This window comes from Anarhichas minor, unplaced genomic scaffold (genome assembly GCF_050575085.1).
Source record: "Anarhichas minor isolate MPS153535 unplaced genomic scaffold, ASM5057508v1 ptg000136l, whole genome shotgun sequence".
NCBI lineage: Eukaryota > Metazoa > Chordata > Actinopteri > Perciformes > Anarhichadidae > Anarhichas > Anarhichas minor.
This window is the reverse complement of record NW_027466582.1, coordinates 19749057-19815000: the sequence shown is the minus strand read 5'-3', so window position 1 is coordinate 19815000 and position 65944 is coordinate 19749057. Positions and strand designations below refer to the sequence as shown.

General features: G+C 42.1%; 3 protein-coding genes across 3 annotated transcripts in view; 1 reads left to right on the top strand and 2 right to left on the bottom strand.

Annotated features, from left to right (window-relative positions):
- The window catches only part of tdrd6a (tudor domain containing 6a), a 16648-nt gene extending 6029 nt beyond the window's left edge, over positions 1 to 10619 (bottom strand). Inside the window, exons 1-15 of the mRNA XM_076084736.1 lie at positions 5594 to 10619; positions 5372 to 5451; positions 5175 to 5255; positions 5030 to 5072; positions 4680 to 4759; positions 4454 to 4508; positions 3998 to 4065; positions 3446 to 3911; positions 3198 to 3271; positions 2745 to 2796; positions 2380 to 2474; positions 1779 to 1833; positions 1579 to 1631; positions 1421 to 1481; positions 1165 to 1232 (exon numbers count right to left, since the gene is read on the bottom strand). Of these exons, the coding sequence (XP_075940851.1) occupies positions 1165 to 1232; positions 1421 to 1481; positions 1579 to 1631; positions 1779 to 1833; positions 2380 to 2474; positions 2745 to 2796; positions 3198 to 3271; positions 3446 to 3911; positions 3998 to 4065; positions 4454 to 4508; positions 4680 to 4759; positions 5030 to 5072; positions 5175 to 5255; positions 5372 to 5451; positions 5594 to 10583 (6321 nt within the window). The 5' untranslated portion in view covers positions 10584 to 10619. The remainder of the gene's footprint in view (positions 1 to 1164; positions 1233 to 1420; positions 1482 to 1578; positions 1632 to 1778; positions 1834 to 2379; positions 2475 to 2744; positions 2797 to 3197; positions 3272 to 3445; positions 3912 to 3997; positions 4066 to 4453; positions 4509 to 4679; positions 4760 to 5029; positions 5073 to 5174; positions 5256 to 5371; positions 5452 to 5593) is intronic.
- A 16119-nt stretch (positions 10620 to 26738) lies between these two features.
- Positions 26739 to 29044, top strand: sf3b6 (splicing factor 3b, subunit 6). The gene is made up of 4 exons (XM_076084408.1): positions 26739 to 26885; positions 27451 to 27569; positions 28146 to 28284; positions 28489 to 29044. The coding sequence occupies exons 1-4, from the start codon at positions 26856 to 26858 to the stop codon at positions 28576 to 28578; spliced, it is 378 nt and encodes a 125-aa protein (XP_075940523.1). The 5' UTR covers positions 26739 to 26855; the 3' UTR covers positions 28579 to 29044.
- Positions 29045 to 32315: 3271 nt separating this feature from the next.
- vsnl1a (visinin-like 1a) lies at positions 32316 to 52819 on the bottom strand. The gene is made up of 3 exons (XM_076084018.1): positions 52658 to 52819; positions 33098 to 33313; positions 32316 to 32513 (listed from the first exon to the last, which is right to left on the bottom strand). The coding sequence occupies exons 1-3, from the start codon at positions 52817 to 52819 to the stop codon at positions 32316 to 32318; spliced, it is 576 nt and encodes a 191-aa protein (XP_075940133.1).
- Positions 52820 to 65944: the final 13125 nt, after the last annotated feature.

Sequence of the window (65944 nt, the reverse complement as noted above, 5' to 3'; positions counted from 1 at the left end):
GGTATGAACCTCTGCTTTAATGAAACAGAGTCACGGCTACATTCAGCCACAATAACTGGAAGATCTCGGCCTAATAGGCTCTCCATGTTTTGTGAGACCAGGATTTGGTGTTTACATGCGCAACACATAACCAGTGTATTCCAATAACCCAGATGTGGTTATAGTGATTTCAACATTCCATCTCTTCATTCTTGACTCTGTCAAACATTTTGGATTCAGTATTCTGCAATGCATTACTCAAGTATATCAATGTACTATATAGTTGAAACAGTGCTTTAGTGCTTCTGAATGCTCAGGGGGGCAGTGAGGTGGGGAAAACGCCTTGTGCTGGTTAATATCTGTTAAACATCTGCTGCACTGCTGGCCATGTAAGCCTTATGTGTTTCTGTTATGAGCCACTTGAGGTCCTACACCGCCAACAAAGTGCACTGTGTACTGTCAACACATTACAAATCCCCCTCATAAGCTTTGTTGCCCGATTAACACCAATGTCAGCGAGTCTTCAGCTCCATAATGCCCATGATGAACACCACTATGAGCACCAGGCAAAGGGTCAACACTTGAAGTATCAAAGTTACCAACCGTGTGGACTTCTGGAGCTTGTTGTGGTGAAACCATGTGCAATAGTGAAACTCACTACAGAGGAGATATACATTACTAAAACGTTACGCTCCTACAGAAAAACCTGTGGAACCAACATTAGCAAAGGACGTTAGCATATTATTGACTGGCGTTAGCACTTCTATGCTACGCTAGCTACCAACGGTATACTGAATGTGTACACATGCTGGCTTCTGTGAATAAAGAGCTATCCATCTTTACAGGAACAGTGGTGATCCTTCATTCTCTGGTGACGTGGTGGTTCACTTTAACTTCAGCTTCCATCTTTATCTTTTTAACCTTTTCACTGCTGAATCACTTTGACATCCTGGATATATCCCAACTCATATTGTAGACCCTTCTGTCTGCTTCTCTCTGAAATCACTTTTTTCTTTTTCTAAAAACGACATAATATGTATTCAGGGAGTGCAGTTAGTGACAGTGTAGGCTCCATGGTAACATAGCTCAGACAGCTTGATGGAGTAGCAGAGGGGGGCGGGGCTTAGCTAAGGGTCATTACCCCACCAAAAGGCTGCATCTTTTCCCCTGAATGCAAACAGTTACCTCTCTAGGACTGGGGGGTGTGTGCACCAGCTGCTCAGTCTCCTCCCTGGCATCTTCTTGATGTGGACCTGAAATAAATAAGATGTTTAATAAGGCTTACAATCTAGCAGAGTATAGTCTGTGGTCAAACCTGCATGTCCTATCAATATCAGTGTTAACATTTACAAAAACAATGGAGTGGCCTTAATATGTGTCTGAAAATGAATTTACACTTAAATCACAATGCATGGGTGTATGTGCTCATCGAGTGTGATACCTCTGCAGACTGTCTGACAGATCTCTCCGACCAGACAGGTCACCTCTTCATTCAGCTCACTCTGAAAAGCAATAAAGACAGCATGCACTTATCACTACTGTGATGTTTTGGCGTTTCATTCTCGACACATCCAACTTGTATTGATTGATCTCCATTACCAAATCTGGACAGCGGACTGCGTACTCTTGTGGCTTTGTGTCGGATGGCAGAGCTGCAAACACAGAGGCAGGTTACACAAAGATCCTGTGTCTCAATGTAATAAAATAGACCATAAAGAATACAGACAGATCCAAGAAGAAGAGCAATGTGTTCGCTTCATCATTCCATTCTGACATATGAACAATAAACAGCAACAAACCAAAAAGGTGATCTCCGTGAAGAGCCGAGGTCTCGTCTTCAGTCACAGAGTTATTCTAAAACAGAACACCAATAACTGTCATCCAGAGCAGCTTCATGAAAAAAATCCTCAAAGCTAATCGGACGGTATTCATAGAGATGACACTGTAACAGTTTTTCCTTCCTGATACCAATTCCGATATCTGTATTTGCGTATCGGCACCTGCCCAATCAGTGCTGAGCATGTGCAAGTCAGAGATGAGAAGGAAGCCAGATGGCTCACTCGTTCGCTACTTCAAAGTCAATGTTGGAAGTCGCTACTGAGTGAGCCATCTCTCTTCTTTCTCATCTCTGTTAAGAGTTCCACGTGTGCAGGATGTACGGATCGAGTGACAAGTGTTGTTCATGTGTAGCGTAAATGAGATGATAAATGATATAACGTGATATATCAGATCGGTGCATAGACTCACAGAATCTCCGATACCCGATCCAGCATTTTAGGCTGTATCGGAGGCATTTCTAAAACTGGTATCAGAACAACAGTATTTATGCTGATAATCAATATTGTTTCAAACTGCTTTGAAAATGATTATCATTTGACATAAAATGTGGTTCTACCCTACCTTGTTATGCATGGCCTCATCCTGCAGGGACAAGTCTCCTATTTCCTGCTCTGAAGGAGCTTCTGTGAAGACAATCACATCAGACTCCATATCTACTGCACATCAACACACTGTACGTACTTTAAGAACACAACAGGACATAAAGAGGGACCAAGAAGACCAATCGATCTAGTGGTAGTAACCAGTCAAGTTCTGATAAAAGGGATTGTGTATTATCCTCTTATGTAAGAGGATAATACACAATCCCTTTTATCAGAACGTGACTCTTTTTAACTAAAACCTCATATTCAAGCACACTACGCCTGCGGTATCTATTCTTGGCCATCTTAGAGTGTATTATACATATTATATGAGCGATGACTCACCAGTTAATCGTTGTGGAAGCTCCCTACGTGGACGTTGTGATTCATGTTGGACCTAAAATGTAGGAAATGCAGCGATTTTAATGGAAACACAATTCCACACATAGATTAACAGTACTGATGAAGCTTATATTCCTGCCTTCTCCATATTCACTTGCTGTCTTGATCATTTCAGTGTAATGCACATTTCCACTGCACCACCTCTGTCAGTATAGTTATGTCATACTCAGTCTCTCTTCTTTAACTAAAATGAAGTTTTCATTCACCAATTCATTCCCGTCCCATTCTTTTTTGTTTTTTAAGCTAGAGTGAAAGCAACTCAATACTTCCAGCAGATTTTTCACATTTAACAAGTTCAAGCCTTCCAGTTATTAGAAAAGTGGAAAACTTAAATGAAGAAGTAGCCAAGTAGTCAGTGGCTCATCAGCTAGAGCTGAGTGTAACATGTGGGCTTACCTCTGCTGATGCACTGCTGAGACGATCCTCTCTTGCTCTGGTGGTTTGCCAGTCATCACTTGGCTCGTTTGGGTCTGCAGTGCAGGGAAGAACAGTTGAATCATTAAAAACACAGCACATCCTGAGGAATGATGCTGCATCCACTGACAACTTCTGCAAAGCAGGGCTGTGACAAGTTTTATGATGATCACACTGCATGCCTGGCACATCGTTTCCCTGTTCCTTCAGGAGCCACTGAAGTCTGATACCTGTGGAGACATCCGTCAAACAGGTCGCCTCCTCCACAGAACTGGTCGCCTCCTCCACAGAACTGGTCGCCTCCTCCACAGAACTGGTCGCCTCCTCCAAAGAACTGGTCGCCTCTTCCACAGAACTGGTCGCCTCCTCCACAGAACTGGTCGCCTCTTCAAAAGAACTGGTCGCCTCTTCAAAAGAACTGGTCGCCTCTTCAAAAGAACTGGTCGCCTCTTCAAAAGAACTGGTCGCCTCTTCAAAAGAACTGGTCGCCTCCTCAAAAGAGCAGCTCGCCTCCTCAAAAGAGCAGCTCGCCTCCTCAAAAGAACAGCTCGCCTCCTCAAAAGAACAGCTCGCCTCCTCAAAAGAACAGCTCGCCTCCTCAAAAGAACAGCTCGCCTCCTCAAAAGAACAGCTCGCCTCCTCAAAAGAACAGCTCGCCTCCTCAAAAGAACAGCTCGCCTCCTCAACCCCGTCAACCTGAGCAGCAATAAAGGCAAAATTCAGATGTCAGATGTGAAAACTTTTAGTTTGATTAAAAAGTTCTGCAGATTCAAATCCTTCACCTTCACTTGGGAGGGAGCTGTGCAGGTCTGTGTCACAATGGCTGCTGTGTCCAAGTCGGCTGGCAGGGCTGCAGATACAAAGACAAATTCTTTAGATTAGGGATGGACCGATCGGATACCAATACCTGGGCTTTGGGTATTGGCTGATAACAAGTATAAATACATTACCAGTGTTTAATTAATAAATTGTTTGCCTCACCGTTTGGAAGAGACTGGTATCATTCTTTTATGCGTAAGACAATCATCATTTTACTGGCACAACTGACTGAGATGTAAATGATTTACATGGTTTGATTAGTCCCCCCAAATAGGGCTCATGTTTGCCTTTCTCCATTCGTAGTGCACATTAAGTATGCACACACAGATGCCAAATCAAAACGAATGGAGAAGGCTGAAAGGCATTTAAATCAACAATTTAACTTGGCAAACAAATATTCAGAGATGATGTCATCAAACCTGAATTTCCATCCTTGTGATGAGCCACGGTCTCTTCTGCGGTCATGAAGTCATTCTAAAAACAACAGATTATCCATCACTGAACGGCACACTATGTCAATGATGTCCTGTAAAATGGTCATTAACTTGGTCACACGTACACACTATAAGAATTTACTCTGCACAAGAACAACAAAAAGTACAGGGAAAAAACTCCATCCAAAATACTGCTTTTCCATAACATTACCTCAACATGTGCAGTGACACATGGCAGCTCCTCCTTTGGGGCACCATCTCCAATGTCAATCTCCTGCGCTGTAGGAACATCTATGTAGATGATCACAATCAAAATACAGTACGTTCAGAACACACCGTATTATAGACTACACTTATTTTAGTTATCCAAATGTATCTCCACAAGCAATTTCTAGAGTTTCAAACAAAGATGCACTGTCTGTCTTTTCTTCCTAATTACCTAAAGCCAAAGTGTAAGTTATGTTGTAAGCTAATGTGATAGCTTGCCTTAAAAATGTATAATTTCAAAACCTAAGCCTACACTGTATGAGTGTTTCATGGAAATATGAAGGAATCCCTCACCAAACGCAGGAAGCACACCGCAGGGCAGCACCTCAGTCTGACTCTACAAGATGACAAAACGCACCAATAAAACCAATAGAAGAGGAACAAGAAGCAGTTTTGTATTAAGTAAGCTGTGTGTAGCGATACATAAAACATCACGTACCCGTTCTAAGTCTTTAGAAATGTGATCATGTGTCTCAAGCTGATCAACGGTCTCCTTGAGCCAAAGTACTTCACGGGAAACCTTTAGAACACAACACCCAATTAGATTCCATCAAGTCTATTTAGCCATTTGTGCTCAAGTCAGCGGTATAAACAACTTCACACCTACTATCTGCAAGTCATTGTCACACAACTTACCATTTTCACTGTAGTCGTACTGGTTAGAGAAGTGTCCCCTCCCATGGTAACCTTGCTGTAATCTCTATTCTCAGTCAGATCTGGAAATGCAAATGTTACACATTTATTTTCCACATTAACATGATTTCCATATACTAATTTACTTTTATTTGATAGGCAGGAATGAACCATATTGTTTACTAATCAGAAACAAAAGATAAAAGAAGAAATGAATGTGTTTACCAGAGCAACTCATGATGTCAAAGCTGCTTTCCATGCTGTAGGTAGGACCCTCTCCTGGCAGAGACTCCAACTCATCTATGGCCTCTGTCTGGTTCTCATCCAATGGAGAGTTGAAGTCATCTGGCTTAATGTCCATTACCGAGAAAGCCTCCTCTTCAGCTGCTTTGTCAGTTTCCACCGCACTCTTGTCACAGCTCAAGGTCAAAATATCTTGGGGCCCTTTGTTATGGATTTGAGGTAACCTAGTTTCATCTATGCCACTATCACATGGCAAAATATCTGCATGGGGGTCAACAAGCTTGCCAGTGCTCTGCTCTTCACTCTGGTCTCTCTGAGGACAAATGCAGGCATCAGCAATATCCATGTCTTGGTCTTTGGCATAGTCTAGTTGATCGTCGCGTGGTGCCGTCTCTTTCACAGTTGAGTCACACTGCAGTGGGGTTTGGTATGAAGTGGTCAGTCCAACAGCACCAAGTTGGTTTTCCTTCGTAGAGCTCTTCCACCAGGTTTTCAGTGCCTCATTTATCACTTGACCTTCACATTCCATCTGCACAAGGCATTTGATTTTTCCTGCTTCTCTTGCTACTCTGGCGACAGTCAGCTGTAACACTTTGTCTACTGTAAGCACTGACAACTCATCTACTGCACCGCTGTCCCAGGATCCATGTGAAGCATCAAAGCCTTCAAGCTCGCACAAGAATGCCTGTGGAGGAGTTTCCATTAGGGCAGGGGGCATTTCCCTCACATCAGTAAAGTTGACTTGGGTCTTGTTCCCATAGTCCACAAAGAGAACTGACAGCTCATCTCCATCTCTGTCAATGACCTCTGCACGGTACCAAAAAGCATCTGAAAAGAGAGCAATACATGGGCTGCCAGGGGAGATGGAGCCTGTGTCAATGTGCTTGTGATCAGCTGCATCCAACAATTTTGAGACACTTGATGTAATCTTCTCAAGGTTCTCTGAGTCCGAGGGCTGACACCAAAAGGTCTGAGCATCATTTATAGCTGTGATGTAGACCTCTAACTTTTGTCCCTCTAAAAACTCTTCTTGGTGGTAACATTGAGAGGAGTTCAGTGGTGATTTCTCTGAGTTCTCTGGCACGTTCTGCCAGATCTGGGTAGGCTGTTTCTTGACTTGGACAAGCTCCTCCGAGGCAATTTCAGAACCATCAGTTGAGCAAGTAGGAGGGACTTTACACATGACATTCACACCACTGTCTTCAAGACTGACTTCCCACACAGATCCTGACTGCCTGACAAAGTGGCACTTGAGCACCTTGTCTCCACTACCACCTATGTCTTCCGTGAACGCTGACACCACTTCTGGGTTAAGCACTTCCTTTTTTCCAAGACCAGCAGCCTCGCTCAGCATACAGTGTGTGCTGTAGATAGGAAGCTGCAAGATAGACTTCTGGAGTCTGCCAATTTTGGAAATTGGCATCATTGCTGTGTTTCCGAAATCAACAAATTCCACAAGAGCCATAGTTTTGCCGTGGACTTCTCTTACAACTGCTCGGTACCACGAGGAATCATCTGCGAACTCCGCTTGAACAAGGTCACCTGGATGTAGGTCTTTGACGACGTTGGTTTGGGGGGTGGATTGGGGATCATTTAGCTTCTCCACAAGGGAGAATAATTCATCCTCCTCTCTGACTAGTTGCACATAGAAACTCAAAGGGCTGTTGCAGTGCGAGACATAAACATCTGCTTTCATATCCGATGTGATAGATTTTGACGGTAGGTCAGCAAGTTCAGGAAATTTTTCCACAACGCTTTCCTTCAGAGATTCAGTGCTAGGTGATGTGGATTTGATTAGCTGTTTAGTTTCTGTGGAAAGACATCCTTTTCTGGGATTGAGATGGGCATCTGCCGGCTCAGAGCCATTTCCTGTACTACTTGGTGTGCTTCTACATGACTGTCTTTTGTGTGGCGGTATGTAGAACTCAAATGGAGCAGGTCTCATTTTCCGGCCATTTTCAGAAACATAGTGCAAAGGCTTTGGTGCAGACTGCAGATTCATATCGGCATTCCTCATTTGACCTGCTGGTTTTGGGGTGGACGCATTTTTATTGATGGTTTGAGTGCGATCTTCCATTTCTGCAGCTTGTTTTGTGACAACTTTTGGAGTCTTTTGTGAACAACTTGCTGAAGCCTCGAGTGCTCTCCGACTCTGGTTGACAACATTCTCTGTGTGCTTCTCAGTTTGAAACTTCTTCTTGATCTTCGAATTGACCTGTGTGTTTCCGTGATACAGCTCAACCTGCAGTTTCCCATCAGGTTCTCGGGCCACTACTAGTGCTCGAAATTTACATTCTGTTGCACTTGTCTCAAACCAGCAGTTCATCTCAGTGGGAACATTGGCAGGGACATCAGAGAGACTACACACAACTGCTTGCACAGGCACAGACATGATGTCATTAGCCTCTCTGGGAACTGGAAGCAAGTCAGACTTTTCCACCTCAATAGTGTCACCATAATCCACAAAGTGAACCAGAATCGCTGGCTTTGTGGCCCTGATCTGTCCCCTGTACCAGTGCCCATCGGTGTATTTTGCAAAGCACAAAGTTCCAAAGACAGTTGGGAGCTTTACATTCTCAAGCTGATGACAGATATTTCTCACTTTCATCTCAAGATCTTTTATCTCATCAGTGTTTCTCTCGAGGTGGCAGTAGAACTCATGGACATTGTTCACACATGTCACTGTGACCTGTTCCTCTGTTCCAGTTTTGAGATTGTGTGTTGAGTAGTAGTATGTGTCCAGACGGAAAGATGGCCCAGCAGCTTTCTTGGGAGGTGCACTTTTGACCAGATTGACCATACTGGTGCAGATGCTCTCAAAGGGAGTTTCTATATCCACAACGTTGTAAACAATCTTCTGCTCACTGTACATGACAGCATATATGGTGCACTTCAAAATCCCAAAGTTGGAGGCCTCAGTTTCCACAAAGCTGTGGAACTTTGCTATCGCTTTTTCATTCCACTCATTTATGGCAGACGTGGGGTCAACAGGATTTAGCAGACTGCATCGAAAAGCTTGGCCTTGCAGAGCAAGGAATTGTGGACTGATCCTCCTCAGGTCAGAGACGGAGACTGTTTCTGTCTGGCCATAGTCAACAAATAACACATCCACATCAGGCGTTTCATGTTTGTGAATTACAAGGGCCCTGTACCACATTCTGTTATCAGGGTGGCGAGCGATACAAGTCATTTCCACATTGGGTTGGAACTCACTGCCAGCATAATGAGCCTGTAGGTCATGCATGAGCACTTTCAAGTGCCCTGCATTTTGTACTTGTTGGCACCAGAAGTCATTTGGGGTTTCGATGTAGGACACACTGACATCAATGACACTTCCAATTGCAAACATGTGCTCCTTGAATGTAGGAATTTGTCTTTCATTACCGGCAGGGCCAACTGTGTCTAGGGGCGTCTGGAAAGACATTTCTTTGTTTCTGTATACATGCGAGAGCCTGGCATCTGGGAGTTGTGGCAGAATAGCAGGTTGCGTAGTCATCTTAGTTTTGAGTCGTCGCTGTGTCTCAGCCCTTTCAGCATGGCCAGAGCTCAGTGAGAGGTCTTCAGCTGGCAACTTCACTATTCCTTTCCTTTCTTTTTCCTCTAAAGCCTGTCCAGGAGTTAACATCGGTCTTTGATTTCTTTCTTGTTGAGCTGGATGCTTGCGGCTGGATGCAGTGCTGCGGATGGCATAATCTCCAAGTGTCTTTTCACTCTTCAGAAAACAGCTCTCCTTCGAACCAAACAGTTTGTTAATGTTTGCGTTTTCATCCCCATGGAGCGTGACATAGTGAACACCCTCAGAGATGCTTTGGTACTCGAATTTGGCAATCACTGTCTTGTGCAGAAGAAGTGTCCTGAGATAGTCAATCTGGCTGGTTGTCCATCCAACCCCTTGGTCAGTGACTCCATGGAGGGAACAGTTGTAAGTCACAACGGGCATCCTGAAGAACTCTGCAGCCAGTGGTCTTACATTCTCCATTTGAACAAACTGTTTTGTTCCATAGTCTACGTTTAACACTTCCACCACTTTGTTTGAGCATGCCTGTTGTAGAACAGAGCGGTACCACGTGCCGTCACTTCCTCTTGCAGCGCACGGAAACCCAATCATTTCTGGACTTAAAATGCAATTGGTTGTTCTGCCCTCACAGCACTGTGTGATTTGCCCCGAGAGTTTCTTCAGCTCTTGTGAGAAGACCTTCAACTGGCAAAACATCCGCTGGGGATTCGTCACTTCTGTGACTATGACGGTCTCCACAGTTCCTGCTGACAGCTCTGGGTACATGAAGAGCTCTTTCTTATTCAGTCGCTCACCCGCTCCCATGGAGATCTGCGTCTCTGGACACACCTCCACTCTCCCATGGGACTGCAGTGACATAAGGACAAAGTCCAGGAACACATCTGGAGACAGCTTCCTGGCAATTCCCATCTCACACATTTGTTTTGATATGCAAGGGATGTGCAGGAGAAATGTTCCGTGCACCACAAGTACATCTTGCACATGTGCCTTCACAGACTTCCCAGAGAGAGATTTTAGAAATGCAAGGGCCACTGGAGACCATCTCTTTTCAGGTGAGAGTGGTAACACATTGGCTAGGACACAAAATTCCACTTCGGGTGGCAGGTGGAAGTGGTTCTTCTTGCCCCATGCCAGCTGACTTGTGGTAGTGCTATATGTTCTCCCTTTGTCAAAGAGGAACACACTGTATTTCGAGCCATTTCTTGAGACTATGCGGGACCTGTACCAAGTACCGTCTACTTGAGCCAAGCACTGGTCACCAGGATTTCCTTCAAACATTTGAAATGTGTTTCCAGGAGATTGAATCTCTTTGGCAAGGCACTCATAATCTGCTGTCCTCTCCTCGCTAAATTTCCCCCAGAACTCCACAAGCACACAAAAGGGATGTAAATGGACTCTGCTTATGAAGACTGTTACATCTGAGTATTTTGTAGGTAGTCCTAGGATTGAAGACATTTTGGCAGTTTCATGAATTCCAGCTACCCATGATTTGTCACCACCACTGGACGTTATCTGAAAAAACATACGCACACACACAAAAACATACTAAACAACATTGCCACTCACTCCTAAAATTCTTGTTCCTCTCAATTTTAGCAAACAGATCGCAAGGCTGCCACTTTCACTTTGTATTACCGATTTATCTGCCAATCATCATTTGATCAATACAAAATTTGATTACAATTTCATGAGCCCAAACTGATTTTGTTTTATCCAACCAACATTTCAAAACCTATGGATATTTTGTTTTACCATCACATAAGACAAAAAAGCAGCAATCCTCACAAATGAGAAGGTGTAAGATGGAAATGTTTGATAAAACAATGATACAAGAAAAAAAAGGGAAAGCTTTCAATTAGTTATCTGTTGATCTACTTATTGGTCAGCTCTAACAACAACAGCCTTGTTATAAGAGACATCTAAATTGCTAAGGGTTTAGCCATCACCTTCGCATCAGTGTAAAAAACATAATACTGGAAAAAATGTTTTATGTTTGGTTAATATTTCAATGGGTTACTATTGAACAGGCTGAATCCAGATAAAACTACAGAAGTGAACTAATGTTTACAACCCTCACGTCTTAAAAAGCCCTTTTGCGGACTCTGGTACTTTTCATTTCGATGAAGTCATTGGATGTGCAATTCTATTACCATTAGGGGTGTAACAATACACGTGTTCGAATTGAACCGTTCGGTACGAGGCTTACGGTTCAGTACGCATTACGAACCGAACAATACGTTTGAATAATACTTTTGCATTTGGAAAATGTAGAAGCTTAAATTGTGGGAAATATAATGTTCTTTCGGTGGAGCCACTGCGCTCAACATGGCAACCCACCCAACGTAACAGACAACGTGCTGTCTGACACGCCCACCACGGAATAACATTCTACTCTGGTGAGGCCTGTGTGTTCTGGGAGGCGCGCTGTGCTAAACTAGCTTAGCAGGAAAACCAACAGCACCACACACGCTACAAACTCTCCCCGCAGTGTCTAGGTAGCTGTTCCCTACTGATTCAAACAGGGCTAAAGCAATCACCACGGAGATTGTTATATTTATAGCCGCGGATATGAGACCTACTCTGGAGTGGAAAACCAGGCTGTACGAACATGCTTAATGCTATTGACACTACTCATTCAGGAGCCCATTTCTCCAGACTATAATTCCTGCGTTGTAAAAGAAAACAAAAGCCAAAACAGAGAATCAAATGTCCGAAGCACCCGCTGTCGCTCTGACAACAGATGGCCGGGCGTCACGGGCTACACAAAGCTACCTCACTGTAACGACACAAATAGACCGATGTCATTAATCTAGCGACAGTGCAGCGGATCTCTGGCCTCCTCCAAAGATCAGAGAGTGTGACCTTCTTTCACAGAAGCACAACAGCAGCCCACGTGTTGAAGACAAAACAGGAGTTGCTGCAGCTTCCTGTACACAAATTAATCCATCATTGTTCAAAGTAAAAAAAATAACATACTTTATGATGGCATTTCTGCTTTTCTGCTGTATTGAACCGTGGCGTACCGAACCGTGGCACCACTGTGCCGTATTGAACAGAACCGAAAATGTTGTGAACCCTTACACCCCTAATTAAAATATATACTTTCTGGTATTCTTCTAAAAAGGTGCATCACAAATAAAATAATGTTACACACATCATATAGTAAGAATCTAACCACAAATATTAGAGATTGTTAGATAATCATTTCTGGTCAAGATAATGTTCAGTTTTAGATCCAATCAATGTTTTTTTAAACAGGAAATGTCTGCAGACCATCTCCTCAATAAGCTTACATTGTTCCACGGATCTAAGGCTGTCTTTCCTCGAATGTACTGGGTTAAGTAAAAGGATGAAATACCATCCATTACTGCAAGTCCAGTTAATATTCATACCTGCAAACTCATAAGAGGTGAAAAAGGTGACAAGCACCGAAACCCGGGGGGGGGGGGGGCATGCTCCCCGAGGAGAATTTTATTTTAAATATGAGCTTTAAAATGTAGCATTCTGGTGTACTCTGAGAAGAAAATTAAGTGATAAGACATTTACTTTAAGCAAAAAAACGAATTTATTATTCAGTTATTAATCAGTATTTCAGCTCTATTATTATTAACCTATATTTAGACAAAATCCATTGAGACCGAGGCAGCGTCGGAAATACACGAGGGCAAAGGGCAAAACTGCCCCTAAGAAATATAATTTTGCCCCTAATATCGCTAGGAGAGGGGCAAAAAATGCCCCCATAATTTCCTCTAATAATAATAATGATAATTTAATGAACTTGTCAAAAACATCGTAGCCTATATGACCCGGTTGCCATAGAATGTTGCCATAGAATGTATATGCCATAGATGTTGCGTGTGTGTGAAGAACCGAACGTTCTAAACAAATGGAGCGCTTATTCATCACCTGTGACTGCGGTCAACTCAGCAGACACTTCAATTTTAGTGCACCTATATGCTGAAATTCACGGTAAACGCATTCAAACGGCACAGATCGGGAGCGAGCGAAGGACTTTGAAAGTTAGCAGAAAGATTAACGTGAGACAACATCCGGTTTCTTCAGATGAACATCCGGTTTTCAGAATAATATGCCAACAAAGTATACATATTGCATAATGGAAATTAGATTAAATGAATTATATTCACATTAAGTATAAAACATGCTACCTGCATCTCGTGAGTTAAAGGGAAAATACACCTAAATTGTGGGTAAAGTGTCTTTATTCTTTGATTTGAGGGTTGCTGGAAATGAATAATACCTGACTGACAGTCAATTAAGATATTTTACTAAGTAAAAACTCTGAACTGAATTTGTACCTTCAAATGGCACATTTTTTTAATTTTTAAGGTGCTATAAAAATGATTTTCTCAAAAATTCCACACAATGACTAATGCATAATTTCAGGACAAAAATGGGTAATATCACAATATTTGAGGTGCTACCAAAGTATTTGTCTCAATAATTCCATACAATGACTGATGTATATGTAATCAAAGCATCGTTGATGTAATAATTGTTAATAGTTGTTTAAAAAATTGAATAACAATAAATAACCACAAAGACATAAGAATAAAATTGAATATGATTGTCTGATTTATGTTTGTTTTTTGTTCAAAAAAATCTAAGAAAACACTTTGAATCTGTAGACTACTGCCTAATAGTCTTATTATTGTCATTTGATGACAATTGCTCATATACTGTAAGCCTAAATAAGTATATTTATTATTTTGAACAAAGGTTAAATGTTATTTCACAAGTTTCAAAAAGTGCCCCCAATTTCTTTTTAAATGCCCCTGGATTTCAGTCAGTGGGGGATTGCCCCCTAAAAAATATGTAAATTTCCGACCCTGGACCGAGGTCTCATTTTCAAAAGTTTAAGTCAAATAAAAACAAAGACAGCAAGAGTATCGAGAACCATCGCCTATACAAAATAAAGTGATTAGATTTCATTGAACCATGTTACTGTATGGCTTCATATTAACTTCCACTGTTACTCTAAAGCTGTTAGAATTGCGGCCTATCTTCTATTTGCAATTAATATGCATTCAATCCAGTTCAATTATTTAAATTAAAATGATAATCTACTCTGGCTAAAGTAGCTTATCAAGAGTAAAATAATAGCTGTGATTTAACTGCACGTGGGACTGTTGGGACTGTTAGTACGCTGGCTGTGGTCATTACAGTGAACAGTGTCTGGCAGTGTGATGAGAGGGCATGTGAACCTGCAACCAGATGCGCCGGTGTTCGGGTTTAACGTTAATGAGTGACCGCGTGAACTGAACCGGAACACGGGGGGGCTGCATGTTTCATCACGTTACGTTTTTTCCTCCTAAATCGCGATAATGACGAACGTTAGCAGTCGACAAAGTTCCGCATACAGTATACGTTAACTTAACCCAGCAAGTCTGAACTGTAACGGAACATAACGTAACTTAAACTTTAATGGTGTCTACGGTGTAGACATCTTAACGCTGATTGGCCAAGACTCGACACATCACATGAAAGATGTTTTATTGCGAAGATCACATCACCTTTTCTCACTCCAATCTGAGAAACGCTGCCTGGCCAGTTGGACCACCCCCCTCAAAAAAATACGATTCACGTGGATGATATATTTTGATTCAAAACGGCGAATTTCGACGAAAAGCGACAAGTTTGCAGGTATGAATATTACATCCATAAGTTGTAAGCTCATTAGATGCAAAAACTACATAAGTGTTAATAAAGATCTTACAACTGAGAAAAACATTTTGTGTAAGCAACCACCAAATAAACTCTTTATTCAATCAAACTGTTCACATTAAAAAACGTTCCACCTGGAATGTGTATATATGTATTTAGCCAATTCAATCCATTTCAGCAAATGCTGCCGTATAGTCAAAATACTCACTGCTTTTTGTTGTTTTTAGATGTTCACAGGAGATGACAGTGCTTGCACAAATCTTGCTGAGAGCAGATGCAGTGGGAAATCTGAAAACAGGCCCAAAGCACATGAAAAAAAAACACAGAAACTTACAACACTGCACTTAAATACTGAGTGATGATGAAGATATTCCATTGTACAGGGGTGGGCAACCTTAGGTACACGTGCCAATGGCTTAACCACTGGCACTCTACCAATAAGTGTGCAGAACAGAGTTATTTGAAAATGTTTAAGTGCCCTCTCATCTGCATGCCAAATGATCTCATTCACAGCCATTGGCAGTTGTGCAGTTTTATTTATGGTACATTTTGATTTTTTCCTTTACAGACAGACTTGTGATAAACTGCTTTGAAAGATGAAATAAGATTACTGAATTTCCATCTTCAATAAAGGAGTTTTATCAGTTTCATCAATGGTAATTACTGATGCTATCACTGAAATTTCATTCATCCATTATTTAAACAATACTTTGGCATAACTACTTTAAAATATACATCTCGATAGAGTACTAATAGTACAATAACCAAGTATATGGTGGTTGGTCAAATTGAATATAAATATTACATTTACTTGATCTTACAACTTTAAAATAATGCATATCTTAAACAACTTGCTTGGTCTGATATCTTTTTCTCCCCCAGTCATTGTTTTTACAATTAATGGGAAGAATTTTATCTTATTGGGATGGTAAATAATAAAAGTACAAAAGGTAGATAAAATAAGTGTAAATGTAAAAGTAATATATTATAAAGTAAATAATCTGTTAAAGGTATGGGTGTTTTGCCTAATATTCCTACATACATCTCATCTTTAGAGACACGGCTATAAACTATAATTATATTTCTAATAAAGTTTTCAAATGTAAGTATTCACAATAATAAAAAAAAAAAATTTTGTTAATTCATTTAAATATACCAACACTTTCCCTCACAGTAACGTTAGACTGATATAAATACATTTCTTTATTTTTCGTCCCTGTACAATGACATAAAACAGAGCTATTACCACATATGTACTGTGAAAAAAACACTTGTATATTTGGTTTGTTAGATCTCTGAAGGTCATATCAAGAGGAAAAAAACAGTAACAAATCAATATTTTTACATTTTTCACACCTTCAACATAACTAGCTAGACCACAAGCCTTAACGTTAACTGATACCAATTCACGATAACTGAACGTTCAAACGGTTAATTAGCTGTTAGCTAGCAACCTAATATTACATATTTAGTTTTGAGCTGTTCGTTCCAATCGACGGTAACAGTAAGCTCGCCAATTGGTTCAATTTATTTAAATATACGGAATTTCACCGTAATGTTACCGTAATGTTAGCTACATTAAACTCGTGTCACAAGGGTTATGTTTAATGTTAGCTAACGTTACGCTCAGATAGCTAGCATTGCCCGGGTTAGCAACCGTTGGTAACACACTTCGGCACGGCAACCATTTTAATCAAAACCTAATTGGCAGGTGACGTGAAAGGTGCTAAGCTAATTCAACGCAAAGTGTGGGCAGATTAGCATGCTGATTGATTCTACACATGGAGTTACTTAGCAGTAACTAATAACTCACCCGTGTTATTCAGGAGGTCCCGCCGAGGCTTCCTCAACAGACGATGGTGGTAGCGCCGGTTTACTGAATTAACGTTAACCTCAAAAATACACACACAGCCGCGGAGGCGCCGACGTTAGTCCGAGCGCCTAAATGTGTTTCACAGTTAGCCTCGCTAGCCGCTGTTAGTCGAGCACCAGTTGTTCCGATGTCACCGTTGTCGCTGATGAATTTTTTTTAGCGGAGCCACAAATTCGACAAACTCCACAGCAAACCGGTGTAACGGTAACGGTTAGTCAGTTCAACACTATGCGCGTGCCGAAGACTCGAGATCCTTTCCCCCTCTTTTTTTTTTTTTCATCCGTGACCAACCTTGCCCTTAACCCGGAAATGTTACTCAGTCACACAAGTAAATGCACAAATTGAACTTCTGCTTTTTTCTTACAATCTACTCAGTCAACGCTGCTCGGCACAAGGTGGAACAGAAAGCCTGGCTTTGGTCCTAAGAATGGCAGATCAATAGATTAAACTGGCCGGGCAAGTTTCTGACCAGTAATCTTTTTCATTTGATCATTTTATTGATTTATCTTCATCATTTTATTTACCAGCAGCAGCAGATTAAAGCTGTTCAACACCACCTATAGATATGAGATATTCATCTTAACTTGCCGTAACGTTCTTTCACACTGCAGCTAATGAATATGTCGATCAAGACTGTTCTGTTTAAATGTTTAGCTGTCAACCATCTCAAGAAACTGTTGTGACTATTTGATCCTCTCTGAGTGGGATGAACATTGTCATTCAGAATTTAATTCTTTAATAGTTTTTATTTTCATATACGGACTAAGAAAATACTTCAGTAAATATAAAAAAATGGAGGACACAATGACACAGTATGAAATGCATGTATCAAAAATATAAACTGTGAGTTAGAAATGACTGATATAGTGTCTTTCTCTCTGACACAGAGATTGAACTAGACTATACGGGTTTTTTTCTATATTTCTTAGTAAACAGCAACGAGTCCCGACAGATGTGCGGATGCTTGTGAATGCCAACCAAGCCTTAAAATTAAATGTATGTCTTCCTCTGATTGGTGTAACTCTTGTCAGTGTTGCCTCGGTTATTTCACCAGCACATGAGAGCAAAGGAAACCGGGATAAACATCATTCAAAGTATGTATAATCATCTGTTGAGTCATATTCTGCCGACAGGAGCGGCAGCTTGACCTCAAAGGTTTGACTGAACACAGATTGATTCTTGCCTAAACAATACACTGCACTAATACAAGTACACTGTCAAATGTAATAGCTGTCCACACTTACATTAAATTAGTTAACTTTACTCGGTTATCAAAAATATGACTTCTTACTAGTTTTTACTAAATCACAGTTAATTGCAGGTGGAAAGAAACAATTTACTTATATTGTTTGGAGTTAATTAAGTCTTTAGTATATCAAGCTCTAGAAACACTGGATCCTGCCTCCGCAAACTCCACACCCATCCAGAATTACAGGCTTTTCCTTGTAAATGTTGTCTCAAAGTGCAAGACTATGTAACCCTGATGATTTAATTAGGGGTTATTTCTCAAACCCAACAAAGCACCTCCAGAGCCACAAAGGAAATTATTACACAACTGTTTTCACAGGCTGAGAAGTACTCCCTATGACTAGTAAACTGACATGTATGTCTGAAATGTTGGAGTTTCCGTGTAAGTATACCCATGGCCAGGTATTATACAGTGAGACTAATCACTGACATTTAAAATGTGTGGTGCCCATGGATGCTGAAAATATGGAACTTCGACCAAGATTTGTTCAACCTAAAAGACACCAACCATCGTATGAGGTCAGTACAGTACGGTATGCCCTTATTATTATATAATATATTATAAGGTTTTGCTAACGCTGCCACTCCTCCCGCACAGACATGTGAACACTCAGATGACTCACCAGCCAACGTTCCCACTGCTGATCCCAGCAGAGCATGGGCGGCCAGCAGGGGAGAGTAGAGCAGAACAGCACCCAGGATGAGGAGGGAGGGCCGCAAAGCTCCACAGGCAAAGATCTGACCCACACCCAGAAGGATGCCATGCGTAGAGAAGATTACACGATGTAGCACATTGTAAATTATTATACACAGGTTTTATATAAAAGTATAAAAATCCAAGAGCAGAAGCACACTCACAAAAACGTAATGACAAAATGTGTGGATTCTACTCAATGGCTCTCTTTCCAGTCGAAACCAGCCTCTTTTCTTCTCCCAGTTAAAGGGCACATGAAAAACTCACTTTTTCAGTGCTTGTGCACATACATTTGGGTATGTGGAGGGACCTGTGTACAAACTGTGAAATAAGACAAACCAGTTTTTTGTGGGCCGCCTAAATCACAAAACATGTGATTCAATGAGCCATTCAGATTTGGCTTCCATCACATGCAGACTCATAAGAATATACCTTTACAAGTCATAAATGGTGTTTAATTATATTGCAGCCAACAGCGGTGAGATGGTTTAGTCAGCGTAGGTAATTTACTTTAGAGAACTTCAGTCAGTTTGCAGATCTCCGTGTTCAGGAATACACTTATACAACATCCTTCACCACTCCTGGTTAATATTGTGCTTCTAAAAACACACAAATGTCACGTGGTAAATGATTCAAACGACTCTCTTACAGGTCTAGTTAGCTGTCATCTCCATCTTCAGCGTTGCGTATTGGACGTAATACAATATTGTGGTTAGTGCTGCTGAAATACAAAAATTGAGCAGTGAAGATATCTGTAAGAGCCATTGTGAACTTTGTGGTGATTATGTGAGAAATAAAATGCCTATATTCGAAACTGGACTTTGTTATTTATGGCACGCGTCAGAACAAACATTACAGCAACCGTAGTGACTTTTTTATTGGGAAGCAACGGTCACTACAATATCTAATGTCTAGATATTTGAGTGTTTTATTATACATGTTTATGGGAATATGGATAGTTTGTTGTATCTGTATGTGAGGTTATGTTGTCCATGTGATCAGCACTTATACACCAATGCTAACGAGTAATCTTTATGTACGCTCATTACATTTGGAAGAAGACAGAGGTTATGTGGATCACATAATCTGTTCTGTCTGCTTCCAAACAGCATGGAGATGAGAATTCAGTTGCTCCTTAAGCATTGAGATGCCAGCTGGCTCTCAGAGATCAAAAGCAGACTGCAGCAGCTGGTGAGAGTCTGCATTATTTTTGCCAAAGTCTCGTGAGAAGCAGTTCAAGGCGACAGCAATGCATTTCAATTTGGTGGATCGAAGCTTATCGATTTTCTACAGCTTGCATTTTAATCACGGTGACTTTCAGTGGCATGCATATAGGCCTTACGGTTTTATTGCTAGTTGTTTGTCTCTCTGGCTTTACAAAAGATAACTGCAGCTATAAACTCCACCTCAATATTTCCTTCCTGGAAACCCATGTGACACTCATACTATCACTACCGTTCTGAATATTGTTCACGACCTCAGACGCTATCTTAAATGCAACTGCCGTATTGCCACTATGAGTTTCAATCACCAAGAATTGTTAATTAAAACATTTTGGGCTGATTATAATTTCCGAACCGGAGCTCCATCAGTAACTGGTGCTTAGTAACTGGTGAGTCATAGCTGGCTGATCTTATGCATATTTTGCTCCGATCAGTTACTTGTTCACTCCGGCTGCAACATGGCAGACACAAGGAGGATAACTGGCCTTAGTTTGGTGTTTGTCTTTTAAAAACAATCCAGTCGCTTCCAATAGTTCCCTTTGAGACAACTAATGACCTGCACCTGTTTTTATGATCATGTGACTTGATGGGCTGTCTCTGTTCAAATATAGATGAATCCCTCATGGTTTATTGCTGATAAAGACAAAATGAAAATGTCCTTACACTCTGAGCACGGAAACGTGCCACACAAACAAAAGACAACATAAGACAATGAATACATATAATTGTCCTAACTATGGGATGCAATATATTAGCATTTGAATATGAATTTTCAAACATAAACAGACAATGTTAAAAGGATAATTTCTGGAGTTAACAGAAACAGCTTAAACTTTTGCTGTGACTTGTGATGATTTAAAATCTATGCTATCTGCAAAGCAATAGACAAAATATTTTTACTGTAATATAGTGTTATTTCATTACTGCTAATGGGTCATAGTGTGTGGAGTTTTGGGGAAATTGTGCCATGGAAAACATGATGAACGCTGGAATAGCAAATAGTGAATTCATAAAAGGAGACATTATCTGCCCTTGAGAATAGAATGCTGGATGGAACTGGGTCACAGCAGGATTCTCGAATGAATGTTATAATAATAATAATAATAATACTACATCAATTTTATATAGCGCTTTTCAAAATACCCAAAGACGCTTTACAGGGCAGAGACAAACAGAACAAAGTAAAAAAAAAGAAAGACAGAGGAGCAAACAAAACAAACAAACAGAACATTTTGGTAAAAAAAAAAAAAAGAATAACTGGAGGAGCTGTGCTGAATGGGTGATGTAGTGGAGGGTAGGGTGCAGGGGTTAGCAGGTGAAGGCGAGTTTGAAGAGGTGGGTTTTGAGGGCTTGTTTGAATGATGATAGGGAGGGAGCCTCACGGATGTGGATGGGGAGGGCGTTCCAGAGGGGAGGTGCAGCAGCTGAGAAGGCCCTGTCACCTCAGGTCCGGCGCTTGGTCCTGATGGTCTTCAGAGTGTTTGCACAGGCGGACCTGAGGCAACGGGTTGGGGCGTGGAGGGGGAGGAGGTCTGAAAGGTAGGGAGGGGCCAGGTTGTTTAGGGCTTTGAAGGTGGTGAGTAATATTTTGAAGTCTATTCTGTATTTGACCGGGAGCCAGTGGAGGTTGCAAAGGACCGGGGTGATGTGTTCATAGCGGCGGGTGGAAGTGAGCAGTCGAGCGGCAGAGTTCTGAACATATTGGAGTTTATTGAGGATTTTGTTGGGAGAACCGTAGAGGATGCTGTTGCAGTAGTCGAGTCTGGAGGGCATGAGGGCATGGATGAGAATTTCGGTGGTGGCAGAGGACAGGGAGGGTCGGAGGCGTGCAATGTTCCTGAGGTGAAAGAAGGCAGTTTTGGTGATATGGTTGGCGTGGGGTAGAAAAGAGAGGGTGGGGTCGAGGATGATACCGAGGTTGCGGACCTGGGTGGAGGGGGTGACGATGGAGCCATCAATGTTGAGGGAGAAGGGCTGGGCTGAACGGGTGAGGGAATGTTGAGGTGTCATCTTGTGTATGAAGCCAGGCGCTTGTGCAAATTAACCTCAGTATCTTCCAAAACTTCCCAGAGGACACCTGGACAGCTCTGAGGCTCTGAGGCAGGCCCCGGCAGCAACACTGGTCATAGCGTCTGCAGACAGTCAGATTTCACTCTGACGACAAAGCATGGCGTTAATGTTTTATAAAGTTATTTTATTCGACTGTGGTCAGGCTTCCTGGGGGGGCTCCCCACCCATCTTAGTTATGCTGGGATGGTGAACTTCTGTTGACGTGAAGGTCTATCATCTGGCTAATTGGCTGATGAACTTGCAAGCTTTTCAACCAATTTCAGTCGGGTGTTGCCATATCATGCTCATTGTGTTGAGCAGTTTGGGGAGTGTCCTGCAGCATATCTTAAGACAGGGGTGTCTTAAGTTTGACACCCCTGTCTTAAGAACTGCATTCTGGGATGACTACGGAGTCACCCAGGTAGTAGCCTTGGCTTCTCGGAGCCAATGCTGACGGTGGGCGTTTGGACTGTGGGGAAGACTCAGTCGTGCTCTTAAGCCCTGGATGGTGATAGGTGTCGCTGTGTGGGGCAAACCAGCGCGGCCCGGAGGACTTCTCTGGAGCTTGAGTGGCTGCCGTCAGCAGAGTGTGAAGATGGTCTTCAATGCTACCAGGGGGCAGGAAGCCTGCGTGCCAGTCTGCCTCAGAGCTCACTTCAGGCTGGTAAGATGTGGTAAGATACTGGCACCAAACTCCTGTCGTGTAAACCAGCAGCATATCTGACCTGTAACTTTGGATTCAGAATAGACTTTGACTGCTACCACTTTTCATAATTTGGCTCAGGATGTTTGGTGCCACCATAATGATTTTAGGATTACCAAATCCCTCCTTGAATATCAAATTGTTAACATTGATTATTTACTGAGAGTAAAGTAAAACTTGGAGAGCTTTGCTTAGAGGAGTGATATTTTGAAATACAGTATTTATAATCATACAGTTATAAATGAATTAACTATGTATAGTTTGGGGATTTACTCTAACTTCCTACATTAGGACAGTCTTTTTATGCTCTCATTCACTCACAACTCTCTCTGACTCTCGCTCTCTGGCTCCTACTCTATCAGCTGACAGTGGGCGATTTCGCCACGGCCTCCCTCAGCCAATCATATATTTCCCGTCAAACTTTAAACAAAAGTACTAATGCCACACTGTGAAAACACTCCACTATACGTCCTGCATTCAAATCTGACTTAAATTATGAAAAGTAAAAGTTCCCATAGTGCTGTAAAATGTTCCCTCCGTGTTTTACTGTTATATGTGATGGTTCTGGATCAACTTCATCCTTCAAATGCAAAATCTGGAGCTCCGTAGTTTTCACTGCATAGGAAGAGGTTGAAAAATAGAAATCTGAAAAGTAACACATGACACAGTAAAGTAAAAGTACCTTTTCAGTGGTATTCTACTGTACTTGAGTAAATGTACTACATTCCACCACGAATGCTTGGAGTTTTTTCTGCACATAGAAATTATTATCCGTTGTTTTTTATGAGAAACAAATAAGTTACCTTTGATGGACTTCGTATTGCTCACACTTTTCATCTACTTTGAATCACCGCAGGTACCAACGAGCCCGCTGACGAGACGCTGACCGTGGTCTCCATCGTCCTCCCCGTCATCCTGTCTGTCTGCATCTTTCTGTCCTGCTGCTGCTTCTGGAGGTACGTTTTGCACACGGCACAAAGCACATTTCACATTTCGCAATCTATTTAGGCTCCATGTAAATAGTTTATGTTTCATCTGCAAGATCTTCCTCGGGCACTGTGCCCTGCAGTTAGGTATTTTTTGTCTTTGCCACAAACTTGGTCCCTCTTCTGAGATTATTTAGTAAAATGCGTTTCTTTTCATTTGGATGGTTTGTTCTGCATGAGGCTCAGGAGATGGAACGCCTGTCTATGGGATGTCCCTGGTTCGGTCCTGTCAAAGTGTCCTGTGCAGCCTCTGCCATATGAATGTGTGTGTGAATGTTGCCACACATGTAGTGAAGCGCTCTGAGCAGTTGGTAGACTTGAACAACATTATATTCATGCAGTCCCTTCACTATGTGGATGTGAGGAAAAGGGACAAAGGCAAATGAGTAATTAATGATTGATCTGCCTTGGAGCAACACAAATGCGCTCAAAGTACCAAAGATTGATAGGAACATTCTATGCATGAACGCTCCATCAGTTATTTATTTATTATATTAAAACTTGACCGAAAGAATCCCTGCACTGGGACAATCGACAACTCTGCAACCATTTGCAATTCAGTAAAAGTTAAGTGAAAGAAAATTGAAGACAAAGTCAAATAGCTGTATGAATGTTGGACTTTTAACTTATGGCAACTGTTCAGTTACATGAAACTGAGCACATTCTGATCAATCAAGATCAAAAAAGTCAAAATACAAATACCTTCCCACCCAATCCATTCAACATTTCCCCGGCTGAATTTCACCACTAAGGGGAGCCGTTGCACCATCATGAACTTCACAGGCGGAAACCTGAACTCCAAAACCAAACATTTTGTCACAATTTTAACAACAGATACTGATAATTTCTTAATAGATCATTATGTTCAAATCCTACACACTGCACCAGGGGCGTTTCTAGGATTCAAAGAAAGGGGGGGCTTAGCCCCAAGGGGAGTGGCATGTTTGCAGGCTCAATTTTTTTTGGTGCCCATTTGGGGCCGTGGATATCCATTGTTTCAGACAGTTCATAGATTGGTTCAATCAGAAAGAGTGTGATTTTGCTCTGTAGTTTTGCTTGCGTTCAGTATATGATAACACAAGAGACAGAATTTGAGGGTCATAGTGAAATTTGACAATACAAATATGAACTTTTCTCAAATAAAGAATATCCGCGTCACTCCCAAATCCTAATTCTTAAAGGGACCGCACACAATGGATGGAGAATGGACCTTGACAGTGTCAACTTTATATCGTTAAGTATGATGATAGGGTATTGGATTGTAATTTGAAGGGGGAGAGAACATACAAACCAGAACGCACGCACATATGTAGCATGTTAGAGTTATAAATAACTTGTCCATGTGAGAAACAATAGTTTAATTTGATGACATCACCAAAAAAAAGAAAAAAAAGCCAATAATGCCAAATTATTTGGGGGGGCTGAAGAACATTTTAGGGGGGCTTCAGCCCTAACGACGCCCCTGCACTGCACCTTTAACACACGTAAAAGCTTCTAAATTCACCAGAGTTGTATTTACTGACGTTTTTCTGACTATCACATTTTAGTCCAGTTTCTTCAGATTCAGGGTCATGGGTCTCATCTGTGGAAGAACTTTGCCAAAAAATTAAAGTTAAAAGTGTGCAACTAACCGGGTATTTAATATCAATGCTAACAAGGGAGATCATAAGCAAAATCAATAGCATAGCTCGGAATAATGACCCCTTGGCAGGAAATGTGGAATAATGAGAGTAAGGGTAGAAATGATAACAAAATTCAGATGTCAGTCAGAGTGAGAAGTGACACTCAATGTAAAAGACAGTGCCAGATAAATATGAGCCATGTAAGTGAGGAAACTGTTGAACATGTGCTGATCAGATGTAGCAGTTTCTGTGTGGAAAGAGAAAGACTGAGGGGCAAGGTGCTAGATATGAAAGAGAGTGCAGCATAGAGACAGGGGATGAACAAGTTAAAAGGGCTTGAATTAAATATTTGAATGAAACAGGTTTAATATCCAGAATAGAACCTCCTACAGATGTTTATTATTATTACTCGGTGTGGCTCCAAACAACTGCTCCATGTTCACTTTGATGACAAATTGATCAAAGAAAACAGACAGTACCAGTTTTCTAACCTCATCTTACATTTTCGAAACCACAAACATAAAAATGACATAACCGCGTTCAGCGGAGTCTTATCTCTCTGATGATATCAATACGTTGTTGATTGGACTCATGGCTTTTGAATTGGCTTTGACAGGTAGTTTTGTTCAAAATCACTGTCTATCATTGTCTTATGACTAAGAGCAGCCAAGTTACTTTTTTTAATGTTTGCACACAGTTCAAAACATGTCAGTTCCTCATGGTATGACTTGGCTATGACAAAGAAGTTTTTCAAATGAGGAGCTAACATCCAGCCCAATCAGCAGAATATTACAGGATTTACATGAAGGTCAATGTGAAGTTTTAAATAAACGACGTCTTAATTGTAGGTTTCTTCTCACTGTAGATCAATACTTAAAGTAAAGTGGAAGATGCTTTTGAAATAAATACCCGGACTAAGATTACCTAGCGCCAGTGAAAATATGAATTTTGAAATGCTTCTGTTCTGTGTGCAGGTGAGGAAACCTTACTTTTGACCCCTGGCTACAGCAGTTGATGAAACATAAAATTCTGGAGCCACTTTTGATATTTTAATAACACAATACTCAGAATGTGTCACAGTCTGTTCGGATGAGTGTGGATCAGTGATTACAGCTGAGATTTACACTTTACAATTTATTATTATTATTGTCACTGTAGCGTGTAAAAAAGTGTAACAATATCAGTACCTAATATCCAATTGCTTCAAATGCTGATATTTAAAAGTACTGAAATGGTGAGGTGGGTGAAATGGTACTTTTTTCTGTGGCTAAGCGTAGACTTGTATTCTGTGACAAATTCTTGAATCTATGAAGGATATCTCCTCTCAAGTTCAAGACTGTCAATCAGAAATACAGAAATGACGGGAGCGATAGCTACATTTTCTAGTTATTATTATTATTATTGTTGTTTTTGTCTTTGAATTACAAAACTGTCATGAAGCCATGATGTTACACACTCCGGTACAGTAAGTGGCGGCATGCACCTTTAACGTTTGTTTGTAGTCCACTAGAGAAGAAGAACAAGATGAAACCGGAAGTGCGTAACCACCTGACGATACCGCTGCCATTTTGACGACGGGAAGACCGGAGAGTGGGATACTGCGTGTTTGTTTTCAACGGTCTTAGTTTCACTTAAAAATATACCACCATGGCTATGCAAGCAGCAAAACGCGCCAATGTAAGTCTGAGCGAGTCTGCTGTTCTTTGAGGAATATAACTAGCTAATTATATTAGCTTAGTTAGGCTTGAAGCTAGCGTCACCCAATGTTAGCATGCGGCTAATTGAAAACAATCACATTAGTTAGCTGTGCTAAAACTTGCTGCTTTCGTGCTTTTAACACGTCGGACGCTACTTATTTAGGTGACTTATATGGGGCCATCTTTTTGATATTTAGTTTTGTGAATGTGACAACATTAACACATTTAATAGCACTAGTGCCTCGAAATTGACAATGTGCTAGCTAGCTAGCTAAATCTGGTTATTGGTGCTTCAACACACAACTTGCCGCTTATCTAATCGAGGGGGTGGAAAAACCAAATCATTATTGATATGGAATTAAAATGAACTCAATTAGCGTTAATGGTCATTTCATATAGTAACGAGACAATTAGCTTTTAAAGGTGCAGCCTTCGTCGAAGTGCAGTAGTCGTGACGTTTATATTGCATTATCATTTACTTTCCTATAGTTAAACATATCTCAAAAGATGTTTACGTCATGTGTTTTCCTCGCTGTGTGTTGCAGATACGATTGCCTCCTGAGGTGAACAGAATCCTGTATGTCAGGAACCTTCCTTACAAGATCACAGCTGAGGAGATGTATGATATCTTCGGGAAATACGGACCGATCCGCCAGATCAGAACGTAAGTGTGTGTAGGCTTTAGCTCTCTGCAGGGTTAAGCACACCAAATGGGCCAAAGGAAGAACAGAACGTCGATTTGATCATCATTATTGGAGCAACATTCTATTCTAGGGTGACATACAGAATAGGCCGAGTGTGGTCAGTTTTGATTATGGTATTATAACATGTAATGTTACATAGTGACACATACAGCACCCATCAATTTTGGGGGCTTTTTCAGTGACTTTCTAAAGTTTAAATTGATGCAAAACTACTACTTGATTTCTTGGAGGTGCATGTTATTGGATCTCTCTGCTACTCACATTAGTGATTTAGGAAGGTTACTCGGAACAGTTTTTCTATTTTAGACGGGCTCAATCATTATTGGGACAGCAGGAAAACATCACCTGAAAGATGATGGCCAGGTATTTTGAAATGTCGGTATTTCCCATATATATTTATTTTTTTCACAGTATTATCCTTCCTCCATATAGCAGATTATATACGGGTTTGGTTCGATTGAAATATCTTTTTTTTGTGGGGACTCGACTTATTTTGTTCTTGTCGTCACTTCTTGTGTTTTGCTCTTTCTTCTCAGAGGGAACACACCTGAATCCAGAGGAACAGCGTATGTGGTTTATGAAGACATCTTTGATGCCAAGAACGCCTGCGACCATCTGTCAGGCTTCAATGTCTGCAACCGTTACCTGGTGGTCCTCTACTACAATGCAAACAGAGTATGTATGAGCATTACACGGTCTGTCGGTGTCGTCGGGTCAAAGGGCAATAGTGGGATATGCTTTTGTAAAGGTCAAACAGAAAAATAATTTAGGAATTTAAAAAAAGAAATATATAGGTGTATAAAAATACGAACATATATCTTCATGCAACTATTCCAGGTTTAATCAAGTTTTCCCTTTATTTATCAATTATTTTTGCAGGCTTTCCAGAAGATGGACACAAAGAAGAAAGAGGAACAGCTGAAGCTTCTAAAAGAGAAATACGGCATCAACACAGACCCTCCAAAGTAGCGTCCTGGAAAAACCTCATCCGCGTTCTTTCTATCTGTACAAAGCCCATGTTCCTTGCTTTATGCGGGTAGTCATTTTACTGATACCGTTGTTAAAATTATCTTTTTTTATAATGATTGTGTTGAAATGAGCATTTAATTTTTTTAATTTAATTTTTTTTGTAGTTCCATCATGGGATACGTGTGAACACGTGTGTGACTTAACATCGGGGCGTGGAGCTAGTGTTCTCAAAACGCTCTCTGCCTGCTTGATATTCCAAACTTTGGTTGGTTGACAGGCCAAACAAACAGATTTTGATGGTGTCTGGTCATAGTATTCATCCTCTTTTTGTTACTCTTCTCACACACCTACAATCTTTAAATGTATAGCTAACCTTGGCCAAGCAGTGTGTGACATGAAATTGATTGACCAGTACCGACTATGTAAAGTATATGGTTTCTGTGAAATAAATGCTCCTATTCTAACAGCTGCTGCCTCCTCTCTTTTTACACACCGTAGAGGTACTGTAGTGGAAGTGCTGTCCTCTGTGAACTCATTCACATCAATAGACTGTATACATTTGCACAGCGGTTAGGGGGTCGCCTGTTCAGTTAGCCTGAAGCTCTGGTAGTGATGCAATCCCTCGGATCTGCTGTGTATTTGTGTGAGGACATAAGCCTCCAAGTGAACCCTGTGACATCAGTGGTGTTGTGGGTAAACACTGCAGCCTCTCTGTCATCTCCACTGCGAAGACTTACTGGATTCCCACTTGTGTTACTGCCATTGTAAATACACCTGAAATGATGTTTCCTTGGAGAAATATGAAAACGAATAAACACTTGTTGATGTAGGCATACAACTATTTCACTAATGTTCTCAACAGGGACATCTGGTGGATGTACAGGGACATTATGTTAGAAATACACAAGCCGTGCATCAGCACAGCCTTTTCAACACCGGCTGTACGTATTGGTAGGATGCTCATTATATAGCACTGAGAAATCAAAGAAGGAAACAGGATTGTTTGTCTCAACAGGAGAAGTATCTTTGCATGCCCTCTGTTAGTAGTCCTGAAGGTATAAACCAAGCTGTGGATATTGATCAGCTATGTGTGGGCAGCGCTGTTAACCTGGTGTCCTCGGTGACACGAAGTCCTCATGCAGACATGCTAGCAGAATGACACACAGGATGCTTTTTATTGAGTAAGTTCATGTTTTCTTAAAATTCTACTTTGTCACTTTCCACCACTGGGTGAGAGAATTTATCGGATGCCAATATGTTTAAGTGTGACAAGGTCAGCGGTTCCCAGCCCACACACATGCACCACAGGGGGGGGCTTCAGCAGCTGCCAGGGAAATGTGGAGTTGCTCCACTCATTTGAAAAAGGAGGAATTATGATGAAAGTTTATTCGTGCGTGTTTTTGTTAATGTGAGGGTCCTGTTACAGAGGATGCCATATGTGTACAGATTGTAAAGCCACCCGAGGCTGATTTGTGATTTTTGGCTCTACAAAATAAATTGAGTTGAATTATATTTATGTTTAGGAGTGAAATAAACATCCACAAATTATTGCAAGTACATCATACAAATAGTTTTAATTGATTTTTAGTAAATTATTGAATTCAAAACTTATGTTTCTATAAAGATTATATGAAAAGCAGTGAGCACATGAGAAGAACGGTAGAGTTTAAAAATGGATAAACGGTTGAAATGGATTGATGAAAATAATGGATAGAACTTGACAAAACCAACCGAAACAGGTCAAATTGAATTGTATGAGAAAACTATTTGTATAAAAATCTTTTTGTAGTGTGATGTCAGGTGAACATGTGACGAGTGAACAGACCAGACCAGAGCCCATAGAGTTCCTTTTATTAGATTAAATCACAACACAGGGAGTAGTGCAGCCATGTCGTCAGGGACACAATACATGCTACAAAAGAATCCTTGTACACGTTTGCCTTTGCTTACATTTGGTATCTTGATAGCAGTAATAGTAGTAACAGAGTTGGGATTAGAAACATTGTCTGGCCAAAGATGTTCATGTAAAGAAGTTCAGATCACAAAGACTGCTGAGACATGACGGTGGACCGGTATGCTGGATCTTTATTGCAATACTGTACGTATGGTGACGTGTCACGTCTCCTGTAGCTCTTGGAACACTGGTGGTGTGGGTGCAGGTTGGAGGGGGGTAAGCGGGGTTACGTGGGCTCACAGGTTTCTTTCCACAATCGTTTGGAATGCACCAGTACGTGTACAATGTGTGAGACAAGGGAGTAAAAAAGTACAAAAATTTGACTGATTGGTAAGAGAGAAATACTTGGGAGGGTCTCTGAAGGGGCAAATTGTCCAAACTACTAAACGCATGGCTTTAGAGTACGGGCTGTCCTCTACGGGTCACTAATGAAAAACCATTTGCTGCTTCAGCACTCATTGACTTCCACTGAAAAAGACGCTCCTCCTCTCCTTTAACGCTCAGAAAAAAACCTCCTCCGAATGAATCGTGTTGATATGCAACCTGCAGGCTGGCCGGAAAAGAAGTGGATGCGATGGTGACACGTTGGTTGTAACTAAGTTTGATAACAATGCTCTCCAACTATGGACGAACGCTTAGATCTTCTCTCTAGTCGAACTCCAGCTGAGTTCGTTCGTTCGTTCTCCAGCGAATCCTCGTCTCACTTTGCTTCACAAATCTATCAATTTAGCTCTCTTCTTCCAATCTCTGGTACAGGTTCAAAATGGCGGATTCTTCTACATTCAACATCTGCTAATTAGTAATGAGATAGTGTTTAAATGCACAGGGGGGGGGGGCAGGATTTTAGTTCTTAGCAACATTTACCACAGCTAATGTACAAGGAAACATGCTCCCACAGTTAAAGCAGTCAAGAGAAGAAGCCTCGACGGATCACAGGAAGGACATCCCATACCCGACACGTGTAGAAGGACCTACTGCAGGTCGGCAGACATCTTTTCTCATGGATTCTCCCGAGTGTCAGCGCACTGCTTTCGATAAGGCTTTCTGTCTTCGGTTACAGGATGCAAAACGAGGAGATTGTTTTAAGGCAGAACCTAAAGGCATGCAAATGAACTACGTTTACATCGTTTCACTGACAGCACGAGCATGTTCTGGAAGGAGACGGTGGACGAACGATCATCCGTCTCTTCTAAGAGCTATAGCGTTGGAGGCGACGGATAGAGAGTCTTACTGGAGGCAGATACATCATCGTAGGAATTTGGTTCAGTTGATATTACTCGGTATTATGAAACACACACAGCTAGCGTCAGCAAACTCGGAACAATAAATAGAGCAGCGGCGAATTCAACGTAGCACATCACTGATGCGCAAGCTCCGGTAGAATGAGACTGTATGGAAAATACTTTGCACACTTCACATTTTGGCAGTTGATCTTTTAAATAATTTAAATATATATATATATTCATATTTATATTTCTATATATATTATCTGTGCGAGGTGTGTGTGTGTGTGTGTGTGTGTGTCCGCTGTGAGTGTTTGTGGCGTGCACCCGCACACTGCACTGTATGTTGTGTGTAAATCGTTTTTTTTTATAGCAAATAACATTCTCATGCACACGAGTGTTTCAAACACAAGAAGCAGATCCATTGAAAGGTAGTCCAAGCATATATATATATATATTATTTTTTTTTCAGTGGAAATAGCTGCAAACTGAATGGAACATGAAATTCTTTCTGTGCAGTCCGTGGCGGCTGGCGGAGCGCTCTGATCGCCCCCGCCGGCCTATTTCTGGAGGTCGCACTGCAGCAGTAGTACGATGGACGGGTCGCTCTTGGCCGCCTCTTTGAACTCGTCCAGCGAGATCTGGTCGTCGTTGTTCTTGTCCATCTTGGAGAAGATCTTGTCCACCCTCTGCTCGGGCGTCAGGCCGTCCTCGTTCATCTTCATCATGATCACCGTGCCCACCATCTTGTAGATTGCCTGCAAAGGGGGGGGGGAGAAGATGACTTACGTTTCCATCACTTCTTTTCCTGACAGGTGACGCGAGGAATCAAGGGAAACGTGTTAGCGCCTGATGTCGGCAGCACAGCTGGATCACAGCTGGATCACCGGTCGGCCTGCTATCTATAGCATCTTCTTGATGCTGTGATGTGCCGTCCACATAATAACAGGGCCGCACACTAACCACAGCCTGAGCTATTAGCTATTAGTATTTATTGATTTAAGTACAGATGAGTCCACTGGACTTTTCACTGCTCAGATTTTGAACATGAACCTTTTTTACTGTTTATTAGAAAAAATCATGCCGATAGACGATCTAATGTGTGTAACTACAATATTATCCATGAGCTCCAAACATCCACTTCTGCCTTTTGTTGCTTGTTTCACATTACATTTGTGTCTCTGCTCTCTGCTGCAGAACCTTCAACTAAGTACAACAACAAAAAAATGTTAGCTCATGCTACCTAATCGTTCCAGTGCAAAATATATATCTGAGAACATTTGGATTGCTAGTCCTCCGATCCATCTAGCTCCCTTAAAGGGATCATTCTCTGCTGTAATACCTGGATGATCTCCAGCATCTCCACCCGCGTGATCTTGCCGTCTCCGTCCAGGTCGTACATGTTGAAGGCCCAGTTGAGCTTCTGCTCGAAGCTGCCCCGCGACGTGATGGACAAAGCGCAGATGAACTCTCTGAAGTCGATGGTGCCGTCGCTGTTCTTGTCGAAGGTCCTGAAGGCATGCTGGGCGAACTTGGACGCGTCGCCGTATGGGAAGAACTGGGACGGGAAAAAAGAAAAGAAAACTAACATCACATCATCCAAAACATGCATATAACTTCATATAACTTTGGTAAAAACTAGTGAGGTCACTGCCCAATTTTGCCAGATCATGAGGTAGTTTATAATTAAAGGGCAGATTAACAGAAACAGATGGGGCTAATTGGAAAAATAACGGCAGAGAATAATTTGCATTTTAAATCGATGGCCATTCATTACCTGCAGTACGGTAATTAAATTAACTTTGATTTCCGATTCTCATCTAGTGCTTTTAAGTTCTGCAAATGTTGTCGCTGGTCTGTGTATTCACGTGTATGGTTGCATATTCACACTGCTAGGTGGCTTAGAGAAGTCTTGCTGAATTGCATCATCATGTAGAGTTACCTTGGGAAACTTCTAAATCTACAGCCTGCAGCCTTTCCTGAGAGATGCGTATGAAATTGTAGTTCTAACAACATTTACATTGTATTGGTCCCTGAAGGGAAGTTGTCTTTTCTCTTAGACGCCTTCACTGGAAGGTCAGGGTCACCGACACAGCAGCCAGACCCGGTGGAGCCACTCACTCTCAGAAACTCTCACACTGGGTGCGTCCTGACACTTATACCGTGAATACGAGTCCTCCAGTTACCTCATCCCTCAACACTTCACTCTGCATCTGAAGTGTTATAGCTTCATATCTCTTACAAAGTGTATTAAATGTTCTCCGACGCACATGGGAGTCATCTCGAGGCTAAATGAGCTTTCTGATTCAAAGGGGCCCGTGGGTCTCACTCTGGTACTATCAATTCCAATTGAATCCCTTTACTTTGGTGTAGTGCTATCAACAGGTCACAATTTAAATTTGTCCTTCACTTTTTACGTTTATTTATCTGCAAAACTAGTGACATTCCCATCAGCCTCAGCTGGTGCTAATTAGCAAATGTTAGCATGCCAACATGCTAAACTACGGCGACGAACATGGTAAACATTATACCTGCTTAACTTCAGAGTTTTAGCGTATTGAGCATGTTAGCATGCTGACGTTAGCTTTTGGCTCGGGCTACGGGCTCTTAGGTACATTTTATTAACATTCAAGTCAACTTCACAAGATTTTGCAAAATATACCAAATTCTAAAAATACATTTTCCCTTTGATGTGATTGTCCGGACCAATAGCAGGATTTAACAGGACAGCTAAATCAAGCCAAGTTAACCATGTGACAAAGGTCAGAGAGTTACAGTGAAGAAGGTAACGATACAACTTTGCCCTTTGCACATGTAAACGGTTGTTGTAAACGGTTGTTGCACTTTTGTGTGTTGATGCCAAAGTCTGCGGCCCCACAACTCTCCTGTATATCATTAAGTAAACGCTACGGATCAACTGTGATCTGAGAACTTAAAACCCCACTGAGTGCAAACCAATGTCATCACTGCATCCCTGCGCTACATGTGCACGAGATCAGAGGCTAACGCAGTGACCCTGTGGATGAGCACTGAGCCCCTGCTCACCCTGTGGGTGCCCACCAGAAGCCGAGTGACTCATTGGATATAACCTTCCACTTGACCTCTCTGGAAAAAACTCTAAGGGCTGATGGGTAATCTAAGCTCAGCGAGGCTGCTCTCAGCTTCCATTAAGGCAAATAGAACAAACTGGGAGACATATCCATTCTGTTATCGTTTGAGGGAATGTCTTATAGTTTACCTTGATGCAGTTTTGTTGCTGAGCTCACACAAACCACTCATGGTTTGATGTATGGGAACTATAAATTCAACAACTCTTACGTAAGCAAAGGAATCGCTGAAAAAAGAGAATCAGGTGCTCTTGAACTTTGTGTTACGTCTTTAGCTTTTGTTTGCTCATATTCAGCGAACGCTGCGAGCATGAATTTATTAAGTCAAGGTGAATCAGCTCAGAGGACATTAAGTACTTTCAGCATTTAATATTTCATCTGCCAGCAAATGTCATCAGATCCTGCTTTTACAATGAGTAAAACGTGATTTAAACTAGAAAGGTGCTCTCAGTAGAGTGCAACGACCACAGCTGTATTGTGTGATTGAATGAATACAACCATCAGCTGGCTAACCCCCCCCCCCCCCCCCCCCCCCCTTCTAGACACCAACAGGCTGTAAGGCGTAAAACAGGTCTTACAATCTTGCCAGAAGAAAATCAAACTCGCTAAGCTGTCTGCCCATGTAGCAGCGTCTGAGAGGTGGAGATTTATTCACTGCTACATCCGTTAGCTGTTAGCCAAACGCATAGTCCAAAACACTAAAAGTGAGGAAACTGTTCCCGCCCCTCTTTGTCTTTGGCTGCAGAGTAGCGGCTGTGGGTCGCCGATGCACACGGCTGTGTTATCACTAGCAGCAACTAGAGTAGTGAGGAGTCAGCAGGCAGTAAATGGCAGTATAACACAGGCAATAAAAGGTGTTTTGAGAAAGTGAGAGTCACCGCAACAATGAGAGCTCCTTGAACACGCAGCCATAACTGACCACCCATAATATGATGCAGTTTGCTGCAGCGGAAGGCGAGGTTAGCCGTGGACAGACACAGAGGTGCACACTCACAAACGACTGCGCAACCGTTCAAATAATCCTCCTGGCAGTGATAAAAAAGTAATTTTTGAGCCACACAGTTGCTTATTAATTTCACACCCAGTAGTTCTGAAGCAACATTTATTTGAAGTCATGCTTGCCACATGGAGAATATAAAGCATGTCCAGTATTCCCTTTCTTTAAGTTCTGTTTTGGTCTCCACCAACGTCTGAGAGAAATAGCTGTCTCTTTAGCTGCTAAATGCTCAACTATGTTCACCAGCTAGTTGCTGGTGAACATAGTTGAGCTGTTGGCTGTTAGGTTCTGGACAGGTAGCATTCAGTGAGTTTTTAGAGATTTTTTGTTGCCAGTTGCATCTGGAAACGATGAGAGCTTCAAGAGCGAATCAAAACAGTACATTTGGTGGTTGTACAACCAAAACAGAATTAACTTTCCTGAAAGCTGAGGCGAACTGCAGAGTTAGTTGATTGTATCAGTGGTTTCATCACTAAGAGCAACCCCTTTTCCAATACTCCATTTTATCCATAATCATGCAGCGAGCAATCGGAGGCACATGTACGTTTGTTTCAGGCGGTACGAGACCGAGTCCTTGTGCGCGGCAGACTGTCGTCATACGCAAAGAGAGAGGTGAGGACGCAACCTCAGCCTCTCGTTAGAGCAACCGCCCCAGCACGCATAAACTGTCTGGTGTCACGATGCGGGGGAGGTCGAGGCCATGAATCCTGATGGGAGGATGAGGAGAGAGTGCAGTGGATGGAAGACAAAAAGAGAGAGGAGGGAGAGGAAGAAACAGAGAGAAAGAGGAGGAGGATGAATAAGACAGGGTTAGACTGTGAGAGTCGGTTCGTGTTGCAAAACTGCCTGTCTGCAATGAGGTCCCACCCATGTGAATTCTGCTGCAGTAGCAAAGTGATCAGTCTGCAGTGAGGAGTTAACAGACAGAAGAGAATGTGTGTGTGTGGGAGGGGGGGTGAGGAGAGAAAACAAGACAGAAAAGAGATGGAGGAGACTAAAATGAGTGTGACAGAGAGAGTGTTAGAGGGAGTGTGGCAGCGATTGAGCTCCATCCCTATCTGGCCTTCTGCTCCGGAGAAACCGGGGGAGGAGGAGGGGAGAGAAAGACACTGCGGCTCCTCCTCAATCTTACGTAAAAAAAACGGAGAGAAGAAAGAAAGAAAAGTGGGACAGGGTGACGAGACGGTGAAAATCCTCCATCTTTCTTCAGTTCATCTCGTCTGTCGTTGTTGGACGTCAGAGAACTAGACTGTCGAGGACGAAACCGTCACTAGGTGTGACAATTACCATCACGACAGAAAAAGAACCAGTCTGGACTTGAAGCCTTGACAGCTACGGATATTAGGCTGTTAACATTTCCATTAAGTCTCATTTCTTTCCTGATTTGGCTCCCGTTTGCTGTTACGGCTGTTTGACATGGTCATCAGAGGACAGGCTGAATGCCAGCTTCTGTCCACCCGGTGCAGAGCGAGGCGGACAGGCACAGCTGGCTTAATAAGGCTAATGTCAGTGTTTGTGTGGGTCAATGAGTGCGTGGCGAAGCCTGTTCTATCAAACAGATACCCCACCCCAACCTCCACACACACACACACACACACACACACACACACACACACACACACACACATGACCCAAAACACGCTGCCATTAAATGGGCCATTAAAGCCTTCATAATCGGACTGCAAGCTGGCTCTGGTGCCGATCCAAAAAGCGAAAGAGGTAAAGCCAGAGAGAGAGAGAGAGGAGGGGTAGAAGCAATGGAAAAAAGGAGAAGAGAGGATAGAAAAAGTGGAACGGGGAGGAAAGAGAAGTGAGAGAAGTAGCGCGGAATAGAAAGTCACACTTAGACGAATGCCTTTCACACTAACAGAGCAGTGACTGGCTGCAAGATCATAGAGCTGATGAATAATAAGGCTCACTGCGAAACGGCACAGAGCAGTGATTCAACAGCAATCAGGCTCATCCGTAACAGAGCGACTGATGACTTGTGTGTGTTCGGTTTGAAAATAACTTCAGAGTTAGGTAACAGCAATGTTGGATCCAGATCAGTGCTCAGCGGCCCTGCCCGCTCCGCCAGCTCTTCGGATAACAGTTAAGCTGGACGGACATCTTGTTGCTTGAAAGCTTCCAGTGATGAGCTCGCAAGGGTCAGGATTTAAATGCCATGAAGATATGTTTGCTACATGCACAGTCTGTTGCAGTCTGGGGAGCTGCAGATTGCATGTAACTGGATTACAGTTATGTGAGTAGTATAAAAATAGTTTTATAATGGTAAATATAAAGCCTTTATAAGTGTAACTGATCTGAGGAAGCCTGCAGTAAGATGTTTTGGGATCTTTCTGGCTCTGCAGCTTCCTGATAGCTGTAGTTTACCCCCCCCCCCCCCCCATCCACTGAGACACCCTGCTGCCATCAAGCAATATGAATCACATGTATGTACTCTCTGGACCATTAACATTTACTTTCACTCTCATTTCATCTGTTGATTAATTCATTTAGTGTTTTATTTAGTCCCGAAAAGCCAGTAAGTGGAACTTTTCTTCAAGGTCAACAATACACTGACATTCTCACCTCCAAAAAGAGAAAGAAACAAGCTGGTCATAGTTGTTTGTTCATAACTCATTATAGCTAACGTTACATTATGAAATTATCTTTTTCAGGATACTGGTATATTTGTAGTAAGGTCAGTTTTTAAAATACAGGTCCCAGAGTCCATTCGAATAATGACGTGTACTTACCACAGCTGGATTCTTATTTGCTGATTATACAATAAAGAAAACTTACTTATTTACATTATTTTCCATGTCTGACAATAGATCCCCCTAAATGCACTGTTCCTTTAAGGACTGTATAATAGCTTTTTGACCCATTGATTCTATCTTGACCAAAAGCTTAATGAGGACCCAGAACCTTCTATCTTGTATATCCCTGCTGTAATTAATCACACCTGACAAAGCCATTAGACAGCTGCAGACGTGCCAAGACAGACCTCCCCCTGTCCACCCTGTCTCCCAGAAGAGGATCATTCATGCACTCGCTGTCCCATAATGCCCTGCATTATGGGACAGCGTAATTTTCCACTGATAGTGTCTGACTCTCATTCTCTCCATATCTTTCTGCTGCTGCTTCCGCAGTCCAGAGTCGCGTGCTACAACATGACATGCACTCACTCACACGCACACTCCTTTGGGAGCCTCAGAGCTCATCTGTGCTCAGGTCCTGCCTCCCCGAGCAATATGGATCATTTCTGCTCCGTGGATAAACGTTATCATTACCTGCAGAAAAAGCAATCCCTCACTGTAGGCTCAGTGGCCATCGAACACTCAAGTGGCACATAGAATAAAATAGAGCACCACAGATCTGAGCTGTGCAGCTAATAAGAATTTATGGACTAAAGCCTATTAATATTCCCACTCATGAAGCCCTCAAGGTCACCTCTCCTCGCTAAAGGGTCCGACAGGACGCTCTGCACCGCCTCTTATGTTTTCAATAATGTGTAGCAGGTTTGCCACTGGCTATTCATCTCCCCAGCACAGGTTCTAGAGGTCAGCCTGGGACTGTAATTTGTCCTTCGAAGCACCTGAGGTCTGTATTTTTCCCGTTAGCGGTACACACCAGCAGGACCTCGGCATGACAGCACTGGCTGTCTCTGCATATGGCTGCTTACACTGCTTCATCAAAGCATCGCTTGCATGCTACTTCACTGAGCAGAATGCTTAAGAGAGAATACATGCATAATACATGGCCGGGGTATTTACACTGTGTGTGTGTGTGTGTGTGTGTGTGTGTGTGAGAGAGAGAGAGGGACGGAGTCTGCCTGTGCTCTTACATAAACCCTTTGTGACATGGCAGGCAGCAACAGAAACGTAGCCAGCGCACTGTTGTAGCTGCTACTGCGTCCAAGCCTCCAGGGGCTGCTCGGATAGAAAACACACGCACGCACAATGCCCTCTGCCCTGTGAAATGCATTTTTAATCATCCTCTCGCTATTTTTCAGATGGATGCCTGCTGTGATATCTGTGTCACCAAAGGTAAACAATTCAGCAGGGATATATGACCTGAGAACAACTGCTAAAATGAGAGCTTCACTCGGCTCTAATCTTATTCAAGTTCAAATCTTCACAATCCAAACCTGATGTTTCATACTATTTACGGTTTGCACTTCTTCTGCAGCAGCCATTCATCATCTAACCACCTCATTCTGCCTCCCCACGCTGGAGTCAAGTTGCCTTCACATATACATGGGATTCATACGGAACGCTGCATGTATCCAGCGTTACAGTTATAATGGCCTACAGCCGCATCAGGGCTTAAGTTACTGCTAATGCTAAGCCAACATTTCCTACTTGCAGCTGCACCACATTAAAAACAGTAAACTGGCAAAACACAAGATTATTTCTTATGAAGAGCTGCGCTTGGCAAGCTGCAAACATCCATCTTCTTAGCAAGGTAACCAACTGTTGATTAGCTTACTTTGGTAACCTAAGTCACTGCTTTCTGCTAATGGCTGAGTGGGCCTATCCAATTGAAAAAACCCGGAAAACATTGCTGCTGTGTGCAGCATGACATCACAATGAGTGTTCACTAATTACTTCAATGTGGTCAGCCCTAATGCTATAACTTATAGCCACACCAGATAAATAGCCTGAATTAGCTACCTAATAGTAGCAGTTCAATACCAGGTGAAACCAGACACAAATAGTGTACTTATCCTACTAAGTGAGCAGAATCGGTTGTATCAGTGTTTGTGTTGGATTTAGTTTAAACTGCCAGCGATGCCAGTCACAGTGTAGCATCAGCCAACTGTCCAGCTCTGCTCCATAGACTCATAAAAAGGTTTCAGATGTTCTCCATGTTCAGGCTGGTTATGTGGGTTTGGAGCTCGTCATGGTAAACGTTGTGTAACAGTGATACTCGTTACCTGGAGACGTTGGAAGGAGATATACGTTTGTACGTTTCTACATAAAAACCTGTGCATTAGCAAAGTACGTTAGCACATTATTAACTAGTATTAGCACGTCTTTGCTGAATGTATACTCTGACAGCTCGAGTGGGGAGCGGGGCTTAGCCAAGGGCCAATTAAAAGTCGGAGGCTGACGTTAACCTCTTTTTTCCCCACTCGGCTGCTTGTAATTATGGTTTCAAAAATGTGACGTGAATAATCACACAATCAAAGATGCTACAATGAGACGAACATGGCGGGCATCTGTGTCTGTCTACCGCTCCGTAATCAGACTGCATTAATACACGTGTGATCTTTGTTTAGGATTGCTTTTGGTCTTGAGGGATGAGTCTTTGATTCACTGAGACAATAGGCTTTCAAGAAGAGGGGCCACGCCCACTTGATTGAAACATAACCCCCGAATAATAAGTGTAGCATGCACTGGTCGTGTGTGTGTGTGTGTGTTGGAGGCGGGGAGGGGGGGGGGGGCAGATGTTGAGGGGTGGGAATCCTCTTGTTTGACACCACATGTAAACCATAGAGTGGATTGACCAAAAATATATTAAACCAGCTTTGAATGGCTGACTACAGATCCCCGCTGTCTGTCATGAATGATTGTGTGCGGCTGATTCCTGGAGAGCACAAAATCAGTCAGCTTGTGATTTAAGAGGAATTTGGAGCAGACCTGTCCCTGACCCTGGTTTATCTGTGGTTACAAAACACCCATCTGGCAGCACTAACTCTGCATGAGGACTGTGAATGACAGCACAACGGCAGATGGCACTGTTGAGTGTGGAGACGTATTTCCTGCCTCAGGGGACGGTGAGGAGAACAGTTATTGGCATTGAAAGAATGATTAGAGGAGAGACAGAGTGGGAAGGCTGCAGCGAGAGGTAAATACATCACTCTACTTACAAAGCAATATTCATCATCAATAACCCAGATCAGTAACTATCTATTCTGGTGTTAAAACAGTGTTATTAACCTCTCAGCATAAAAATGTCACATCTGGCGCATTCCACCAGTGCCATTTTTCTGCCTGATCGAAATCAGATGCAGAGAAGCAGCCAAGCAGAGCGTGACTCACTGCTGGCTGCCAGGTTTGGCAGGTAGATCTGAGGGCTACCCTCTGCTCCTTGTGACGCAACTCAAAGAGAGGCAGAATAACAGAGGAAAAAAGGAGGACTCGCTCGCTTTATCTTCACTGGCCAGTGGTGTGTCCAGAATGACTGGTCTCTAAAGCGCTTGGCAAGATAAATCCACAGCAGCTTGTGCAGTTTGAAGCCACCTTTTAAAAAAGCTCATGGCCGGCCCTGCGAGCTTCTCCCGCTCAGAGAACACCGCACGATGGAACACGACACACAACCTCTTTTCCATTTGTTCTTTAGATGGCTACATTATGGGTCGTTATTTGCATTGTGCCTTTGTTCTACATGACTCATCGAACCTCCTTGGCTTCTCCTCAAGCATACGTTCATCATTCATGTCTGACTTTCCTGCACGTGTGCAATGTGTATGAAAAGACCTCAAATGGCTGAATCTGCATACAAACATTCATGTGCTTGTGCTGCCTTGTGCTGTTATTGCCATCTGACTGAAGGCCTTTACACACCGGGAGGTGGGATTAATAAATGACACACAAATGGGGAATACTCACCTGCGAATATTTCGCATCAAAACTATTCATAGCGTTGTTACAACAGTCACAAATACAGCTGTACAGTTTGAAGTTGTTTTCTTTAAATATTACTTCTGAAATATTAATTTTCATCAAATTATAAAAACATCAATGGTTCCAATGCTGATGGAGTATATAACACTAACAACTGCTTCTGCTTTTTGTTTTTGTCACTGTGGTTGTGTTCAGATTAGCCTTCATAATCAAACGTTTTCATTGACTGTATATGGAAAAACAAGCTGTCTGTAGAACTTCATTTGGGAATATGGCAGCCATATTTATCTGACCCACTGCACCCATGGGTAATGGAACTCAGATGTAGCTGATTGTCTACCACCACTAATGGATTTACACATCTTTACTAATGTGTTTATCTATCAAACCACTTAGATGCAGTTGTGGCACCATCGGAACAAGGGCTGTAATGTTGCTAGTATCATTTTGGGGCAAAACAAGCCTCTGGCTCTCATGGCCCTAATGGTTTTGCTTTCTATCTGTCCTGTTTTGCCATCCTTCAGTTCTGAGAATAGTTTCAATCTGTCAGACACTTAAGTTGTGTTAAGTTATGCAGGTCGGACAGCTGGGTCAGCGAGGACAAACGAACAGGCTGCAAAGAACCGACTCTCAACAGGCCTGATGCTTAAACCCAAAAGAGAGAAAAGAGTCAAACTAAGAGTGGACCCAATGCTGAACCCTGAGGAACACCTAAACAAAGCGGTCAAAGGTGTGAAGGTGCACTGAGTGGAGTGCGGATCTCCACGAGGTGTGTATGCAGCGACCGCTGTATTGTTTGATAGAATTAATACAAACAACATTTGGCTAACCCCCCGTCTAGACACTAATGGGCTGCAAGGCGTCGTAAAACACACATGACGTGATGAATGCAGGCAATCAACTCACACTAACTCACACTAATGCAGATCTTGCAGAGAGTTAATTTTGAATCTCAAACCAGCAGGCGGTGCGGGTTAGCTTAGCCTACAGACAGAGCGTAGTGTAGATTCATTATTAGTGTACAGTCATGAGAATGGCATTGATATTCTCATCTGACTCTTTGCAAGAAAGTAAATAAGCCCATTTCCCAAAATGTCAAACTTTATCTAATGTGGTGGGATCATACTTTTGATCAAAAATACAGCAGAATACTAGATATCGAGGAAGACGCAGAGACAAGGAGTTAACAAAGCAGTCGAAAGCTGACAGCAACAAATGAGAACGATTACAAATGGCAAGACATAGAGAGACAAACCACGAGAGCAAAAGTGAGATGCAAGATAAGAACAGGAGGGAAAGAAAGGGAAGCCAGGCTCCTAACCTAATCATGTTCTACTCCAAAGCACTACAGGCTGGGAGGAGGACGGCACTCCATTCATTACCTAGGCCCATTCTATTTACAGACTACTTTGACAAATGCAAGACTACCTGACTTGACCTCGAGTGCATATTTGAATACACAACAACATCTTGGCATCATTGTTTTAATCAGCATTTATTTTTGTCATAATCTTTTCTTTCATACATAATAGAAATGTAACTTGCTTCCTATAAGGAATCTCCTTGCTTGTCTCCCTCCACACAAGGGTCAGAGGTCAGGCTGATGCTGATTCAGCGTCTCTCTCATGGGTGGGTGCTTGCTGACCCGGTGGCTTGAACCCTTGTTAACCAGTTGAAGGTCATTCTCCCCACCACCCCACTGGATTTAAACCTACACGGTGAGACTAATAGCTGTGTGGCCTGATGCCCTCACCATTCAGCCATGATAAGTGATTTATTCCCACACAGGATGTGCAAACGGTTACACACAGCTCAATCAGGATATGATTTCCCCCCAGAACACGCAGCATTATCTTACTTTGTGCATCTAAAGGCACTCCCTAACTTCCCTTTTCCTCTTCCAACACTGCAGCAGCAGCAGTGAGACTCGCTGGAAGTTGCTGAATAATTCAATTGCAACTTCAAGGTCCGAAGTGAGACACTGCAAAGAGGCCAGACAGCGGCTGATAGGTCAAAAGCAATTCATTATCATAAATCCATCCATCCATTAGTCTCCCTTCAGTCTGTCTCTATGCATCCATCGTTCTTTCTTCCTTTCTGCCTCTCTCAGTGTATTTATGTGTCTGTTTTCTCGGCTCATTTCGGATGCAACTCTCATCTCTGCAAACACTGACACAGACACTCTCAGCAATTAACACCAATTTTCTGTTCAGAAACCACTGTTTGTCTTTGTGAAAATTACAGTCTGCTTATTCAGTGTCAGATTCCCCTCCCTCTGTGCTTTCTAAACATTGTAAACTAGTCACTGTCATAATGAGTCATTTAGTCCGGAGTATATCATTATCATTTGACTCAAATCTTCGGAGCAAAAAGTTGGGAATGTTTCTATATTGGAGCACAGCCCAGCTCATGAAAAGAAGTCTTTTCAAGTGAACACAAAGTGTTTTGTGTCTCTAAAACTGCATCAACAGAATTTCTTGCCTATCTGGAGACACTGTGTGAAGCGCTCCGCTCTCTGTTCCTCTGCCTGTGTTGTGACAGCCATGGAGAGCTTCTGAGATGACAAAAGCTATTCTTAGTGTATGGCAGCCACCAGCCCACTTGGGCAGAGAGGAAGGGATGTGGGAGAGGTAAAGAGAGAGAGAGAGAGATGGGAGGGAAGAAGCGAGAGGTGGGAGAGGAGGTTGGAAAAAGAAAGAAATATACACTGAAGCAGAGGGGGGAAATCCATACAGCAGAGTATCCTGATATTTACTGACGCCAGGTATCGATCTTTTATTTGATATAAAAAATATATAACTTTTAATATTTCAAATATAAATTGGTGAAACAATTGCTTATTCAGTCCACTAGATGGTGCGCTGTTGTTTTCTGTTGCAGTCATGGGTAAAGTCAGCAGGATTGGCAGGAAGTCGGTCAAAACAAAGAGTGTTGGTTGGTCGGTCTGAGATAAGCCTATAGTAAAGAATAGACAAACTGCAGCATATATAGTTATGAATTGCATTACATCGCAATATATGTTATCGCAACACTATCGCAAAATGTTTAAAATGGCAGTAATACTTTACTGTGACTTAAGTATTGTGATAATATCGTATTGTGGGGCCTCTGGTGATTCTCCACATTATTACCACTGTCCAGTGTGATGGGACACCACTTTATTTTTATGATCAGTTTCAGCTTTTAATCAAGTTGTTGGAATTAAAGAAGCACAAATATCTAACCGATGCCCTTACTCACACTGTAATGTTGTTCACTGACATTCAGTATAATTGTATTGTATCTATCATAAGAGCTGTTTCAGGCCATAGTTGTATTTGCTACATTGTTTATGTTTACATGTAATATCTTATATCAAATTAAAACAACATTAAGTAAGTAATAGAGATGCCTGCCATGCCTGTGATCTGAATCTTGAAATAAAGCCCTGTTTCGGCCTTTTCCCTGCCTAAGTAGCCTTGGTATTTGGAACCAAGTGCTGTTTCATAAAATTTTGTTGACAGATTAGTAATTCCAAGCACACTGTATTTCAAAATCTACAAAACTAGTTAAAGGTGGAGTCTTTTTGTCAAATTGAGCGAATATCTCCTCACCGTCTGCCAGCTGTCCGCTCTGTGTACAAATCCAGTGTTCATGAACAGCCCTGGTTCTAATGGAAACAAACAAAGTGGCTCGGACTGATCCACACAATCAGGTGGTGACCTCCGGGTCTAGAAATGTAAGCCATTGTGGAAGTGCCTTAAACTTGCCTTCTCTCTACTGGCCATCAGGGGGCGACTCCTCTGGTTGTATAGAAGTCTATGAGAAAATGACTCTACTTCTCTCTTGATTTATTACCTCAGTAAACATTGTAAACATGAGTTTATGATCTCAATCTCTAGTTTCAAGTCTTCTTCAATACAGCATGATGTTCATTTAGTAAATTATGGTCCATTTAGAGTCAAACAGACCATAAAGCAGGGGATGCTTTAGGGTGGGGCTTACTGTGATTGACCGGTCTGGGAGTTGTCATTTTTTTTGTCTTACAACTTAACCCTTAACAGTGTTTTTTGACTTCATAAAAGCTAATTGTAACATTTTGGTTGCCTGCAAATGTCTTATTCAGTGTTCGGTTGCACTACACTATCTGTGTTATCACAAAAAGGATTTTCAAATAAATTAAAACAACGTCGATCCAATGCTGCCTCTCTGTCTTCTCCTTCAGTCTGTTGTCTCCCGTGATCAGGCGACATATGTTTCCTCACGGATTGGCCCGATGATGTCAGTGTCCGTCTGTCGCTCCATTTACCTGCCTATCATCTGTCTGTCCCTCTGGGGAGGCGATAGCAGTCAGTGCTACTGGATGGTAAGTGTTGCTCACACACACATGCACAAACACACACCAAGCCTTGAGGCTATGCAAGCGAGACGCAACAGAGCGGAATCCATCCACACATCCATATTCAGGCCAGCATCTGTGTGTGTGTGTGTGTGTGTGTGTGGGCCAGTGTCACAACAATGCTGCCAATCTACAGCAAGGCCGTCTTCTCTCCTCTTCATATCACTTCTCATCTAAAGCAACACACCAGGAGTTAAAAGTTATTTTTGTCATTTCAAAATGTCCTATTTCTTTCCAGCCTTATTATACATCATGATACTAACTGACACCTGAATTACAAAGTGCAATAAAGCACATTCTTAATTCCTTTCCAGTGCTACAGAGAAACCATGACAGCACCTGCAAGTTCAAAATACAAAGTTGTAGTGTGGAACTGCTTCTTCTTTGTTTCTCTTTTCCTGTTTTTCTCCGTGGAAACAACAACAGAGAGTTGCTGTGTGTAGCAGAAACCCTAATGAAGTCCATTATACTGACGCTGTAATGCTACCTCATCACATTAACAACAACAGAACACCCACTGGCAGGACACCAACCGTATTGGTGCTCATTTCATGTATAATATCCTGTGTTAAATCAAAAGAATGAACAATGTGTTGTGGATGTGTGTGTTCACAGTTATCTGCAAGGAAAAAAATAATAATCTAGTGACAAAATCGATCACTTTAGCATCTAGGGGTGTGTGGTAATCCTGTTACGAACGGCTCCCAGAGCGGCTGGCGTGTCAGGGAGGAGACGTTTCCCGCCCTGTGGCGAGCTGCTCAGTGTGACTTTTCACAGAAGACTCTCTTCCGTTTGTGCATCACTGTCTGGTATCGGCGAAGCCACTGAAAGTGAGGATCCAGTGGGGAAGAAAGACCTGCAGGAGGTCACTTCAATGATCTGGCATAGTTTGACCAGGTTTCATGAGCAGTGACAGGCAAGGCGTCATCACACTGACCTTGCAGGCGAGGATATCGAGAGTGTAAATTGATTTTGAACAGAATTTATTTTCTTGCTTCTACAATGAACTACAATATCACACTGTTTTCTACCAAATACCTCAATATAGAAGATATTGTTGGTTGACTATTGGGGCTTTAATAAACAATTTACATTTGATTTTTTATAAATAATCATCAGTAATGTGGATATAATGACTGTGTGGGTAAAGACAAATAATAGAGCAACTAAATACTGTAATGCAGCCTTTAAAACCAGGAAAAGACAACATTACAATATCCAAAATCTAAGACAATATCTAGTCTCATATCATATATCGATGTATTATGGATATATTAAGGAGTCCTAAACACAGTGAGTCTAAAAGCTCACAGAGAGCTATTGTGACTGACTAGTTCTTATGTCCCCAAGCCTCTAACACAGGGGTGCCCAATACGTCGGAGGTAGTGCGGGTAGATCGCATGCCATTCAAAAAAAATTAGATGTCCTCATGGCATTTGCCACTTGATTTTCTAACACACGGGTCACCATGTATGCGCTACTGCAAAACTCCGGCGAGCTAATTAGTTAGCCTTCCAATTTATTTCTACTAAAGAAGCTAAAGCTGCAGCGCCATGAGTTGGGAAACTTCCAAAACCTCGCGTCAGAGCTGGAGACTCAACGGAAGGCGTGTGCGTAACTTGACAGTGCGTGCTACACAGAGCAGATTGACAAGTGTCTGTCAGAGTTTGACAAACGCTTTCAAGACTTTGCTTTACTCGAGCCAGTTGCTACACTTATGTGCTGCACATTTCGGGAAGATATTGAGGTTGATTCACTCGCATCAAAAATTGCAACGCTGTTTCACCTGAACTCGTCTGGAGTGGAGGATGAGATTTTGACACTGCAGGCTGACATTCAGCTGAAGTCCAGGGCTCATGGACAGTTTTCTCACAGAGGAAAAGTACCCAAACATGAGGAAATGTGATGCCTTCTTGACTGCATTATTGGGCTCTACTTATTTATGTGAGTCAGCCTTTTCATACATTTATTTATTTATTTTTCATGAAGAACATTAAGTCCAAACACCGTTCCACCATGACTGATGATCATTTGAAGTCTGCTTGAGGCGGGCTACCAGCAGCTACTGTCCGGACTATGCAACTCTGGCCAATCCCATTCAGTGCAAGTCATCAGAGTAAGGTAATGACCAAAAAATTTTTTTTATGTAGGTAGATCATTTTGACTTGGTCATTTTAAAAGTAGCTCGCAAGCCGAAAAAGTGTGGGCACCCCTGCTCTAACACAACTATTTGTGTTAGATGTGGGGATGATTTAGCTGTTTGACCGTGCCTGTACACATTACAGCACATGGGTATAACTCAAGAGATGTGCAGTTTTTTTCCCAATAAATCATCTATTCAGCCTCTTTATCACAGCGAGAGATTTCTGATTACTTTAATATAAAACATGCATTTAAATATGCGATTCAATTTAAATTGATATTACTGGATGGACATTTAAATTGAGTTATTAACATCTGGAAACCATTTCATCTACTTCTAATTTCACATTCTTCATTTCTATATCCATTCAGCCATCATTTTGAATAAAGCGACTGATCAAAAGTCATTGTTGAACTCAACTATCTGACTGTTTTGAAAGAACTGAGATTCATTACTTCCTCTTATAATGACATACCAAGTGATCATGACCCCCCCAGTCCTGATCAAACTGTAGGAGCGATAATACTGATAACGCTCCACAAAGAAATATACGCTACACCGCAGCATCAAATATGAATATCACTATCCTCGAGATATGCACAGCATATTTCCATCTCCCCTTCCCCTGTTTCTTCCTCTCTTCCTGTTCTTTGATGCCTCTCCCTCTCAACTCTCCCTCTTTATCACCTTCTCTCTTCCTCTCCCTCCCCTTTCACAGCCTGGGAGATGATTACCTCCATAAAGGGAGGCAGTGGAAATTAAAGGAGTGAGAGACAGAGAAAAAAGAAAGAAGAAGAAGAAGAAGAAGAAGCGAGAGAACAGTGTGTGTGTGGAAGTCCAAATAAAAGAGTACATTAAGTCCAGGCAGGTTGCTGAGTGGAGGTGCCCCCCCCCCCCCCTGCCAGGCGTTTATCACCCTGGCAGTGCAGATCTGTGTAAATGTAGGGAGATCTCACTGCGTGTTAAAAAACACCTCGGTGCACAGGTGTAAGTCGAATCTTGCCTGTCTGCACACTCTCTCTCTCTGTCACACACACACACACACACACACATGCACACACACACACACGCACACGCACATTCAAGCGCAACTCTTCTCGAACATTTCTCGTGACTCCATCTGAGCTAATGACTAATAAATAATGTAGACACGCTCATTCACTTACTGACTTTTCCCATCTCTGATCCCTCCGTGTTTCTCGCTTTCAACCGATGCAAAACACCCTGTTCTGTCTCCCTCTCCCTCTCACTGAACATATGCCCCCCCCACCACACACACACACGCACAGAGTCACTCTTCACAGGAACAATCTGTCCCGTTACTGTAATGTGAGGTCGCAGCAGACCGTTTTTTCCCACTTATCAGCTCTCTGGATTTAAATGAAGCCCTATCACCGATACACTGTTGCCTAGAAACACAATAGGTTGCATCAATAATAGGATTTACCCAGAAGCCTAAAGACCCCTTCAGATCTGAGCTGTGTTGCCCCCTTTTGTGCGGCTGCAGATTTCTCCTGCGTCTGTTGCACATGTGCCGTCGTATTGTGCTGTGAAGAGATCTTTAAGGGATATTCCACCCGATTTCATTTGTGTTTGCATCCCTCTATTGTTATCTTATTTCCCAGGAGTCCAGGGGATTCTCGTTGTTCAATTTGAAAGGATTTTGATGGTTTTCGATTTCGGTTGGCTCAAATGGAAAACGTCATTCCCAGTGTCCACAGGTGTGCTTTGTTCTGATTCTTTTCTTTTTTAAATCGTGGCAGGCATTCCTTCCCTTATTCCTGATGTTTTCAAGATTATTCTTTTTTTGTTACGTCCTCTTGTGGTCTCAGCTGACGCATGAGCTCTGATGGCATTTAGAGGAAGTGCCCCCATGACCTCAGTACCCAGGCGTGTCTTATGTAACGGCAGCCCCCTCTGGTTATGAGGCATTTCCTGGCACTGTGATAAAAGATGGATGCCTATTCTTACTCTACTCACAGCACTTTCTTCCATGAGGACTCTTAGAATATTGAAACATACAGTACAAAGAGGACACAAGGTGCTGAGATAAGCCTGACAAAATAGGGACATACAGTAAGTACTATGAATCAGATGTGACTTTTAAATAGACAGGACATGGGCTTAACTCTGTATGCAGGTTTAATAATCACACTATATGATAATAAACACTTATTGTACTGTGAGTCATTTGTATTTGTTGTTTCAAGTTATTGTTTATTCATTTAAAGGTGGCTGCCTCCAATTTCATGCCCCTTTTACCAAATCCCACCCGGGTCAGGTTTAATGAGAGCATCAAAGTCAGTCAAGGCTTCCTGTAGGCACATGTGTACATCTATTTTTCTATTCAAAATAAATAAATAAATGTTCAGAGCTGAGGTACAACATTTGCCTCTTTCTGACCCTCTTTGTGTATTTTGTTATTATTAGCAGCAGAGAGTCTTATTAGCGATGCTAGTAGCAGCACTCATCGTAGCAGTGACTATATATTATTGAGCCTTTCTGGTTGTTTCTATGAAAGTGTTCCTGTCTGATTTCTAAGACTCAATGAATACATTATGGAATAGATTGACTCTGCTCTGTCAGAGGTAATGAGATACAGTAGGCTACATATTAGCAGGAGAAGATAATCATCACTCTGTTGGTTTTCTGCCCAGATACGGGAGTGGCGAATGGGAACATGGCAGGATGCCTGCTAAAATCTTGCATGGTTTATAATGGGAATGTGATTTCCCTCAGTGGTTTTTGTGGTGATTCAGAATGTATTCATGTGACCCCAACCAACCCTGTTAATATAAATTGTGGCAAAACCCACATAGAGTGCATTTTGTTGTCCTTTTAAAATGAACACAGTTAATAATTAACACTGATGCTGCGATACTATTACTAATGCTACTGTTGCATCTTCTGCTAATACTTCTACAATTGCTAATAGTGTTACTACTACCATTATGAATATTACCCCGGTTACAAATACTACTTAAATTCAGTTAAGCTACACCATCACTCAAATCCTCCCATACACATTATAAATGACACACTAACCTAAATTTAAAGCTACATTTATCAATGTTTTGTTATTAACAATTATAATGTAACTGCAGTTCTCCTCAGCTCCGCAGTGTTTAAGCATCTTTTAGCTCATTGTTCTGCTATTGGGTCACATCTTACAGTGCTCATAAACCTTGTTTAGCTTTCATCAAAAAGGACTGATACATCTGTAGTCAAGTGGTTTTTAGCTACTACAGGCATATAGTTAGCGTTTTAGCACTTGGTTGCATATTGCGCCGCAGATTTTCCCATTCTGGTGGGTGTAGTTTTAAGAGTATGACGCATTACGCTCTCTCTATATATTCAATTGAATATTTTCATAGGACATCGATTCAAGCACCATCAGCATTTGTTAACAACTAGTAGCCTATAATGAGTTTGGCAGCGTTCTGTGTAACACTATCGCCTGTTCTCCTTGGTTGAACTCTAACAAAACGTACTCTATCCAACCTCATTGTTAGTGGCTCAACATCCACTGCTTTATTCAACTCCAGTCAGATCGACTCAGAGGTATTTGCTCCGTGTATGTGTGTGTGTGGCGAGCACTAACAAATGGGCGCTGAAACACACAGTGTGTGTGTGTGTTATCCATGGAGTGGGAGCGAGTCTCACCTTCACATACAGCTGCTGGAACTCCTCCAGGTTGAGGCGGCCGGTGGGACAGTCCTTCAGGAAACCCTTGTACCACTGCTTCAGCTCATGTTCGTTAAACTCTGTGTTCTTCACCAGGTCCTCCATCACTTCAGGGGTCAGCTTGCTGTTCTGTTTCCCCATTTTACCTGCGAACAGGACACACACACACACACACACACACACACACACACACACACATACAAAATTTATGATTTTAGGCACCTTTCAGCTCAGACTTTACTGCTTTACAAATGACATGTTCTGAGCCTTAATATATGGAGGCTGTCACAGAGCTATTTATCGAGGCTGAAAATAGAGATTTCTAGAGAACTGTGAAAGTGCGAACCAAAGCTCTGTCTAAAAATGAGCTTTAAAACAAATGGGCTGTAGTATGAGGCACAGGAATAGAGCTGGAAACGAGTCCTCTACTGTTAGATCTTCTTGAGTAATAGGGTCAGTTTGTTACACATGCAACTTTTCTTTCCTGTCTTCCTCTGATCAGCTGCTTGTCCTAGTTTTGTTTGTTTGTTGTTTCATTTTTAGAGGCACTCTGAATCCCTTAAATCCGTCCTGAGTTTTTGCAGTAATACGCTGTAAAATGTGGACTCTTTTTGAGAGAAATGATTCCCTGCCCATCCTTAGCCCCAGCCTATGAAATGTGTTTTAGCCTTTAGCTGTTGACCTTTAAAATGGTGAGTATCTCACTTTCAAATGGAACTATTTTGGAAAGAGTAATAACCTTAAAGTAGTTGTCCCTTTGTGACTGTTTTAGAAAAACTGAAGCTGTTTTGGTGTTTAATGTCCCCCTAATTTCTCCACTGCAGCTGTTTGCACCCAGCTGCCTTTTTGGTATCTGCACGGTGCTGATGCTGCCGCTTTATGGCCTCGATTATGTTCATTAACCAACCCGTAATTATCATAATAAGCTAAAGATGGTTAGAGTTTTGGAGCATTTCTACCATTCCTCTCTGCTGAGATGCTTTATTGGACCTCTTTAGCTCCGTAAAGGCCAGGGGGGGGGGGGGGGTGGGGGGGGGTGGGGGCGTGATGGCAACAGTGTGTGTGGAGCCAATCTGTCTGTGTGTGCACAGGGCTGAGGAGAGCAGCCTCTGGCAGGCATCCAAGGGGGGCTGCACGCATAACCAGGGGACTGCCATGCTGCGTTAGCTTTTGCAAAGTTCCATTCAAGGACGCTTCTTTGGGACCATTTTTCTAAAGCATGCCATGCGTTTTTAGATTGATTGTGGACCTTCGAGGTTGCATCTGGTGTCCATTTGTTTCAATATGCTATAAAGATCAACAACGCAGACACCTGGAGCTCACCTGAGACAGGTAACGCATCGCTTTGCTGCCTTTTTTGAAAGCCAGAGTTACATCATGTGTGGTAGCCAGGTTATGTACGGGGACTGTTTTTAAAAACCCTCCCAAGTAGGCTGCTAATCAGCAGTCTTTATACCGCAAGAAAATAATCAAATCACTTTTTTTTTTCAAAACTCTGAAGTCTTGATTGCCTCAAGAAGATCAATATCACTCAGTAATATCAATTTTATCATCTAAGTGCTGGCAAGAAGTCCAATAAGTTTACTTCCTAAAGCGCAGAACTATCTGTTGAAGCTTCTATGTGAATGGAGTTGGGCAGGTAGTGGGTTTGTATTGTTTGATGTGTGTATCTGTGTGTCTAATTCAGATGTCTTTCATCGTTGAAGGAGAACAGTGGAGAGAGCAACACATCGATCAGAAAAGTTATTCTTTTTAAAATGAGAAAAAGAAAAAGCCTAACTTTACGCAGAGCCCTCAGAGCCTTCAAGCAGCTCAGGCACATTAACCATTCGTCTGAGGAAGAGATATACTTTGCTCTGAAATCCAATTTTTTAAATTGCTTCCAGCCAAACTCGGCATGACCCAAGTTCACCAAGGAACTAATGATTCATGATGTACAAAAGTGAAATTCAAGGTATGACTAATCATGCCTGTTAACTAAAGGAACAATACAAAAAATGAATTAATTTGTTACAAATGACATCACTGCAGGTATGACTAACTACGCTGTTCAGATGTTAATATGTATTTTTTATTTTTGTGCTTCAGCTTGAAAAGTGCTCTATAACTAAAATGAATCGTTTTATGATTATTATTAATATTGTGATGATTGGGCATTCAGGTAGTTAATCATTATAATAATAATTATTATTACTTATAAAAACAAAGCACACGTAATTCTCAGAGAGAAAATTAAATTAAATACCAAAGTGAATGATGAAATACATGAAGGGCAAGATTAAGATAAACAATAATAAACAAGAAATGAAAATAAAGTTTTAAAAAGATAATTCTTTAGATGAGACTTAAAAGAAGACAGTGAGTCAGACAGCCCTAACGCTCTGTCCCCTTTGGTTCTTCAGCCTGGACTCTGGAAGAGACAGGAGACCACTGCCCGCGGATCAATCATGTGAAGGCTCATAAGGGATTAAAGGGTCTACATTATGGTCTGGAGCCAGGTCATGAAGAAACTTAGACGTTATCAATAAAATCTGAAAATGAAAAATGGACCAGAGTTTAGCCTGGATGGATGTCCTCTATCAGCTGAGCCCAATGAAGCGCCTCGACATGACTGATGCTCACCGACAAACATCACTTCTGGCACATCCTTGATGAATTCATTAGGGATAAGCAGCATTTTGGATCACCTGCATTTGTGCAAATCAAGGCCCTTTTCTTTTTGCTTTGCAACTGTCAAACACAGGAAAATAATGTGTCAGATTCAGAAGCCTTGATCACAAAAATAACACTAAATCCAAACTGTAGACATCGTGTGAACTCAGAAAGTTAGAGTTCATTTACTCAGCTAAGACACTTTGGTGCATAAAGCCACAGGACCATTACATCCCATCCATCCACCCTTTCCCCTACGTTTACATCTGTGTGTGAGGAGGTAATACTGCAGTTATCACACAGATTATGCAATATGAGCACACAAAAAGTGTTTGAATAAAAAACCTTGCATCTCTCAAAAAGGAGCTATTGAAGAGCATAGAAAGCATTCAGCTGCTTCTGAAAGGAGAGGACGTTGTATATCGTTCTCGTTCAGAATCAGAACTGACCCTGACATCCTTTAACTGCAGTTTTAATGGGAAAATCAACACAATTGGTGCTCTGCGTTTTTCAATGGTGGCAAATGATTTAGTAGCAGTGGATCAGCACAACAGCAAAACTGTTAGCAGACACAATGTGTAATAAAATCCCTGTTGCTGGGCAATGATTTGTTTCCCCAAAACATAAACACATGGCAGTCTGATTTGTCTCGCATTCAGAATATGCCTCATTGATATGTGAAAATGATGCTGCAACAACAGTAATTGAGGGGACAAAAGACGTTTTGACACGCCCATAAGTGCATTTGATTTTTACTTCTTTAGTTCTTGGTAGAGATGACAACTGTCTTTTTGGTTCTACAGGATTTCAGTTTTCAGAAGGGTTCAATTCAATTTTCAATTTAATTAAATTGTATTTGTTTGGAGGAGGGATGCCTCTCTCAGCATGGACAGAAGTAAAATAGATATTTGGTGGTGAAAGACTTGGATTCATTGATCCAGTGATGTAGTATTATATGTCTATGACGTTTGGGGATTTATGAGAGGCTGATTAAAAAAAAACAATGGAAGCAGCAGATATATCCTGACTTTTAGTCCCTATGGCTCAAGACAAAATAAACGGGCACCAAAATGTCCCATAATGCAACTCAAAAGGTTTATTTCATTAAAGCCTCAATGCTTGGTTTCACACTCTACTCCACCACTTAAGGCGGGCTTTCTGATATAACTTTGTAGTTTTCATGCATGCTCAAGCTGAGATGACATCACTATGACATCATCGGGGTTCTTTCCCAGATCTCACAGCCAGCGCAACAGAAACAGTACATTTCTTTAAAAAATAAAGATCGGCCTCTCCCCAAAACAATCCAGCTTAAAAGATTTGATGAGGGATTTGAATGATTGTGGTTCAAAAAGGGGATCTGATGCTCGATTCAGATTCAGTAAATGCTACTGAACCCTTGTTTTCAGCTCCTCTCTTAAGGGCAAACCACCGTGCACTGACCAGAGTAGAAGAGTACATGTGCAGCAGTCGTTATGGGTGAATCAATACTGTCTGAATATGACAACTAAAACAAGCCTCTTCTTGTTCCTGCGTGTATCGTTCAGAAACATTGGGTTACATGAGGAAAATCCTCTCAATGCTGCAGTGAAAGTGAGGCGGCAGTGCAGTCTGGCAGCTAGTTGCTAACACCTTCCTGCTACAATATAGTCAAACAAGATGGGCTGAGTCTGAAGACAGCAGCTGCAGCTGGAGACAGATGTGTCCCGGGAGAGATGTGAGCACACAGCCGTGCCATTATGTTACTGTGTAGGTCTGTGTGATGCATTTGATGTGTGTTTGTCAATTTGCATGCACTCTGCATCCCACAACTACAGAAATCATTAAGAATTAAGCTTAATGTTCTCTATATGATATACAGAACATTAAGTTGTGTGAAAAAGTGTTTGCCCCCTTCCTGATTTCTTATTTTTTTGCATGTTTGTCACACTTAAATGTTTCAGATCATCAAACAAATTTAAATATTAGACAAAGATAACACAAGTAAACACAAAATGCAGTTTTTAAATGAAGGTTTTTATTATTATGGCCCTGTGTGAAAAAGTGATTGCCCCCCCCCCCCCTGTTAAAACATAAATTAACTGTGGTTTATCACATCTTTGGAAGGCTGAGTTCAATTTCTCTAGCCACACCCAGGCCTGATTACTGCCACACCTGTTCTCAATCAAGAAATCACTTAAATAGGACCTGCCTGACAAAGTGAGGTAGACCAAAAGATCCTCAAAAGCTAGACATCATGCTGCGATCCAAAGAAATTCAGGAACAAATGAGAAACAAAGTAATTGAGATCTATCAGTCTGGAAAAGGTTACAAAGCCATTTCTAAAGCTTTGGGACTCCAGCAAACCACAGTGAGAGCCATTATCCACAAATGGCGAAAACATGGAACAGTGGTGAACCTTCCCAGGAGTGGCCGGCCGACCAAAATTACCCCAAGAGCGCAGCGACGACTCATCCAAGAGGTCACAAAAGACCCCAGAACAACATCCAAAGAACTGCAGGCCTCACTTGCCTCAATTAAGGTCAGTGTTCATGACTCCACCGTAAGAAAGAGACTGGGCAAAAATGGCCTGCATGGCAGAGTTCCAAGACGAAAACCACTGCTGAGCAAAAAGAACATAAAGGCTCGTCTCAGTTTTGCCAGAAAACATCTTGATGATCCCCAAGACTTTTGGGAAAATACTCTGTGGACTGACAAGACAAAAGTTGAACTTTTTGGAAGGTGTATGTCCCATTACATCTGGCGTAAAAGTAACACGGCATTTCAGAAAAGGAACATCATACCAACAGTAAAATATGGTGGTGGTAGTGTGATGGTCTGGGGCTGTTTTGCTGCTTCAGGACCTGGAAGACTTGCTGTGGTAAATGGAACCATGAATTCTGCTGTCTACCAAAAAATCCTGAAGGAGAATGTCCGGCCATCTGTTCGTGACCTCAAGCTGAAGCGCACTTGGGTTCTGCAGCAGGACAATGATCCAAAACACACCAGCAAGTCCACCTCTGAATGGCTTAAGAAAAACAAAATGAAGACTTTGGAGTGGCCTAGTCAAAGTCCCGACCTGAATCCGATTGAGATGCTGTGGCATGACCTTAAAAAGGCGGTTCATGCTCGAAAACCCTCCAATGTGGCTGAATTACAACAATTATGCAAAGATGAGTGGGCCAAAATTCCTCTACAGCGCTGTAAAAGACTCATTGCCAGTTATCGCAAACGCTTGATTGCAGTTGTTGCTGCTAAGGGTGGCCCAACCAGTTATTAGGTTTAGGTTTAATCACTTTTTCACACAGGGCCATGTAGGTTTGGATTTTTTTTCCCCCTTAATAATAAAAACCTTCATTTAAAAACTGCATTTTGTGTTTACTTGTGTTATCTTTGTCTAATATTTAAATTTGTTTGATGATCTGAAACATTTAAGTGTGACAAACATGCAAAAAAATAAGAAATCAGGAAGGGGGCAAACACTTTTTCACACAACTGTAGCTGACAACTGTTATCTATGTAAAGATATAGTGGAGTAAAGTCTACCTGAGCAGAGAACGAAGTCCTCTGTGTGTTGTAATCAGAGCTTCTCTGTGCTTTGTTGACATAGCCGGGCCGGCCGTGCATGCTTTTGCATGTGAGCGTGCCCCACTGGCTAGCTCATGGCCACCGTTGGGCACTGCTCTCATACGGCGGTTACAGCTGGACACCATTGTTGTGGAAGCGTAGCGCCCACCCTCCAGTTACCCCTCACGTTTACACTGTTAGCTCTGTCAGCACTGTTGTTGTTGTTGTTTGCACTGTTAGCCCTGTTATCTCTGTCAGCACTGTTGTTGTTGTTGTTGTTGTTTGCACTGTTAGCCCTGTCAGCACTGTTGTTGTTGTTGTTGTTTGCACTGTTAGCCCTGTTAGCACGGTTAGCTCAGAGCCACCGGCTCAGCCTTTTTCATGTTGAGAGCCGTGTGGAGGCAATAGACATGCTCTGAATTTCGCTTTTAGCACCTTCAAGTGCTGCATTTCAAGGCTACACAAGCACTTACATGAGCATACTGTCAGCATAAATAAGAGCGCTGCAGGGATGACGAATGTTTTTGGGCCAACCCAGAAGTTAGCATTGTACTGGCTCTCTTGACAAAAAGTTGAATTTTGGATTAATGCAGAAAATGTGGCAAACAAACGTTTATGATTTGTTTTACAGGTTTTGTTTAGCAAGATATTCTTCTCAAATTTTGATCATAAAGCGTGAATGCAGTCACCAGAAGTAAACTAATGTTAGGCTGTAAACAAACTACACCATGGTCTCATGAGCGCGAGTAAACACGACGGGGCTGTGATGGCGGACTAATCGGTGTGATAGCGTTTAGCAGTCTCATTTAGCCACTTGTTAGCCACTGACTTTTTGAAGACACGTACACAAAACTTCAAAATTCACCAGAGGGGTATTTCTGAAGTATATTATATTGTAGAACAAAAGTGAAATTCTCTTAAGCTTCTGTTAATCACAGACCTCATTTAAGGTGTCTAAACAAAAAACAAATCAGAAACCACATTGACTTAGAGACGAGGGAACTGGAAGTCCAGAAATGCTGACTCATTTCCAGGTTTCAGGACTCATTCCGCTATCACGCTGAAGCAAACACAACACGGAAAACCTGGGGAATATATCTGATGAAAGAGAGAGACTTCTGATGGGGTTCTAAATGTTAATTCACTTCTAATATGAACACAATGTGCTCACAAGAGCTCACACTGCATCTTAATGCAAGTGTTACTCATTACTCCGTCTCCCTTCATTCAAGCAGCGAGCAGCAGAGCTGAAGCTGCGTCTGTATAATGTCAGCGTGTTGCCGGTGGCCCAGCTTTACGTCACTGTGAGAGCTTTTTTTTACATGTCATGCAGTAATACACCTGATAAAACAAGTAACTTATATAGACTATAGAATAATTTATCTTGAGTTTTTAATTTATGGTGTACAAAAAGGCAAACTAACATTTAAATAAATCACACATTTTTGAATACTGCCCCCTCATCTCACTTTATGTAAAACCTGCAACTGCACAACCTTTAAAGTGACGCAAGTGGCAACATGCTGGAGCTTTCGCAAAACATCTTCCTACGCATGTTTGAATAGACTTTTAAAAGACCACCATTGTGTCTGTTTGCACACATCGGAGTTATTGGATGGTCAGTCAGAAAATACACATTTTTGTGCCGTTTTGCCAGGAATTAATGATCCGTCTTCCATACTTTTCATTCTCATGTCAACACCACCAGTAATTGCCATTTTTAAGAGCTGGAGCCTTGTGACTCTCATCTGTCAATGCTCATCTTGCACTGCAATACTGAGGGAGGAATGGAATGAAAACCATCTTTAAATGCTAGATAACTTCACGAAATCTCTCTGCTCGGTAATTCCTCGGTAGTCAGCAGCCTTTAAATGTGAGAATGAGGAAATTCCTACATTCTGCAGCTCGCTGTGTTACATTTCCACTGCTTCCACAACGGACAAACACGGACAAACACGGGCTAACAGTAACAGGAAAAGATGAACAAAGAAAAGGAGCATTTTGTTTTTGTAGATGCGAGTAGTTTTCATCAGTAACTAATGACAACCATTACCATGCATAGAATTAAGCGCTAACAGGGGGGCGGGGTGTGTTCAGTATTTTGTACTCACAAGAATGTCATGCCTCTGAATCCGTCTCAAACCCCCCCCCCCCCCCCCCCCCCCCCTGATTATTTCATAGCACTTTCCTAGCATGTTATTTTTAAAAAAAAATTTTACTGTGCACAGACATGTATTGTGCATAATCAGCAGATGTCAGTGCTTTATCTTAGCCGGAGCGATGAGAGGGGCAGAGTCTAGGACAAGACACTCTGGGTCAGCCTGCAGTAGCGATGCACCATGCTGACTCCAGACCTGAGTCATTATCCCTTGTTTTACAGTCCGCCAGGTCCTCGTCAGAACCAGCAAGAAAACAAATGGTAGCTGCGGTAACGCATCAGCAGACAGGTGTGGACCTGACACATTTTACGGTCCTGTGACAACCAGCAAGACCTGCCCCTGAGCCAGGTGGGCTAATAAATAACACTGTCCCTTTAGCATCATTTGCCAACAGGGGATGACCTTGAGCGGCAGGCAGAGCTCCAGCCAAGAGAGGCCCCATCAGATAGGAACAATGCAGCTCCAGGATCAGATTCACGGAAATCTGCTAGATTTTTTTCTGTCATCCTGCTGCCTTTGTATGTGTGTGTATGTGTGTGCGCAGAAGAGTATAAATGAATATAGCCTCCACAAAGCATGTAGGGGTTCGTGGATGAGATGTGGTCACGCCTGCATTGATTTGCAAGTAGCCTCATTGTGAGAATGATGTGTGATAAAAAGAGACCCCACCCCCCTCCTCCTCCTTCAGCGCGCAACACACACCCTTGCAACATCAGCACCAGTGCAAAACTCCACCAGAATACATCATCACACCACCTCGTGCCACGTAGAGCCAAGACAGCCCACGCAAAGTCACAATTGTAGTCGAGAAAAAAAAAATCGGGGACATTGTGTTAACCAGCCGGCACAAATGCAGATTCGTCTCTGCCTTTACACTTTTTGTTGTTGAATCGAAAGCCTGGTGTGCGTGTGTGTGTCTAGGCAGTCCGAGTAAATCCAAGCAAGACATGCACAAAACCATGTTTATCTAACGGTGACAAGTCGCGTGTTTACGTGCAAAACGTACAAACGGCTACAGAGGCTATATATAAGTCTCGTTACTGAAGTTATCATTCATATTTAATTAATAACTCCATAAATGGGTCTTATGCAACCAAAAGGATGACGCACTGCAGGTTACATCATGCAGGTCAATGACATGATTTACTCCATGCTAAACAAAACAGAAAAACAAAACAGGAACCCTTGAACGCATCACACAGAACATCCATCCTACCTTGCGAGAGTGCGGAGTCAACGGGAGAAGTCCGGGCTGGTGTCTAGAGTGGTCAAAAGAAAACCTGCGGGGACGGGAAAAAAGAAGCGGTTCAAAGGTCTGAAGCTTCCCGTTGAGCCACTGGTAGCTTAATATTTCTGTCGTGCGTTTTTGTTTTTTCTATGGGGTTTTATTTATTTTTCGGGAGAAAAGTCAGCCTCGACTGAAAGTAAGCGGTGCAGGTCCGAGGGCGATGCTGCTGAACACACACTGATGTTGATGTGCCGAGAGGAGGAGACGGATACTGAGAGAGAGAGAGAGAGAGAGAGAGAGAGAGAGAGAGAGAGAGAGAGAGAGAGAGAGAGAGAGAGAGAGAGAGACACAGACACACACACACACACAGAGACAGAGAGACAGAAAGAGAGAGGGGGGAGAGAGAGAGAGAGAGAGACACACAGACACACAGAGACAGAGAGACAGAAAGAGAGAGGGGGGAGAGAGAGAGAGAGAGAGAGAGAGAGAGCGCGCGCAGTGCATCTCTGTCTCTCGCGCAGTGTGTTGTTGAGTATTAAAACAGTAAAACATGATGCAGCGAAGAATAAAGAAAGAACAAAGGCAGCAAGAAATTATAAATACAAACACGAGTTTTCATATTTGATAATAAAGTTCAGCTATTTCTTATCTGACCTTTCTATGACATCCAGTGACGGAAACAAACTATTTCTCAAATTCTTAAAGCAAATCCACACAACATAACGCTACGTTAGCTAAGCTAAATAAGGTTAGCTTCGTTCAGCAGCAGTGGTTTGGCGCCACATAGAGGATAACAGGAAAACGACATCATCATTAGCTAGCCAACAGACGCACATATCGGGTCAGGTATGTTATGCTTGCTTAATTAACTTAGAAGGTGAGTAATTGACAAAGTTAACTAACAATAGCTGGTTAAAGAAGCATAAGACCTAACTATCTTACAATGTCGAAAGGTTTGCTCATGTTCCGTTTTTAACAGTAGAGTTAGAATATAAGTTACCACAAACGCTAAGCTAGCTAACCGCTAACGTTAGCTGACTTTGCTAATGAAAGTCATTCTATTTAACATACTGTAATACATCGATATGCTGGTTTGAGTTATGAAAACTGATTAGCTCAAAACAGGGAATTGTCAGCAGCCAGCCAGCTATCTTACCTGAAAGGTTTTTCTTTTCTTGCTAAATTTGGCATACACTGGTTAGTAAGAAACATTGGTGAAACAAATCAGTCCACACAGCAACGGAATTCAAAAAATATGTTTTTTGAATGATATTATGAGATTGCTTTGATGATCCATTGTGTAATGGGATCATGTGAATGTTATAATATTACTATTTCACCTGGTAATTTAAAGTCCAGTCTGCTATAAAGCATTCTGTAGCTATGACAGTGGTAACGTATTTTGGGTGTATTATTTTTGCTCTGCTAAGTTATCATAGAGTGCTTGATATTTAAAAAATAGCTCTTTGAACATGTATTTACAAGACAGAGAGATAGGTAACAGACACATCACATGTTTGATGCCTTCACCTTGGTTTCCTAAAATTCTTCCTTCTAACAATGAATACAGGACACATGAGGGCCCTTTTTCATAGAAGACATTTAGACATGTCACATTAAGAAAAACACAGGTGTTATTATTAAGTATTAGTTATCATGACAAGTCAAAATGTCTGAAAGGGCCTACGTTGTGCATTGAAACAAAGCTGGCCTTCTCAGAAACTGATGCACAGCAGTTGTTGAGTTGGTAGTTAATGTATGGAAGCAACAGAACAGTGCTACAGTGCCATCTCTGTATTCTGTACAGTGAATCAGCATCATTCTGTGTGACATTCTGTTCTGTTATAGGAAATGCACTCACTGGATATTACGTAGTTGTGTTTTGCTGTGGGATTACTGTCATGTGTTTTGAACTGCAGGTTTGGTGTAAGAGGGACTATAGCTCTTATACAACAGAGCAAATGGGCTATTATGGTAATACATGAGGAAATATGGACTATAGCACAGGCTGAGGTTCAAAAGACCATCCTCTTACAGCCTATTTTGAATCACTAGATTGAGTTGGTATTCTAAGTCTTTCTTAATGTGGAATAGGTTATTCTAGAAATGTTATCTACCAAAATAATCTTATGCATTACATGATTGCATTCTTGTGATAGAGTGACACTCTAGTCATTGTTTTCACTCAAGCTGTTTCTTTTTCAGGTATTTCAGATAAGAGAAAATGGATACAATAACACAAGAAGATATCAGTCCACAAACTGAGAGAGAGCTCACTTCACCACTTTCCCCCAAACGACCAAGGACAGACTGTACACACGACAACAATGGCAAAAGCAGTTTTGACTTTCCAGAACTTTTGGCGTTTTGGAAAACCTCCTCCTCATCAACAAGTACCTTGCAGGAGAATGCAGGCTTATTATGCAGAGCAGAAAGTGCTGATATTGAAGATGAAAAACCTCATGAGCAACCACAAGACGCTCAATTAATTGTCATCCCCATTACTAGCTTGACTACTTCACACACTAAGGATGCACACACCGGATCGTCTGAAGTCTGTTTGATCGCTGCAGAGAGATGCTTCAAACTCCTGGTGAGAGATGAGCAGCCTCCAGTCACTGCAACTGACAAACTCAGCTCATACCTGCTAGAAGATGAAGATAGGGCATTAGCAGAGACCTTAAAAGAGACTTTAAAAGACGCCAGCGCTGATTCGTCCAGTCATCCTGATTGTAAACTGCTGGGGAAATCAGTTGAAGACGAGCCCCCTGATGCTCTCGGTCTTCACGCTGGAAATAACGAAGCTGGGAGACCGGTGCAAAACAGTGCCAGTCAAATCCGAGCATTAACAGTCAGTTCAAGTGATGGGGGGGTCAGATGCCACTCTGGTTGCACTTATGGAAATGCGCTACATGACACGGGTTTCTATAACACGTGGAGCCAATCTGTAGAAGCTGAAGACAGTAATCAGGAGTGGGAAGAGCATGGATTTAATGAGAGTATCCTTTTCAGCAAGGAAAATGAAGAAGATAACAGTCTTCTATATTTAACTCAGGCAGACTTTGATTCTTTCTACTCAACCCCGCAACCCTCTGGGAACTTGGCACAAGGTATAAAAAATGAGGACAAAATATTAGAATTGCAGATTTGTGAATATGAAAATGTTGCCATCTGTAACGGGGAAACAAAAGACCAAGTTAATGAGAATGGCATGAGCATAAACTCCATCCCTTATGTTGCTCTATTTGCTGAGGGATCAATTGTTTCTTATGATGTGGTATCAGCCAGAAATATTGCAATTGACAGTGCGAGTCTTGAGGCTGATGACTTTGGGGCAAAAGGAGAGGAGGCTGCTGGCAGGATGATAGCCAAAGCTCTGAGTGAAACGCCTGATCACACAACGGAGACTCCAATGCCTGCACGAATCAGTCAAGGGCCTGCTGAAGGAGATAATGATGCAAGCCCTTTCAGTGTAATTGACCCTGCAATCTGGAGTGAAACTGACAGGGAGGCTAAAGAGAGGCGCTGTAACTCAGCGAGCACCGCTGCAGGTGTAGAATTATTTCCAACAATAAAAGTCTTGGAGATGGAAACACCTCTCCCACTCTGTTCCGACGTCCGGCTATCACAGGAGGTTTCAGCCCCCGACCAGAACAGGAAGTCAAATCCCCACAGCAGAAC

Bases quoted from the DNA above. Each gene is read 5' to 3' on its own strand.
- vsnl1a (XM_076084018.1), bottom strand. From the start codon at position 52,819: ATGGGGAAACAGAACAGCAAGCTGACCCCTGAAGTGATGGAGGACCTG. The intron at 33,314-52,657 runs GTGAGACTCGCT...TTCCCGTCCCAG, and splicing joins TCCAGCAGCTGTATGTGAAG to TTCTTCCCATACGGCGACGC. The intron at 32,514-33,097 runs GTATTACAGCAG...CCCCCTTTGCAG, and splicing joins AGATGCTGGAGATCATCCAG to GCAATCTACAAGATGGTGGG.
- sf3b6 (XM_076084408.1), top strand. From the start codon at position 26,856: ATGGCTATGCAAGCAGCAAAACGCGCCAAT. The intron at 27,570-28,145 runs GTAAGTGTGTGT...CTTTCTTCTCAG, and splicing joins CCGATCCGCCAGATCAGAAC to AGGGAACACACCTGAATCCA. The intron at 28,285-28,488 runs GTATGTATGAGC...TTATTTTTGCAG, and splicing joins TCTACTACAATGCAAACAGA to GCTTTCCAGAAGATGGACAC.